At 42.9% G+C, this 71864-nt stretch overlaps 2 protein-coding genes across 2 annotated transcripts; both read left to right on the forward strand.

Moving 5' to 3' along the window:
• NMS (neuromedin S) lies at positions 8852-15218 on the forward strand. The gene is made up of 9 exons (XM_021400957.1): positions 8852-8924; positions 9003-9058; positions 9173-9223; positions 10084-10143; positions 12428-12463; positions 12879-12920; positions 13844-13874; positions 14290-14390; positions 15067-15218. The coding sequence occupies exons 1-8, from the start codon at positions 8852-8854 to the stop codon at positions 14340-14342; spliced, it is 402 nt and encodes a 133-aa protein (XP_021256632.1). The 3' UTR covers positions 14343-14390; positions 15067-15218.
• PDCL3 (phosducin like 3) lies at positions 32549-37236 on the forward strand. The gene is made up of 6 exons (XM_021401080.1): positions 32549-32554; positions 33047-33176; positions 33767-33857; positions 34181-34324; positions 34764-34972; positions 36792-37236. Exons 1-6 carry the CDS (start codon positions 32549-32551, stop codon positions 36932-36934), a joined length of 723 nt encoding a protein of 240 aa, XP_021256755.1. The 3' UTR covers positions 36935-37236.

The raw sequence follows: 71864 nt of genomic DNA on the forward strand, positions 1-71864 counted from the left end.
AATACAAATGCATTAACGGTGCCTTGGGATGAAGACTTAGAAAGGGTTGGGTTGGAAGGGGTCTCAAAGATCATTCAGTTCCAGCCCCCCAGCCACAGACAGGGTTGCCAAGCACTAGATCAGGCTGCCCAGAGCCCCATCCAACCTGGCCTTGAAGACTTTCAGGGATGGCGCATCCACAAGCCCTCTGTGGTGACGTCCTCATCCCTCCCTTCTGCTTGTGAAATAGAAACTGTGATAGTTACCTTGCTGGTAAGGCACATTGGAAGTCTGTGGATGTCACCAGCTTGAGACTTGCATAGGCTGGCAAGTTTGGAAGTTGTTACTATCTTCAAGCTTGAGGGTGATGACTACAGTGCAGCCATGCACAGATTATTAATAAGCAGTCTCCAGCTGTGGAACCGATTTCTGACAGATTATCAGGCTCAACCAAGCATTTTAATTGTTCAAGTATGTTGTTACTGACACGTATAATAATTAATCCTGTATAAAATGAACATTTTTTTTCCAAACTAAGCACAGTTAATAAGCTTTGTTTTCAGTAATTGGCCCCAAAAATGTCTGATGGAGTTAAATAATGTGTTACATAGGCAACTGTAAAGTTGGATTATAAAATTGCTAGCTAAGGCTGACAGGGTTCTTGCTACTAGGAATGCTAAACTGTAGTGGGGTTTAGAGCTTTAAATTGGCAGCAAAATCAATGATTATATCTGCCTGTTTATAGAATCATAGAATTGTTTGAGTTGAAAGGGACCTTTAAAGGCCATCTAGTCCAATTCCTCTGCAATGAACAGGGACACCTACGGCTAGATCAGGTTGCTCAGAGCCCTGTCCAGCCTGACCTTGAGTGCCCCCAGGGATGGGGCATCCACCACGTCTCCAGGCAACCTGTACCAGTGCCTCACCATCCTCACTGCAAAAAACTTCTTCCTTATATCCAATCTAAATCTCCCCTCTTTTCGTTTGAAACTATTTCTCCCTTGTCCTATCACATCAGACCCTGCTAAAGAGTCCGACCCTTCTTTCTTATGGCCCTCTTTTAGATATTGCAGACACTGCTGAACCTGAATTCATCCACATTTTCCTTGAATTTCCAAGTTCAAGCTATTCAGCAAAAGCATAGGCTTGTGCATACTGTTAAACTTATGCTGTATTTGTTTTGTTTTGTTTTTTGTTTTGTTTTTTGTTTGTTTTTTTTTTTATCTTTGTTGTTATTTCAGGTTTTAACCCAATGCCAATTACTTGGATTAGACTTGGTACCTCTTTCAGTTATGCTTTGCCTCCATAAAAGCTCGCCCTAAGACAGGTCATCTGTCCCACATCAAATACTTAGGAAGAACAAATCTCATTGAAATCAGCAGCAACAGGTGCTTTTCCTAGTGCAGTGTCATTACTGATGAGGTTACTGCTCTGCCTCGTGGCTGTGCTTCCAAGGCATGGCTGATCACACTTTGTAACCGGTCTGACATGGTAAATCTGGCGTGTAATATATTTATTAGGGTGTGATCTCTATCACTACTTTCCCTCTCTGGAACTTGAGCAAGCTAGTTTAAATGTGGATCTAATTGATGAAAGATAGAAAAAATAGAATACCTGTGGCTTCTGCAGCCACAAAACAATCAGACAGAAGAATACAGCAGCCCTAACAGGAGTGTACAGTCTCATACAGATGCAGGATTCGCTGGTATGATCTAAACAGTAATTTCTATGGAGTGCCACAAGTAAAATAAGGCAGCAAAGTGTTTTATATTTATTGAATTATTTTTTTCTATAGTAATAACTTAAGCAAGGAGTCAGCTATAAGGTGTGTGTCTAAAATAGCTGATGTATAGGAAATACTGTCATAGCAACGTGAGGGGGGATGTGGAGGGGGCAGATATCTGTTCCACAGTCAGGCTTGCTGTGTTAGGGGCAAGTTCACATCCATAAGCAGTAAATGAGACTTGTCTTCATTTAAAAATTAATTCCACTTTTTATTGCAAGGTAGAAAAGTTTATCTCTTGATAAGTGCCTTGGAAACGGTTAAATCTATTTATACCTTTACACTATTAGATTTTCTTTGGAATAAGAGACAAAAAATGTAGACTGAGGTAAATAAGTCATCAGCTGAACCACATAGCTTACCTTGAAGTGTTAAGACTTTTAGTCTGAGCTGGTCATTTGAAAGGGAAAACAGCTCTGTGGGGTTTATTTTCATCAATGAACTGAGCATGTTGCCAGGGCTGGGCTAGAGCAGCTAAGAACTACATTTAATTATCAAACCAATGTCAATTAATATTGAACCCAATAATTCAAAATTAATTATATAGGTCATCAAATGAGCACAGCCAACATGCAAGCTATAATGCCGATGTAGCAAGATAAGTCAATTCTTAAAAAATAAATTAAAAAAAGAAAAGAATAACAATTGCCAGTTTGGGGGCACACAGAGATGCCTGAAGGAGAGCTGAGGGACAGCTTCAGTAACAGAAGTGTGAGCAGAAAGAGGGATGGGCACAGGGAGGTATGGGATAGAGCCGGGATCCCATCTGCTCCCAAATGCATGTTAGACAGGTGTTTTATACTAAGTGGAACAGCTTTCACAGGGAGAATGAGTGCTTCAAGTAACTTACAACTTGCTGGTTGGGGTAGCTCTTGGGAGGTGGCAGATGTGATACCTGTCAGGAGGAGTTTTAGCATTTGTTTCCCTTACCCCAGCGGCCCAGTAATTAGCTAGGAAGGGCACCACTCCCGGAGAGGCAAGAAACAACGCTCAGGAGTTCTAGGGGATGTAAGCTTAGAATGGCAGTCCTAAAAATGACAATCATTGCTCTGCAACCCAAACTTAAAGAGCAAGAACTGGAACTTTACCTCACAGCTCTTCCCAGCACACCCTCCTGGCCAGGTGCCTTACCTTGGTGCCAGTAGTGGAGTGGCATGGCCATTAGGGGTTAGGTAGCATATAGTGTCTAAATCTTGTGTTACCACAACAAGTGGTTTTCTTAGTGTTTGAGTGTTTGTGGTTTTCTTAGTGTTTGAGTGAACAAACAGTGTTTGTTCATCTTCAAGCATAGATCCTACTAACATGACTCTGTTCTCAGTGCGTGGCCCAGATGAGTGGCATCAAACACTGCTCCTCTTGCAGTGTAACAGAATACACCACTACTGAATACAATACTTTTTTTTTTGACAGTTCAAACCCCAGCCTTTACCCATGTTCAGCTTATTGTAGGGCACCAGATCCCATGTTCATCCTAAAGCCTCTCTCAAGAGAATCTTGCAGAACCATGAGTATTTCTTTTTTTAGTCTAAGGGACACCCCGGCCCTGCATTTCAAAGCATCAAACCATTTAGGCACGTTTCCCCAGCAACACTGTATTTATTTTAAGTTGCATCCCCAGAAAAGAAGGAGGCTGCCATCTATCCACCCACTTACAATTCCCTCTAGACATTCTGTCCTTTTATTTTTGACATCACTGAACTAGTAGGTTTTCCCACTTTCCAAAATGTGCCAGAGCTGTTATCATGTGCTTTGTTGCAACTGTCCTTTTCCCCCTAGTTTACAAGCAGCTTCTTTAAGTACTTGCTTCATTAAGGAAACAATGTCACTGAACAGAGATTCGTTGATCCAGGCAATGCAAAGAGGGAGACTGGTTTGTTCTCCAGTACCACCACCAACAGCAGCACAAGAGCTTCGTTCTGATGGACGACACTTTTCATGGTGCTACACTGTGCCTGGACCTGTTGTCTACATATGTTCCTATTACTCTGAGCAGAAGGTGGGGAAACATTGCTTGATGGTGCCTTTCTGTTTTATCATCAGACAACAGTCAGTATGAGGTTAATGTTAAGGCACCAAACGCAGGCTTGTCCAATTCCCTCTTCCCCTAAGGAGAAAATTATTTTCTTCCCTAGCATTTTGCAGCTGGATAAGTGAAGTACATTATTTATTCCATGGCGAAAACAAAACTGCTTTAAATAACACTTCTTAATGGCAGTGTGTTACTGAAGTTACTCCAACACTGCCTTTCAGATCTTCAGGGAAGATTCAGAGGCTGCAGCATCATCACTGTTATGTGCCAAAAACTCAGCAAAGGACTACAACCTGTCAGGCTACATTGCAAAGCAGGCAAAAAATTACACTGCATAGGTTTTTTAAAATTATTTTTAATTTTATTTTTTTTTTTTTTTAGTGTAAAACCAGCATAAATTAGATACACCAATATGTTTCTCACATAGGGCAGGCAGGAAATATTTAAAAACATTTTTCAGTTGACAGCTTGGGTTACGGAAATGTATGCAATACACCCTCTAGAATTTGGTTTTGAAATGTAATTAGTCATGATGGAGCTTCTATTTTCTTTCTATTTTCTATTCTTTCTATACTTCAGGGCCTTCAGAGCCAGCAGAAAGTGCAGCAATCGCCATTTATTGACAGGAATCCTCAAAAGGAGTTACTCCAGAAGGGAATGGAGAGCTGACCTCACTGCATTTCCTGCACACTACTGCTAGCTTTGAGGTACATCCATACATAACTGCCACAGGGAATACTTGTGTGACACCGCAGCCACTGAGGGTTCAGGTCAAGACTACTTCTGTCAAAGAGCAGAATAAATGTTAACTCAAGTCTTACAGCTGCCAGAAGTCAGACAACTAGTTATAAGAGTTCATACAAATGAAATTTAACATGTCAGGGAACCTATCTGTTCATTATCAACACCAATAAAATTCTGTATGAATCTCTCCTGCCTGGAACAGAGTAACAAAATTAATTGCCTTCATTTTAAATGAGTCAACTTGCTTAACAAGAAATGCAGGTATCTTCAGCAATAATTGTAAGTGACAAAATTGGAGTACTTACTCATTTTGAAAGGCACTTGACTCAGATCTCTTGTGGGAGTAAGTGCTGCTCAATGAAGCAAAGGGAAGCAAAGTGTGGGTTTGAGCTCCTTGTTTCTTGCACGAGGATGCATGCACACCCCGAAGTGCCCAGAGGCGTGAGCTCCCAACTACCAATATGTTCAGCTTCCCAAATGGATATTTTCTGTGTGTGACCTTTACGTTGAGAAGATACTGAGAAATATTACCCACCGAGGGGTGGTGGATCATATGGCACTGATGTGGATTAATGTCATCTGGTGTTTTTCTCTCTTTGGCTGGTTGGCTTAGAGTGAGTGTTGCTTGAAGAAACTTTGTACGATAGCAAAAATGGTCAGGGATTTCTTCTGCCTGTAGCTTAGCTCTTGGTGAGACAAACACTCATTTTAAGGCAACATATTTGTATGTATTCTGTTCACATACACTAAAGTTAATAGAAACCCAGAATTTGTGTATTGGTCAGAAATCTGGGGTGCACAGTATACATATTAGAGTATGTCCTTCACTCTAGTAATCAGTGTAAGGTATCCATCATCGCAGACTATGGCAATCCCTCTCTAAACACAATTATGATTTACATATAACCACTCTCAGAGAGAACTGAAGATACAAATTAAATCATTCACATTTAGGAGGTATGGATGAATGAGTGTCAGTACAATGATTCACCTATTATAATCAGATTTATTTAGCTGGTGATGCTAAGAACATGTCAGCCTCTCCAGTACTTAGCTGGGAGACTACCCAAAATTTCTGGTAAGGCACAAACTAAGGAGTCAGGAACACATAGCTGTGGACAAACGAAAGCACATAAAGTGGAGTTATCCCACTGTTCTGCCTAAGCAGGACAGGACACTGTTAAAATTAAGCCAACTGTGAGTTCCACATTTAAGATCTTTCCAAATGCCTTGGAGCATGCCAATCTAAATGAACCTTCAGCCCAGTATAGCACAATATAGCCCATTATCGCTTTACCACTTCCATACAGTACAATGTGGTAGGTGTCAATTTCTTAATTTCTGAGGAGTATTCACTTCTCTGGCTGCATGTAGCAGACATAAAATCACCTTTAGCCAAGAAATGATCCAAAAGAATGTAACAGTTCAGATTCCCAGCCATGATCCTAACTTCTCCACTTACACTACTCCTCCCTGGTTACGCTCTTGGTTATCTTCTTGTCCTTAATCTCTGACTGTATGAGGCACATTTTTATTGACCTTCTTTAAACACTTTCTTGTTGACCTACTGCAGTTTAAGACCGTGGCCTTATATCTGTAAAGTACAGCAATCCAACCACAAACAGAAGAAAAATACTTATTCTGTACTTGTTTGACATTCTGACAAATCAATCCACACTTATACAAGACCTCGGTTTTACCAAGCTTGAGCCTTGCCCAGCTAGGAACAAAAATGAGTGAAGCTCCCACTGTTTGGACTGCTTGTCTATACTGGAAATGAAGTGTATGTTAACTAAGCTCATAGTCAACACAGCCTCATATTCACATAAACAGGCACTGTCACATTTAATACAGGATGAGTACTGGGAGATGCCTGCAGGCTTTATGGCAAGTTTGCCTAATAAATGCCCTGCAACTTCTGCAGCGTTTTATCGTCTTTCCAGCAGTCTTGTGGCTTGGCTTTCCACCGAGCAGTGCCAAGCTGCAGAGGGTGCAGGGCACAAGGAAGGAGCAGCAGCCATTTCAGATACACTTAGGAGCTGCTTATTGGCGGGGTTTTATGGATGACGCCCTCGCTGCGTGCAGTAACCGCTGATATCACCACAGAGATCATTTGCAAAAAGAAAGGCAGTCTTCATCCTTATGCCTGTTGAAGCCAAATTATCTTTTTATTCTTCATTTATCTATCACAGCATGCTTTAATGGAAAATTATGAGTGTCATAATGTTACTGCTACTAAATATACACCAAGCCTCCTGACTCACCACAAAGATTCTCTTGTTCCCATTGACACTCCCCCAAAGCTTCATTTTAACTTGCTCACGTAAAACTGTGGGCGCTGAAACTCTCAACCTATCTCTTAGCACGCAGGAAGTCCAGGACCCTGTGCATTGGAAGGATGGCTCATTAATCTGCCTTGGTGCTGATGAACCCATTGGCAGAGCTGCACCTGATCTAGCACCTGTGAAATGAAATGTACAGCAGCAGCAGAAAGTTCTGATTTAGGGAAGGATAATGGGTTCATAATGTGACACATTCAACTATTTGAAATCTTGCTTTTAAACACTTTTCCCCATTCTTCCCTCACATTGCAGTGTGGCTGATAAAATCCTATTTTCAGTTTGGTAGTAAGTACTGAATTGTTTTTAATTGAACTCATATGACTTAACTTTTATCTGATCTATACGTATAAGCCTCACTTGAAGCAAATGAGTAACTCCACAGCCTTCACAGGACCAACATTTGCTGAAGGGTACATTTAGGGTATTCACTTGGAAACGGTGAAATAAAGCAGTGGGTGCTGCGTTGTGCTTGAAAAGGAGGAATAAAAGGTGCAGGCAGCACCCGGTATTTTTCTGCAGCGAGAGGTAGGCTTTACCCACCCAACATGGTCACACAGCCTTTTCTCTATGATATAGCAAACACTTCACTCTCCTGAAAATTGACATGGTTAAATACTTGGAAGAGACTATTATTGAACCGGCTGCATGGGATGGAACCAGGACTTGGGTAGATAATGAATACCCTGAAGGAGAAAGGAGCAGAGTGGGCCTTCTTTACCAGGGAAATACAAAGAACCATGGAATCAGAGAATCAGAGAATCATAACATGGCTGAGGTTGGAAGGGACCTCACAGCCCACCCAGCCCCAACCCCTGCTGTGGGCAGGGCTGCCCCCACCAGCTCAGGCTGCCCAGGCCCCATCCAACCAGGCCTTGAGTGCCTCCAGGGATGGGGCACCGCAGCTTCTCTAGGCAGCCTGTGCCAGCGCCTCACCGCCCTTTGAGTAAAATATTTCCTCCTACCATCCAACCTAAATCTCCCCTCCTTTAGTTTAAAGCCATTCCCTCTTGTCCTATCACTATCAGACCATGTAAAAAGTTGATCTGCCTCATGCTTATAAGCTCCCTTCAAGTACTGGAAGGCTGCGTTCAGCCTCCTTTTTTCCAGGCTGAACAACCCCAGCTGCCTCAACCTTTCTTCACAGGAGAGGTTTGATAGAGAAAGGTTGAAAGAGCTGAGTATGGCCCATTATAGGGAATAATTAGTAGCAAATTGGTAGCCATGTAATTGTATTCTACTCTAAAATGTAGTACCTAATTAGTGTTTGAAAGAATTAGTATTTAGTACACAAACAGACAGCAACTAGCACTGAGTGGATCTGTTAGGTGCCTGCTTCTGTACCATGGGAGTGAGTTGGGTGCAAACTCTGAGCTAAGTGGGGCAAAAGAAACACTGTTGGCACACAATAACTTTTCATTTGGGTTAAAAGTAGAATGCCAAAAGGCAGGGGGAAGGCAGTTAGCATGAGTTGTGTGATCTGAACCACCAGAGAGCCTTTGCCACCTGTCCTCTTGCTATCTGCCTCTGACGGGTGCCTCTCCCAGCGGTGGGGCTCTGCTGCCACATCTCTGGGACCACGCCAGCACAAAGCACTTCTTGCTGCCACCAAAATCAAAATGCTACCTTCCTTTGCTGAGCAAATGTGGCAAACACAGAGAGTCCCTTCAGTCCCAAATTACCAAGGCCCGGGCAACGTGCAGAGTTACTGTTGAAAAGTGACACGGATTTCTTGTCCCCCTGCATCTTCTCGCCACTCAAATCCCTCCTGTGTTACAGCGGGACACGGGGAAGTCTATTAAAAAAAGAGTTTGGGAGGGCTCGCCCTGTCTTGTTCTCAGCCCCCTCGCGCATTTCCCTGTACCCTTGGCGGGGGCGGGGGCCCGACGGAGCGGGGCCGTGGCCGCGGCCGGTGCCGCCCCTGTCTCGGCGCGGCCCCATAAAGCCGCAGCCCGCCGCCGCCCCTCGCCGCCCGCCATGCCCCCGCCGCCGCCCGCGCTGCCCTGGCTGCTGGCCGCCTGCTGCCTCTGCGCCCTGCCGCGGGGCTCCGGTACGTGCGGGCCCCGAAGGGAAAGGGGGGCTGCCCTCGGGGTCCCGCTGAACCAGCCCCGTGTGTCCCTCCCCGCAGGGTTCCCGCAGCCCCTCTCTCGCTACAGGGACGGCGCGGAGCTGCCCAAGAGCCAGGTAGGGCGCCCGGCCCGGGGGTTGGGTGCGGGGTCGGGGAACTGGGCTGCTGGCTTGAGGGCGGGTGCCCGAGGGGACGGCCCCACCGCTAACGTCCGCTCTGTACTTTGCAAGCAACTGGCGCTGTGCTTCAGTCAGTGGATGGAGCTGTCCAACCAGCCTCAGGTAAGCTGCCTTTGGGCTCAGTGTTCTTGTACGATCAGAAGTTATACGGAAACTTTAAACTGCTTTGTTGTGTGTATGTGGGTTATTTTTTTTTTTCCCCATCGTATCTTTCAGTTTTGTAAAAGAAAATCGGTGGGGAATAGCTCCCAAAGGCAGTTATTCGGTTCTCTTGTGTTTTATTTCCTTTGCTGTAGTTACTTCTTGTCTGATGTGATCATGTACGTAAGCGAACCCTTGTCCTGTGAGTAGGGGACCCTCATGCCCCATGTAAATCCCCTCTTTGCTCTCTCTTTCTCCTCGAGAGTTCTGAGATAAAACCCACCAGAGCAACTCTTGTAACTGATGTAGCAGAGTTACCCTCTGGCTCTTCATCATCTGTTCTGCAGGTGTAAACTGGACCAGACTGATTTTTAGCATCTTGTAGGATAAAATTATCCCTGTTGAATGTACTGGGCTCTGTGGTCAAATATACACCAAACAGCTTCTCCTGAAATGCCTATAGATGAAAATGAGTGTAGATAAAACATGCAAATAAAGCAAAATCCCAACCCAGCTAATCCTGGAACGCTTGGCATAGGAAAGAGCATCTTGAATGTAAGTGATTCATTTAAGTCTATTTATAGCAAGAGACTCTACTGACAACACAAGTCTTTCTGTATGTGTTCTCCTTATTACAAAATACTTGTTTTTCATCTCATACTAACATCTTACTAACCTGCTCTGAGTGGTTTTATTGGAACCGCATGCATACTGTTTAAATTGCGCTGGGATCTGCATGAAGCCTGGAAGCCTGTTGTCTGTCAAACCCCAAACACTGCGTCCTATCAGTAAGTGTATTACAGAACTGTTTGGTTTTGCAGATCTCCAGCACCGTTTTGGATCTTTGTTATTCCATATTCAACAGCATGCAAACAAATGAGGTAAGGTGCAATTGCTGCTTTTACCTAAAAGCATCCCCTCCCCAAACCTTTCTCCAAGCGATAATGTATAATCTAATATTGTCACCGTTTGGGAGGTGCGAGAAAGTACCTATGAAAGAATATTTCTTCTCAAGAATGCATTGCTTGTAATTCTTAATGCTATTGCATTAGAAATCAAATTGTTTTTATTGAATCAGAGCTCAAGAACAAAAACATCCACTTACAACCGAGGTTAGTATTTTAAACTGACCCCCACTTTTGGATAATACAGGGTAAATATGCTAAAAAAATGCACAGCATTGGTTCAACAGCATGCCTAAGATCATGCAGAACATGGAAGCCTATGATCTGCTTTATTAATTTCTAATATTTTATTGGAGCGTTTTGTTTGTTTGTTTGTTTCTGATTCAGATACAAAAACTTAAGCTGAGAAGTTACTGAGTGTATATATAATATGTATACTGAGCTATACTGAGCATAGCTCTTCCTCACTGGTGCGGTCGTATTAGGACCTAGCTCAATATCAGTTCTGCTTGAAAATGCTTTTTTATTATCAACATTTTGTCGACAGTTGCCTTTCCCATAAAATTCATACTGCCCTTAGGTACGTTAGAGCTATTTCACTTGTGGAGTTTGAGTCCTCTGTTTTACTAAATCACAAGTAGAGCCTTCAAGACAACAATAGAAAGTATTTTGACAGATATTTCAACAACTCTTCTTGCCAGTGCCCTTGCCTTATTATAATTCCAAGCACGTTTTCCTAAAGCAGCTGTAACACTCTACAATACTGAAGTTTATTATATAAAAAATCTAGCATTTATGTATTGACTCCATGCTTCTGCAGCTTAGCTAGTGAGGAGACACCCAGAACCAGCCAGTAACCATTCCTGGTTACTACTTTACTAACTAACCTTACCAAAAATTCACTCTGTTACAAGTCCTCAAGGCTGGGAGCTGGATCTCATACAGTATCTTTTCAAGAGGTACAACTAACACTTGCTGTTTATCTGCAATAGGATTTCTAGGTGTTGTCTGATAAAGTGGTGGTTCAAAGCAAAACATGAGATACGGAAGAACTATACCTAAAAAACCCATTGGGAGAACTAGTGGACTATTTAGTATCAATGTCTAATCTTCAAACAAATCTTGTAGATGGCAGTCTCAAAGGAATCAATAGGAAATAATATCTAAACAGTATTTGAAAATCCCTTCCTAAAATCAAGCCAATACACAGTTTTTAGCAGCTCACCTGTTGCCGTGCTTCTTCCATATAATGAAATCCTATTAGCTAGGACATCTGAAAGTGAGTCTTAGTTATGCACTGGTGTTTGTCTCTGCTTGATGTCCAATAATCATCTCAGAACAACTAGTGTCCTAGGGCATCTTTGTAGTCTCCCCGTTTGTGTCCCTTAAAGAATCTTGATTGAGCATGCACTTTTTTCTCCTGCACTATTTCGTTCTGAGTTGGCATTAATAGGTCCTGCTCTGTACATCATTGCCTCAGGGCTTGAACCAAGAACAGTTTAACAAGACGAAATCCTTATCTCATTGCCTGAATCCCAATTCCTTCATTCCTTCTTGTATATTTTCTTTTTAAATTCTTTCTCCCCAGTTTTCCACCCACATGCTTTACCTGTGCTCTCCTCCTGTCTTCATACTTTCATCCTCCTGGGCAACTCAGTACAGTCACCAGCATAGCAGCGGCTGTGGCTTGGAGCTTTCCTGTTCACAGCCATCCAGATGTGTGGGTGTGGGCAGCTGTGCTGTGGGCAGGAGGGCTCTCAAACCTTGCAAGTGTACTGGGCTGCAGGTTCAGGGCTTTGTGAGACACCTGGCTCTCTCTGCTCCCGTGAAGTCGTGAGGAAGGTTTCTATTCCTTGATGTAGAAAAATGAGCAATTTTCTGAAGAATAAGGGTGTGCTGGAAGGCAACAGCAATAATGCCCAGGTTGAAATACAAGAACAATTTGCAAGCTGGAGAGCAGCTCCATTTAAAGAGAGGAACAGCTATCAGTACCATTCAAGCCGGAGGCATGGACTGCTATGCTTTGCTCCCATTTGAGCTCTGCTTCTCTCCCCAGAAATGAAAGCATGTTGAACAGTGGGGTTCGTTAAAGTGAGATTTAAAATAAATCTTGGAAAAGATCCATTTGCTGCTGTTGTTCTTGTAGCTGTCTTCTGTGTGTACTTTTCTCAGAGTGGAAAACCTAATCAGTGACAGAGGATTACTGCAACAAACAAAAATAGTGATGGCATCTTGATTAATTTACACTGTTGACTTGCAGGAATCACAGATTGCAGCTGCAGAGTTTACAAAGAAGGTATGTAAATGTAATGGCAAGTGAGTAGCAGTATATAAATGATATATAACTTATATTAGTGATGTTTTTTAATGATTGGGAAGAGCTGAGCAGACCCTGCTTCTGCAAAGCAATGTACCACATGTAAAGTTTCCTTTTATATATTTTCTCAAGCCTGTGAATCTTTAATTGTGGTAACTTAGTGTATTTACACTAGACAGAATGGATTGTTGTAGACAATGCCCTTTGGGTATTAATTTTTAATCAGCATTCCAGATGAATGGGCATTGGAGACTTTCAGCATCTCATTATTTGCATGCTACTGAAAGGGGCCCTGAATTATTGATAGGCTGATGGAATGACACCGAAACTTGTCAACAGATCTATGAAACTGAGTTTAAAATATTTTGTTAATGGTTTGTGTTTTATTTTACAGGATAGTCATGGGACTCTGGGACGGCCTTTTTTCCTTTTCAGGGTATGCGAATCTCTTAGAGATTCTGTGTGTCAATGTTATATGCATATACCATCAACTGCTTACCTTCACAGATTCTCACTGCACTTGTTTTGGTTAGACATCAAATCCCCCTCTGCTTGAAAGCTGAAGAAGCCATTTGCTTAAAAAACTCTGGTTCAGCTAAAAGACCACAAGATAATGAGATCTGGAGTGGTAATGGATTAATGTTTTTTTACTGTAAGATGGGACTGTGAATGTCTCAAGTCACTTTTTCTGAAGTCAGTAGTGTGTATCTTGTATGTCAGAGATGGCCAAGGTGCCCTTTTACTAAATCCCCCAGATGAAGCATATGTGTGAGCTGATTGTCCACATGGCCTGAAAGGTCTGGACAGTAGACAATGACATGCTGCATAACAGATTGAAAAGCCAAAGCAATGTTATAAACATTATTTCCCTCACGTTTTTCCACCCATTGGCTTGAACAACGGCATGGTCTAATGCGGAAGACGCAGGTCTATGATTATACGATTAACCTTATAAGATTAACACCAATCTAGTTTTTAGGAATATTTTCAACACATCAGAAAAGGAGGTTTTAGCATGTAACCGTTGTGCCAATTCAGAGTCTAGCCAGGTACTTTCAGGGCTGGTTCTTTGTTAGGCATCTACTTAGTCCCTTGATGAGCTGGAACCAACATCCTTAATGAGAATAATTGAAGTCAGACTACTCAGCTGTTTGGACAGAGGCTGAACAATATTTCCTCGGTTCAAAGGCGAAACCCACCTTAGATGGCTCCCTCTGATACTTAACATGTCTCTTTAAAAGAAATCTTAGTGTAACCTTTCTGCATGCTCAGCATGAATAATGAGAGATGTATTTTGGTGTGGTTGTACATCTGACATCCAATATCTCTGTACAGCCCTCTTATTATTGTATTTTTCAGCCTCGAAATGGAAGAACTATTGAAGGCAGTGGTGAGTAGACCATCCGAAAGCAACCAGAACTTTTTCCATATTTCAGTAATGAAGGAGTTACTGAGGAGTCGTATAAACCTAGTACAAACCTAGATACCCATGTGGATGTTTCATATGGTCACTGAAAGCTGTCAGGGCAGAAATTCTGTCTTGCTCAAAGTGTTGCAATATATGCTCTTGACAAAAGGATTTTCTTTGAGGTTGATTCAGGAGGAGCTTTCACCCTCTGTAAAATGATAGAAATGATACAGAAATTACAAAGTTTTTTTTTTTTTCTAGAGGGTTTAAATTGTACTTGGAACACAAAAGCTAGTGGGTCCTTCTGTATGATAAATGTGGACTCACCTCTGCTCCATGAGACCTTCAGTCACATAATTCCATGTGAGAACCCACTAATACAGATCTCTGTATGCAGATTGGAGACATCTTCACATCATATTTAGGACCTCTTGGGGTAAACCTGACTAGAAAGAGCAAGAATGAGGATGTAAAGAAGGAAGACAGTGAGATCTAATGGTATCACGTAGCTCTTCCTTATCCATCTTTGAAAGGGTGTATTAAATGTCTTAGTGAGCTTTAATGGAAAGTGCACAAAATAGTGAATGTATATGCATCTTCTCCTTCAAACTCTCTTCTTCCAATCCTTTATCCCATAATAAAAAAAATCACTATTCTGTTTGCAACTTAAGAATTACATTCAACTGTTGACAGGAAAGGTTATTTATCTGGGCTGACAGGACAGAAGAGTAGCAAAGAAATACTGCAAAGAAAACACAAAGAATGCCTTTACTGTATTTTCAAGATTAACTCAGAAGGATGGGAGACAATGACTGGGAGAGTGTTATGGAGCAGCATCACAGTGTGCTTGCTCTGGTCTTACCCACAGCTCAGTGCCCTGAGTCAGTTGGGCTGCAAGATCAGCACTGTGCCTCCACCCTTCTGAAAGAAGGTCAGTGGAGTTGGGACGTGGTGGAGAGAGCAGAACTGCACGAGGAGGGAGGATTGGAATGCACCTAACAGATCTGGGTACTTAATCCCGTATATCAGACTTTCGCCTGTCTTAATCTTAAGGTGCAGGAATTTCAAGTGATCTCATTTCTAACTTTAGGAAGGATTAAACATACATAGCTGAATACTAAATCATATTCAGATCAACATCTCAACATAAAATATGACATTGTATTTATTTCAGAATACCATGGAATATGAAGTTCGAGGGTCGACTTACCAGCTCAGTAACTTGGTTTATACAAAGACAAGAGACTTCCTGTTGCACTGTTAGTCTATTACGTGGCTGTGTTGTCTGGAATTTACTGTTCCATATAATAAATTTGCAATCATGAATTCTTCTTGTTGTCCTTTTTTATTGTAGCAGGTGCTAAACCTCATTGGGCTGTAGTGTAACATTGTCTGGTTCTGACTTTATTCAAAATCATTCAAATAGAGATAATTTTCAAATACTTTCAGTGGTGCATTTTATATTTAAGGCATCTTCTTTAATAGGGTCATGTAAATAAGCTTACCCCGTGGACAAATTAATATACTTCTCAATCAATTTAAAAGATACATCCCATGATAAGAAATAAAAGTTACCATGGATGTGTGAATGGGATAATTCTTATTCTGAAGAATTAAAGGTTTGAATGTGATAAACAATGAATCCAAAGCACTTTCAAAGAAGAGGAATATATACTGTTGTTCACAGAAGTGCTGTTGAGTCAGGTGATACATTTTTTTCATCCTTGCCTTGCTGGCTATCATAAAGCACAAATGAGTCACTCATGAGAGATATCCTAAATATCTGCCCTTTTTACTGAAATCATTAATTTCAATCGATGATGCAGCCAATTGTGTTTGTGCTGTAAGGAGTGGGTGATTTGTTTTGGAAAGCGGAAATAGTTTATGGGCAGAAATCTTTGAGTACTGAAGTGGTTACTTTCTTGGGAGAGGGGCATAATAAAGCCAGGGTGAGAGGTACAAGGCCTCCCTGATGGAAAAACATCAGCTTGGGATTCCCCAGTAAAAAGTGGCCCACAGCAGTGGTCTCCTCAAGCCCTTCCTTGCCTCATATTCATAGAATCGTTTGAGTTGGAAGGGACCTTTAAAAGCCCTCTAGTCCAACTTCCCTGCAATGAACAGGGACACCTGCAGCTACATCAGGTTGCTCAGAGCCCTGTCCAGCCTGATGATGAGTGTCTCCAGGGTTGGGGCATCCACCACCTCTCTGGGCAACTTGTTCCAGTGCTTTGCTACTACTATTGTAAAAAACTCTTTCCTTATATCCAATCTAAATCTCTCATTTTAGTTTGAAACCATTTTCCCTTCTCCTGTCATGAGAGACCCTGCTAAAGCATCCGTCCCCTTCTTTCTTGGCCTGCCTTCCCCTCCTGGAGTACTCAGCCTTGGTACCACAGCATGGTACCATGTCAGTTATGCTGGCACAGGTGTCTGTAAATGGGATTTGGGAACTCGTCTGTCTTTGGAAACAAACTCTGAGAAATTTGTGGTAGGATTTTGGCCAGTAGATAAAGTGATCATTTATTTGGCCACTGTTAAGATGCCATCTAGGTGAGTGTGTCCAGGTGTGGCCCAGGGCAGCTGGGCTGAGTCAGCCTGGAAAGGGGATGTCTTCAGGGCCACCTAACAGTGAGGATGTCTGAAGGGAGCCTGCTGGGGGCAGAAATGGCCTCGTTGGGCCTTGATGGCACACTGTTGTGTTGGCAAACCCTGCTGGTAATGACTAGTTCATGAAAAGGCTACCAAAGGGATGCTGGCTTTTCCGGATCCTGAAGCATTAGGATCCAGCTTGGGTGCACCTCAGGAGAAAGCTAAACCTGCTGCAAGTGGTGAGGATGCACTGTAGTGATGCACATGAATATAAGGTAATGATACTAAAACACAGTGATGGCATTTCTGGCCTGTTCCACATCAGGGGCCAAAGAGTATTAAGTCTTTCTCAGTTCTGCATGAGTATTGTACCACAACTCATGCTGTGCCCTCACCATCAGCAGTGAATTCCTCCTCACACAGCAGGTTTCCAGAATAACATCTATTTGGGCCTTAAGACTGGCTAAATAAAAGTGGGAAATGCACAGTAATTTGCAAGAATTAGCTCAGATTCCTCAGCCATATTTCTGTAGCAACTGGGGCTCCTCTGTAAAAAGCACAGGAGAGTTCTTGTTTGCCACTTTGTGGAAACCTCTACTCCCGAGAGCAACTCAATTGCCACCTGTGGAACTGGAGTAAGGGTCATCCATGTGGACTAAAACCTGACCTGGACTGTACATCACAAAAATCCTGGCTCTGAAATAACTGTGAGCACCATTACAGCTGGATTAGGTGATCTTAGTGGCCTTTTCCAATCTTAATGATTCTATGATCCCTGGCCTGAAACTCCTTCTGAACGTCTCACTTCAAAATCCATAGCAGAAATCTGAGTCCAGATGGGAGACAGTAACAATTAGTAGGACTGAAAAATTCCCATGAACAAAGGAATGAAAGCTCAGATCCTGATGTCAGCAAGAGAAAGGACAAACGAAAAGGGACGTGACAGGGTATATAAAGAGCAATGTTTAGAAGAGCAAATCCAGCACTTATCCATCTTCTTGTAATGAAAAGGAGCAACGGGGGAGATTCAATTACACTGAGAAGCAGAACATTTAAGCTGCAAAGGGGAATTGTTTTCTAACACTTAATCAACTCCTGAAACTCGTTGCTGTAGCTCAGATTAAGTGGTTTGAGACAGCTCTGCCTGCTCTCAGGAAGGGCACGCTGAGGACCGCACAACTTCATGCCATCTAATCTACCTTGAGAATCCAGGCTGGCCCAGGACCTGCTGTGTTAAAAGCCTGAGCTCCTGGGGCTTGGGAGCAACTGCCTCACTCCCTACCTGTCCCCTGTGCTTCATTTCTGCACTGTACATGAGAGATAAAATGCACTGTGTGGGTGTTTCCCATAGCTGTGGGTCAGACAGGGCTCAAAGGCATCAGTTCCTTCTGCTAGCAAAGGGACTAGCCCATTAGCATTGGATAAACACTTTGCTGAACAGAGGCTGAAAACAAGTTGAGGCAGAACTGATGCAACAAATAGTATTTATTTCTTCCTGAAGCTTCTTTGCCAAAACATAACAAGTGGTGTTTTACAGGTCTGACAGCACTTGGTTGCAGCCTGGGTCCTGCCAGGAATAGCACATTTACCAAAAATCTCCAGGCAATGGCAAGCTGGGAGGGACTGCAAGTACCGGAGGACAGAGCCAGCATTGAGGATGGACTTAGCAAAGCTACATCTGTGGGAAAAAGCTCACTGAGGCTGAGATGATATGTGCATAAGGATAATTGGTTGCAGCTTTGCAGAAGCAGGGATAGAATCATAGATATGATTTATATCCTTATATAACTTAGTGTGAAACCCCTTGTCAGTTATTCCTTGGGTGGGTAACTGCAAGCTATCAGTAGTATCATAGTATTGGGGAGAGCACAAAAATATGATGTGGAGTGAATAAGGAGCTGTAAAGACTGACACAGGAGATGTCACACTACTTGTATGGAGACTCACAGAGTACCAGTGGAGGAGGAAGAGGGAGATGTGGCAGAGGAGGGACGAGCTGGGAGGAAAGACAGATGTTAAGCGAAGTTAGGGCCCTGAATGAATTTGGGTTGGTTGCAAAAAGGAACGTTTCAAGTGGGGAATGATAAAATGCTTCATTTTAAGCTTATTGCTCCTAGCAGTATCCGCATGTCCATGGATACTGCAGGAGCAGTAAGCCTAAAGTGACAAAGAATATGAAGAAGGATTGACATTATGTTTGACAATCAGAAGAATGAAGCACTGGCTGATAGGCAGAGTTATATTTTCTTGGTCATGAAAGTTTTCCACATGAACTGAAACCTGACTTAGTGCGTTACAAAAGTCCCAGCTCTGAAATAACCGTGAGCTCCATTTTCTTTCCTCAGTGTTTTGTCACGGTGCAATGTTTGTTGTTAATTATGTTTCATTTAATGAAAGATTAGTGTTTTATCTTGTGCTATTAGCAACTGTGATGAGTGGCACCTCACTCGCCGAGCTCCATGTACCCAACCTGGGAAGGGCACTGCCTTTGGTTCTGGGATACTCGTGAAGAGCAAGAGAAGACATCCCAGTGTGGAAAAGGAAGCATATGGATTACAGGGAAAAAATTGAAAAGACCGTTTATGATCTGCAAAGTCAAACTGCACACAAACTGGAGTCCTTTGAAAACACAGTGACAGGATTCAGATAAATGATAATGAGGACAAATGAAAGGCCAGTGAGATAACTTTAATGTATGCGTGACATGAAATACTATCTAGGAACTAAGAACCCACCAAGTTGTCTCCTCTTCACAGTCTGCAGCAGGTAACAAGACAGAAGCAGCTGCAGAAATTGCAGATCTATATGCTGCAGATATGAAACAATTTGGTTGACTTCACCAGTTCTGCAGAAGCCATGCAGCTTCCTGATAGGCTGGCCAAAAACTGCCCGAACCCTGCTCAGCCTCACTGGTGTATGTGAGGCCACTGACTAAACACCTGCTACAAGGTGGATGTGTTTGTTATTCTAAACACAGCCACAACATGTTTATTTATTTGCTGGGATATTGGAATCAAGCAGTGGCTGCAGGATCTCTGCTGGCAGCTGAGATGGATGCTTGTGTGTGATAACTCTGAAGGCTCGTCTTGCTTGTCTGCTCCAGACAACTCACGCGTTGCAATTGCCAGTCTCTACCTTATTAAACAGAGTAAAAACCTATGTTTGACAGGGCTGCACTGCATAAATTGTCTTAATCCATACATCTATCACCCTGATAGATTTTTCCACTGAACGACTAGAAGCAGCTGCCAAGTCTCTTCCTCCAGTCTTTTGCCACAGTGGAGAAACAAAACTATGACTGGTCTCATAACTAGTTATGATTCAGCACCTGGAAAATAGACATTTCTCTAGGGAAAAGAACCTTATACACCAAATATCATTTGTCTGTAGGGCAAGATGTGTGAGGAGCGGCCGAGGCCCCTTGTTGTGCTCAGCCCAGAGCAGAGGAGCTGAGGGGAGGCCTCATGGCGGCTGCAGCTCCTCACAGGAGCGGAGGGGCAGCGCTGAGCTCTGCTCTCTGTGACAGCGATAGGGCCCGAGGGAACGGCATGGAGCTGTCAGGGGAGGGGCAGCTGGGAGTTAGGGAAAGGGTCTGCACCAGAGGGCGGTGGGCATGGAACAGGCTGCCCGGGGCAGTGGTCATGGGCCGAGTGCCAGAGTTCAAGGAGCATTTGGACACCGCTTTCAGACACAGGGTTTGAGTTTTGGGTGGTCCTGTGCGGAGCCAGGAGCTGAACTCGATGATCCTTATGGGTCCGTTTCAACTCAGGATACCCTATGGTTCTTTGACAGCTGGCACGCTGCGTTAAAGCGCCTTCCAGGACAGATGCTTAGCATTGCAATATGGGAGTTGGGCAGCAGAGGGCAACACTGATACCGAGTTCGGGATGCTAAAATCAGAGGCACGCCGGAACCCACCCAGGTCTCTGTATCAGTGACACATTACTGCCATTCTGTGGCCACGGGTGCAGCGTGCTTGTTTTGATCCTAACACGACTAAGTGATGAGTTAAGGCTTTATGCATCCCTTATAGTCGCCTGGACAAAGCTGTCTGAGGCCATACCTTGGAATGTTTCCTCTCCTTACAAAGAAAGCAGTGACACAAGGTGGCAAACTTACTTACAACACAAATCTCAGTGCAGAGTGAGCTGCAAGAGTTCTACAAAACTGGTACATCCATCAGCAAGATCAATCCTCCAGACAAGGAGCAGCAGAAGGCTTTTTTTTCCAAGCATCATTTCATTTCCATGTTTCCATCTGTCCACAGCTTCATTGAATTGTGGAGTATCACGTAGACACGTTTTCTAATGGGTGTTATTGAAAACATCAATTTTCCTTGACAGACGATTGCACCATTCCACAATTGAGTTAGGAAAGTAACACTACATCAAGATAAACATGTTTTTCAGCACCAGTAACGAGAGCTGCCAGAGGAGCTGTGTTTTGAAATTTTTCATTGCTTTGCTTTGTAGCTAAGTCACGTACCAGCTTTGGCTACAGGTGACTAGACAGACATAAGCTGAAATCTGTAGCATGGGATATAAGTGAACTCGCCGTGTCTGAAACTACAGTGCAATTAATGTCTCATTTTACAAAAGTAAATGAGTAGTTCTGTGATCAACAGAACTAGCAAAGTTATATCTATCAGATTTACAACTTAAGGACGATCTCCTACATTGCATTTAATGAGAGAGTTTTTCTTTTCATTTGACTAACATGCTCTGGCCCTCATTTCAGCCAGGGCATTCATAGGATCTATTCTGTTCACAGAGCTACCTATTTCCATGTAACCAATAAGAATCAGAGTAGCACTCCATCATATTTGCCTACTGTTGTGAAGTCAGAAGTTAACAGATGAGGACAGATGGATAAGCCAGCAAATGGCATGCTGCCATAAATGTTGTTTTCTTGGGAGCAAGGCAAAAACCTGCATGGAGTAAGGCAGCTTAGTAGATCAGGCATAAGATGGTAAATCATATGTTTGAGTTCTAGTTCTGGCTCACTTGATGTATAATGGTAATGTACATTTCAGTGAACCACATAAGTGCATGATCTTCATACTTACCAAGCGCTTTTCTTAACAGAGGTTATTACTGTGCATGAAGTTAATGTGTGCTACCAAAACAGCACATTTCTAACTCAGCCTCCCCATTTGTGAAACACAGATGTGTAACTTGTCAGCCTCAGTTTTATTATGATACTCAGTTAGTTTCTGTTCAGAAATAGCTTTAAGATCCTCAAGAGTATCTATTAATGAATGTAGTTAAAACGCAGACCTCTCAGAGAAGACAAATACTGATGGGCAAGATACTTGTCCGAATTTGTTCCCAATTACTACGTCTGGAATGAAAAGTGACATTAATCTTTGTAATGAACTAGAAATATCTGTTCATAAAGTTTAACTTACAACCAAATGAGAGAATTTCTGTTTACATTTAAATTTATCCTTAAATGATAGCTGCTATCATATTACCATAACACATCACTATTTATCAGTGCGATTATCTCCCCTCCAGTCAATATCTAAGTGCTCTTCAGAGTATGTTTTGCTAAACAAGTTGCCAGGAGCCAGTTCTGCGTTCATCCCATTCAGACTGTTCACATTCCTCACAAATATATTTTTGTTGTTGTTGTTCTATCTGAAGGTTTCTGATTATCTATCATTTCTCTGCTGGTGTGTTATAGGGCAGCAATAAAGTGCCATAACTGCATTTGTTTCCTTTTCTGCAACAGACATTTGATCTGTTGGTGGCTCCAACCAGGGCTAACACTCAGCTTAATGAGCTATATTCACTTTTTAAAAGCAGAGTGGAAGGAAGAATACATCTGGAAAGTATCAGTGGTCCTGTTGAGTAGGTAATGGGACATGCAGGTATAAACGCACAGCCATAATGCCCAGAAAGTACACTGACATTCAAGTTGCTTAATAACCTTTACAACAGAAACTAAAGAACATCACTCAGTAGTTCCTCCACGAAGGGAATTATACTTTGTATGGCTTTATTCTATCACTTAATAAATTTTATGTTCACTTCCTGCTGATGTTTATGCTGTTTTTCACTTCAATGCCTGCATCTCTCTTTCTGTTTTTATAGTATTTACATCTTTGCTCTCTCATTTCATAGCTTTTCACCACTGCTTCTCCCAACAGTTTCTTCTGCTTTGACCATCCTCCCCCATTTTGGCCTGGCACAGCATGTCCTGGTACAGATGAAGGAGAAAATGCTATGTTCTGAGGAGGAACGTGGTTTGAAGCAGGTACCAGAACACGCTTCCTTTGAGAGGAACTGTAGATTGCTAATGCAGTGAAAGTACAATAAAAGTCCCTGGACATGGAAGTCATGTTACTTCCTTTTGAATTATAAAAATGACAATTAAAAATAATATATAGGTCCATTGAGAAAAGAGATATTCTACAGAAGGTACAAGGAGGAGTATAAATACTCCTTAATGGTGATCAGTTTTTAATTAGTGCATCCTCATTTCTGCCAGGGATCGGTACTAAATTTGTGTTCTATGTAAAAGATGACATGACTTCATCATGGAACTTCTGGAACTTCTGATAATTTCAGAGAGAGGAAGAGTAGGCAGTTCTGATGAGAGTGCTCTTAGAGAGACAGGCAGTCCCAGTGTGCGCTTGTAAATTTTCTCAGCAGAATGCTTCAATGGAAAGTATTAAATGATGGTGAAGCCCTCAGTTGTTTACAAAGATATTAAATTACCATGATTTGTTCCTGCTCTCCTTCTCCACCAGGGAAACCAGAGCAGAGGGCACAACAGAAGTGCTTGGCCAGAGGTAGGCCGCAATCCATACCACAAGACGGGTTTATTCCCACATATGGAAAGATAGACACCTCGGTCCCAGCAGTTAGCAGGAGAATCAAGCCCATACAGCATCATGAAGGAAGAAGTTCCCAGACTGGTAAACAGTAAACTCACTGAGGAAAACTTCCTGGATGGCATCCCAGCAAGCACTGCACATGCATGTACTGCCCTAGAAAAGTCAGGCCCCAGCTAAGTTACCTGATGTGTTAAAGTGACCCTGATAGGAGAGATCAAAAAAGATGAAATTATTTTGAGATGAGAAGGATGTTAAATCTTGGAAAGGGAAAGAGTCTAGGATGTACGACAGGTGCTTAATGTTTCCTCAACAGATGCATGAGCTATGCATGAGCTCCCTTACAGCAGCAAATGCATTCCTCAGTAGAGTCAACTAACAAAGCAGGATTTAATCCTCAACAAGCAACTGCATGATGTTTGAATGAACAGAGAAGCTCATAAAATAATAAAAATCTTTTTCCCAGCTCAAACAGCAATCTTCACCATCAGAGAGACTTAGAGATATCTGAGTCTCAAAAGAAAAAGTCGGCCAAGCATTGTGACAGCTTGATACAGCCTCTCACTGTTCGCTGCTTTGTGTCATTAACTCCAGCTAAACCAGTGCCCTGGATTCAGTGCATGCTGCAGCAAGAAAGAAACAAAATTTCTCCTCTGACCTAGATGGAGGACAGCTATTTTCAGGTTATTAATGTGGACTTTTTTTATATTCTGCATTACGTGAGGTAGGCCTATTGACTGCTGTTTTAACACTATGAAGCACTGACATCTAGCTGATATCACACCTGGACTGAACACTGAGGGGGTTAAAAAATAAAAACCGAAGAAATGTCAGTTTCTCCCAGTGAAGTACCCAGCCATTGAGTCATGGAGTTGAACTCCCTTTTCTGTTGCTGTTCTGGCTTTGTGCAGTGTCTTCAGTTATCACAAGTCCTGAGCAGGAGGATAGAGCCCTAGATCCAAACATCAGGCACAAGAGTAGGTACTGGGATAATACAGATCCTTTGTAGGCTGTTAGCAACAGAGCTGCAATATCTAGTGCCTTGGGCTGACAGCAGCGAATCTGAAAGAAAGTGTAACAGCCAAACTGTACCTTAGGCAGCTCCATGAATACCTCCTGGGTCAGAGGCTTGTGTAGAAAGATGCCTGAACTAGTGCTTATGAAGAGAGGTATACCCAGACCAGGCCACATCTGAGAACACATTCACCCTCCTTGGCCTGGGACTTAGAGTGCTTGCACTGTGACAAAGAAAGCAGCACGTTTCTGCAGGGAATGCTCTTTCTGCTCCTCTCACTTTGAAAAGCACGCTCAAGTTCTAATACAGGTCAGTGACTGAATTTGCCACTCCCTGCAACCAAGGGAGACAAGAGCACAGAGATAGCACAGGGTCAGCTTGCATGTTTTAACTGGTTTACTGATACACATTTCTAAGTGTTTGACTGATTCCTCTCCCCAACTGTCAGGCTGTTGGCATAATAACCAGTAAAGCTGTTATTAGCTGAGCTTAAGTGAACTTGTATTTTTTGGGGAAGAGCAATTGAGAAGCTTCATGATGATATTGCTGACAAAAACATCCTCACAGATGCTACACACAGCACTGCAAAGAAAGCCACACAGTTAGCTACAGCAAACCGGAGAGACCACAGCATTCATCGCAATGCTGGAAACAGTTTTTCCATTCTCTCCCACACACACCCCTTGTTTGGGAGTCTCCTGAGCAGCTTGTACAAACAGAACAGTAAATTTCCAGCCCATCATACTTAGCAGCCCCAACATATTCAATAAACGTTAGTTAGTTAATAAGCAGTTTGCCCCCCAAGTCAAAGGGGTACATAAGCTGTGACACCAAGGAGAGCTGAGAAAGAAGAGATGTAAACAAGAGCAGAGCCTGACCCAGATGCTAGGGTAGCCTTCACAAATACTCTGATAACATGTAAGGGGTTATTTGGGGTATAGAGGTGCTTTATTAAATATTTAAACTGACAGTGATTAAGAGCACCCTAATTGAAGCAAGCATAACATGGTAAGCATGCACATCTTCAAGAGAAGGAAGAAATAGGCTTCCTTGCTGGAGGACAGAAACAGTATTGGCAAAGTCAACAAAAGCTTCCCAAAACTAGTATCATAACACTGGGTGTTATCTTCCTAATTGCCTTCAGACATGGCAAAGAAAATCCAAGAACTGAGAAAACAACTCAGGAATCCTGTGTGCTCCAAGGGTGCTCTTTCCCAAAGGCTCTCCCTGGACCACTATTCCTCTAAGTCTCTCTTGTATCTGCAGCTGTGCCAAAGAAAGGGGCAAGACACTGGCAATGGTGCTACCCCTCCCCAGCCAGGTTTTTTTTAGCTACCAGTCTCCAAACCAGCCCTTGCAGGTGAGCAGGTACAGGCTGCAGACCCCAGAACACCTACTGAGCATTCAGCCCTGGAAGACTACATGTTCCCAAGTTTGCTGCTTGCATGGTGATGGAATGCCTCAGGTTTGTCACACTGCAGTCATATTCAAGCATATATAAACTTACTAGTTAAACCAGATGAGTTTTGCGAGATGTAAAGAAGGGGTTATTTAGCAAAAAAAAAATTTAAAGAAAAATACACAACCAGCACCAACCTTGATGGCTGCCTTCCCTCTGACCTAGTCTTAAGCTGACTCCTGTGCCTTAGGCATGAGCAGTACCTCAGAGCCATCTTATCTCAGCACAGGTCACACAGTTCCCCAAGTTGGAGGCAACCCTTCACACAAGCCTGGGTCCTCCTTACCTTCCTCTGCAGCAGAGCTGAGACTCTGGGAACCGTCTCCATCAACATTTCCATTTTTTGGTAGGATATGCCAATACAGATATGGGAGGTTGCTGCTGAAACCTACTCCATAGTTAACATCTCAACTCATGTACCTGCTATGATGAGGTCTCACTCCAAAAAAACCTCTGAAATTCCCATGACATTTCATTATGAAGGCATCAGAGGCAACCTCTGCCTAAGAAGCTCCTGTCATCATTCCAACCTCAGACTCTTTCTCCACCCCCCATGCAAACTCAAGTTATGACAGCACTGTGCTCAGGCATGCATGGTAATAGCTTGCCAAACTGACATGAGTTTTGTTTGTTTTTTTTTAGGTTAAAAAAAATCTCAAGGAAAAAAAAGCACAAACCAGAAGCAAAAGGGTTTAAACACACACGATACCCAGCAGCAGATGTCAAGAGCAGCTGTGTTGACACAGCAAAGGGAGCAGCACAGTATGGCAGGAGCTGCATAGGCCCCTGCTGCTGCTGGAGCACCACGCTGGGGGCAGCATTTTGGATGGGCCAGGAGCCAGAACAGCATGAAATATAACCACCAGCCTGATGAGGGAATGGGGGAGTATTTTTCTTCAAATACAGCTCATCTTGCCAGCATTGACTGAGACTGCTGTAGGAAGACATCCTGCAGCCCCCTAGGGAGCTGCTGTTGCTTTACAAGAGAGTTCAGCTTATGACACAGGTCAGCACTTAGTGTAATTTCACCCTCTAAATTTCAAGCCAAAGTTGGCCATGCTTATGCAGATAGCTATAGCTGATCTTAAGCCTACTCTCAAAACAACATTCACCCCTACTATCCATGCCAGAAGCCTCTTATCTCCACTGCTCCTAACAGCCAGTGATACTGGGACTGACCAGATACCTACACTCTCCCCATTTGACTTTTCAGAAGTGTTTGCAGTTTACACACTAGAGTTTTCACACACTGGAAGTCCTCCAACTGCAGTTTTATCTGTAGTGCCTAGTTCCAGGCTCCTCACCCTCCACTGTATCCATTTCTTCTGGAGAAGAAAAATGGGGAGAAGTCTGAGTTGCCCTAGAGAAAGCAGCAGCAGCATCTGAATGACTATGGGTCAAATACAGGAAACAGGCTCCCAAATATTGAGCTGGTAGGGTCTGCCTGGAGGTAGTTTCCTAAATAACATTTGTCTGAATGGATGAATATATCTGAACCTGATGGATAGTAGGGCCTTTCTGTTCTATGCTACAAACAGAATAAAACCATAATGCACAACAAGCATTAATACTAGTTACATCCTCAGTAGTGTTACAATCCCAGGTACAAACCCAACAGTGCTCAAGCAGCCATTTCCAGCTACATAGGTGTAGGACACAAGCTTTAGAAGGTCTTGGGAAAGGTCATTTTCTAGGTTGCACTTTATTGTATGGGTTTACTTTATCTGGATCCTAATGGAACAAGCCTCAAAGAAACTAAGGAGAGTCTTATTAGAATCATGCTTAAGACAACTTTATAGATCCTTAAGGCTCAACTGCTGACAACATTTATACACTCTCTATATAGAAGACTCCTCAGACAACATTCCATGAACACAGAAATTGAGGGGACAATGCCAAATACAATCCTCAGCCCAATGAGCATGTAGTGACACTGAAGTGACAGCACAACCCTATTTCAGCATTCCAACGTTAGGTAATTCATCAGCTTTACCATCATTATAAGCAAGCCCAGATGAAGTTCCTCAGGTGCTATCAGATGAACCAGACTTTCACACACTGAATAAGGAGATTTCAGCTACCCTCCCACCTGCTTTAAAGACAACAGGTAGTGGAAAGAAAACCATCTGTTTGATGCAACAAATACTTCATGGAAGGGCATAAGGTTGAGTCCTTTTCACAGTTATTCATAAAAACAGTCTCACTTTTTTCTTTTGAAGAACATTGATAGGGAAACCTAAGCAACTTTTCAGACACCCACCTAGATATGCATACAAATATAGACAAAAAAACTATGTAGAGCACTGGGCTAGGGAAAAGAAGTCAGCAACAGCAATAACACAATCCCAAGTGCATGGCAGCAGCTAGAACTCCTGTGACTGGCCATTTTTGTGGGGTGGCTTAAGTGTCACTGTCTTCTTAGGAAGAAGCTGGGGAAGAACATTAGGTAACACCCCTCCTTGAGCGATGGTCACACAGGAGAAGAGCTTGCTCAGCTCGTCATCATTTCTCACAGCCAGCTGGATGTGTCGGGGCAGGATCCTGGCCTTCTTGTTTTCTCGTGCAGCATTCCCCGCCAGCTCCAGGATCTCCGCAGTCAGGTACTCCAGCACTGCAGCCATGTAGACTGCAGAACCAGGGCTGACTCTGTCAGCGTAGTGGCCTCTTTTAAGGAGCCTGTAGACTCGACCCACAGGGAACTGCAGACCAGCCAGGGCTGATTTTGTTTTCTTTGGTGCAGGTTGGGGCTTTGTGTTTTCTTTTTGTTTTTTTGCCCTTCTAGTCTTTCTGTATTGTATGGAGAGGCGGAGTTATGGAGATTTTCTCAGTGCCCGGGTGCTTGAGCTTTTGGTTCTTTCTTTCTTTCCTCGTTATTCGGCTGGTTCTCTTTTTTCTTCTTCTCCAGCTTTTGTTTCTCTTGTTGTTTTCTTGTTGTTTGGTGTTGCTGTCTGGTGGAGTTGATTTGTCAGGGTTCTTGTCTAGGTGGTTGTGCTGTTTCCCGGCCTACTTTTTGTGCGAGCTCGGTTGGTTGTCAGCTTTCTCCTTGGGTCTTATTGTTGTCGATTCAGTTAGGTGGAACAGGGGATTTTTTTTTTCTTTTGCGTTTTCTGGGTGTTGCTGCTGTTTGGGCCACCTTTTACGTGGTTTGTGTTTCACGATGCCTTATGTCTTTGGTAGCTCTGGGGGGAGTCTTCCTTTTCCTTCTGGCTAGCTGGATCTTAAGCCTTTTTTGTTTCTTTTGTTTGATTTTTCTTTGAGTTCAAATTTTATGTTTTTTTGTGTTTTACCGCCCGCAAAGCCTTATCTGAGGATCTTCTTTGTGTTTTGGCTATCGTTTTTAACTTCGTTTTTCTTTTGATTGTTTGGGTGCCTCTTACTTTTGGGTGCTAGTCTACATTGGGAAGCATGACTTCCGGGATAGCATTTGTTTTTTCATGCTAGGTTTAGTTTTTTCTTTTCTGTACTGTTCATCAGGTTATTCCATTTAGTTGGGTTGGCTCTACTTGTTTTGTATTTGTTCATTTACTTCCTGCCTCGGTTTTTTTTTTCTGATGGAGTTTTTGTTATTGGATTGCCCTATTTTGTGTTTTTTTTACGTAGCGGAGCTTAGGTGTTTAAGATATGTTGGTTTTGCCTTTTGGATGGGATTGGTTTTACGTTTTGCTTGTTCGCTGTTTTGGTCTAAGCAGAGCCTTGTCTTAGCTTTTTGGCTGCACTCTCTCACATACTTTTTTTGAGCGTTTACACTTGTGATATGCTATGGTCTTTTTTCGGTTTGTGTACCCTGTAACCCTTGCTTTTTTGCCTTAGTCTTGTTGATGAAATAGATATTCCCTTTCCTTCCCAGGCTTTTATTTTCGCCTATTTTGTGCTTTGCTCTATTTCATTTTCTAGTGGCTTTCGTTCATTGATTCCTATTTCCCCGAGGCTTTCGTTGTGGCTTTTGTGTTTACGTTTTTCTGCTGCTTTGTCGGTTCTTTTGGGCAATTGCTGAGTCATTCCCACCTGTATTTTCTCTTCCTCGCTGTTCTTTTTTGCGCTGCGTAGTAGGAGTGATATACTTCGTGGGTTTCGTCTCTTTTGGTGCGGCCTTGGTGGGTGATGTTTTCTTCTCTGGCTATGCTATACCTTCAGTTTCGTCTGTGTTAGGGTCCGCTGTTCGGTTTTTGGGATGGGGTATTTTTGTTTCTGCTCTGCCTTTAAGAGTTGCTTTTCTCTTTGCTGGTTAGTTTTGTTTTCGACAAGTATATGTTGTTTATTTGCTTTTTGGTATTTTTCGTGCGTTGCTGGGGGTTGATCTGTTGTATTTTGGGTGGGGTAGGCTGCGGGGTTCTTTGGTCATAGAATCTGGGGATGGCCTGTTTTGTTCAGTCGTATTGTGTTCACCTAGTTTCCGGCAGTGCTATGCTGGTTTTTGTTCTCATTTGTGTGCTTTTTCTTGTCTCTGGGGGTTTGGTCTGCTCCTTTGTGTTTTTTGTGCTCCTGTTTCTTGTTTTTTCTTTTTTTTTTCACTTGGTTTGTAGTTTTGTTTCATGGTTTTATTTTTCTTTTCTTGTGTTGTGTGTTTGGTTGCAGCTGACTTTACCTTTTCTCTAGTTTCTGCCTGTTTGCTGTTTGCGTGGTGTCCCACCGGTAGCTTTGGCTGGCCGGTGGCCTATGCGGCCTGGCTCTTTTTGCCTCCAAGGCGGGGCATGTGCGTTTTCTGTTGGCTCTGTGTTCTGGTTCGTTTCTGCCTTCTTTGTGGATTGGCTTGTTTCTAGTATCTGAGCTTGTTCTCCCTTCTTGGTTTACTGCCATTCTCCCTTTTGGTATTCCTCTCAACCTCTGTCGTTCGTTGTTTGGTTTTTCTTTTCCCTCATGTGTTTCCTCTTCTTGCTTATGTCCTTTCTGTGTTTTTTTGTAGGTGTCTGAACTCTGTTTGTGGCTTCACGTGTCTGTTTGGTGTGTTTGAGTGGTGTTTTCCGGTTCTGGTTTTGATTCTTGAGCCGGCTTGTGCCTGTTACATCCCTGTCTTTGTTAGCATATTTGTATACTTGCCGCTGTTCAAACTGTTTGGCCTTCGCTTCTTGTTTGCATGTGTTAACTTTTGGTTTTTTGCTTCATTGTTTGGTTTCTTGATTGGGCCTGTTGCTTTTTCTGGTCTTGTGGAGCTATTAATTTGTTTTTCGCTTGTTCGTTTGACGTTTTTATCTTCTCTGTTTTTTTTTTTTTTCCCCCGTTCAGAGCTGTTCAGTTTCCGCACTGGTGTGAATTTTGTGCTTGTATGCGTGGGGTTGGGTCTTCCCGCCCTTCGTTGCCTTAGGGGGTGTTTATGGTGGATACTGGGCGCATCCACTTCTTTATTTTAGTGGTGAGTGTCTGGTGCAGGTTTCGCTGTGAATTTGTGGGGTCGTTGTGGTTATTGTTGTTTCCGTTCTGTGTGGCTGTCTCGGTGTTGGCCCTGCTTTAGTGTGTTTTGTTTGTGGGGGGTGATCGGTTTTTCTTTCTGCTCTTTGGTGGCTTTTCCAACCTTAACAATTTTGTGCTCTGGTGGCTGTTTCTGTGTGGTGCTTTTGTTGTGCTGCTCGGCTTTTTTCCCTCTTTTTGCTTGAGTGTGCTGGCCTTTCTCCTTTTGGTGGGAATCTGTGGGGCGGCGGGGGTCTGCTTCTTTTGCTTTTGGTGTGTGTGTTTTCTACGACTGCTTCAGTTGTGCCCTATTTTTTTCTTGACTTTGTTTGTTTTTTTTTGAGGTCTTTGTTGTTTCCCCCTCTTGCGTGATGAGGGGTTTGAGTTTTTTACACTTTTGCTCGCTGCTGCTGCTCTGTCTGTGGAGCTCATACCCGGTGCCCTGTTGGGTCTTTGCTGCTTGGTGTTTTAGGGCAGTCTGATCACCCTTGTTATGGTGGGTTTCTCTTCTCTACCAGAGGTTTGCTGTGTGCTTGCAGATGCTGCCGATGGCCGTGCTCAGGTCTTCTGTGTGCTGTGTTTTGATGTTTTTGCTGTAGTTTGTCAAGGGCTGCTTTGTTTTTTCCCTAGTTCGTTTGCAATCTGCACATGCGCTGCCTTGGGAGAGGCCTGGTCCGCCTCTCTATGTCACGCTTTCAGTTTGCCTGGTTTGGTTGCAGGGGCTTAGGCTTTTATTGGGAGGGGGCTGTCGTTGTTGCTGTGCCGGCCCGGCCTTATTCGGGGGTGTGGGCTTCGGCAGTGGCGCCAGGTTTTCCTCTGTTCCCTGTCGTGCGTCTGCGCCGGCGGGGTGCGTGGTTTCGGGGCCTGTGCTTGCTGCTCGCTGCGGGTCTCGGTCTCGTTGGGCATTTGCTGGTTCGGTCTGTGCTCCGGGAGTCTTGGCCTGCCGGTTGTTGTCCTGGTTGTGGTGTGGGGGCGTGCTGCGGGTTGGCGTGCATGTCTGTTTGTTGTTTCTTCTGTGTTCTCTGTCCTCTTTGGTTGTCCTCCCCTTGTGGGGGTGCGGCCGTGCTTTTCGTTGTTGTTTGGGTTGTTTGCTGGTTTTCTGTTTTCTGTTTCTTTTTTTTGTGTGGTTTTCTTTTTGTTGTTGTGGTAGGTGGATGGGTGGGTGGGTTCAGTGTTTTTTTGTGTTGATTTTTGTTAGGATTTTTGAAAGTGTGTTAGTCCCGGTGTACTGTGTGTTGGGTATTGAGGAGGTGCGTTCTCCTGCGTGTTGTTCTCGGTATGTGTTCAGATCAGCCCCTGTGAAGCAGTTTTCATTGTCTCCTGTGTTGTTGGTGAGTTTTGGGCTTGCTTTTGGTCGTTTTCTTGGGAGGATGCTGGTGAGGGTTTTTTGGTGTGCTTTTTTCTTTAGCGCTGGTCCCACCTGATGTGTGCTTTCTCAGCTTTTCTTCTTTTTTTCTCGCCAGCTGGGTGTGTCGGGGTGGTGTTCTTTTTTAAGATTGGAACGACTTCATTGCAAAGGCTTATAAAATTCAGAAGCAACCTCACCACAGACCTGGATGCATTCCCTCACAGTGGCCTTACCTGGCAGGGACTGTGCTCGCTTCCCTCCAAGCGCTGGCTTAGTGGTGATCACTGTACTTCCAGATCTTGTACCCTGCCAAGATGAGCTCTGAGTGGGATGGGGTAGAATCAAGTTACTTTTCATGGGGCTACAAGGAAGCCTTGGTGTCAGGAGGATGCATGCTATGACTTCCTGACGCGTTCCAGATCCGGATGGTTACACTTCATCACTGTGCTGTGTCTCTTGAAAAAAAACTTTCTTTGATGTGGCAAAGCTCTCCTGTCATCCATTTCTTGTTTCACTGTAGGACCCAGACAAAGACACCGAGTGGAATGACATCCTGCGCAAGAAAGGTATCCTTCCTCCAAAGGAAAACCGAGAAGAACAGGAGCGTGCAAAAGAAGAGGAGCAGCTTGAAATCCTTCAGAAGTCTCTCGGTGAGTGCATGTGCCTGTGAAGCAATGTGTCCTCTTCTAAAACCATTAGGGATACCAAAGCTAATTCTTGTATAGGGTGATGCATCTGTTAACAGTATTGCACAAATACGTTCCAGAATATATGGCCTCTTCCAGAGCAGGAAGACTTCTTGATGACAATTCCATGATTTTATACATATAAATGTTTCAAAACTGAAATAAGAACTGTCTGAGTGGAGTATGTCATATGAACGCACAAATAAAACATCTCATAAACATGATCATTGTATGCTTCCTCAATTATTCAGCCATCCCTGCTGTATTGTATGTTTGTGCTGCAGCCACTTGAAAGCTAGCTGTGGTACTTCGATACCAGTGTAGCCAGCCTTTGGCTTAGAATCGTCATTGTCTCTACTTTTAAATGTATACAGTTTGTAATATTTTCTTTTTTTAAAAAAAAAAAAAGTAATATTGGAGGGGGAAAAAAAACATATTTCCTGTACATAAATACATAAAACGTATTTTCCCATACATAAATTCTGTTAGATTGGAAGGCTGAGTTTTGTTCCCAGAATGAGATATTTGCTGAGTTGATATTGCTTCCATTCTAGTGAAAACGTATGAGGACATGACTCTGGAAGAGCTAGAAGAAAATGAGGATGAATTTAATGAGGAAGATGAGAAAGCTATTGAAATGTACAGGTTAGAGCATCATGCAGAACTTGCTTTTAATGAAATCTTTTTTTTTTTTCTTGTGCGTCTCTTTTGATTTCTACCATCTAGCTTGGTAGTATAGCATCTGCAGAAGACATGTCAAACTCCTTTCATGGAGCACAGTTGTACTTAGTGAATTTTGATAGCTTGAATATGTGATGCAAATATAACAACATCTGTAGCCAACTTCAACTTGCTTTTATTGCTTCAGGGTTTCAACGTATTTGTAACCTGCCTCTAAAATCTAGGTTCAGCCAGGTACTTTAAATGTATCTGTTTTTAAGATCTCTTTCCCATTCTTTGTTATTCAGGCAGCAAAGATTAGCAGAAATGAAAGCAGCTCAAATGAAGAATAAATTTGGAGAAGTTTTGGAGATTTCGGGAAAGGATTATGTTCAAGAGGTTACGAAAGCTGGAAAAGGTATATGGGTAGTCCTGCACCTCTACAAACAGGGGTAAGATCTTATTTATTTAACCTTTAAACCTCTCATGGCTCCTGACAAATGCATAGTTAATGTGGAAATTGAGGAACTGAATCAGGAGTTAAAAGAATTATTAGTAATTTGCTTTCTGTTGGCTTCAAGACAGCTGAGCTTTGCTCTTGAAAGGATGTTACCATGATCTGATGCTGCTCATATCTTAATTAAAAATGAGCAACAAAAAAAACAACAGTAAAGAAAACAAACAAACAAAAAAAACCCACACCAACCTCCAGTGGTACTAACTTCATTTGAATGCTAGTGTACTGGACAACAAAAGTAGTCAGAATTTGCTTCTGGTACATTTGTCTTCCCACTGAACTGTTATTTCTGACCTTTTTCTTCTGGAGAAGGTTGCTATCAAACATGTCTTTTCATTTTTCTTCTTCTATGTGTCTCTTGCTGTTCTTTACAGAATTCCACTCTGTGCCTTAATAAACCAACATTTAAGTGGACTTGCAAAAAAGTTCAGAGATGTGAAATTCATCAAAGCTATCTCTACGACCTGCATACCCAACTACCCCGATAAGAATCTGCCTACGATATTTGTCTACCTTGAAGGAGACATCAGAGCTCAGTTCATTGGCCCTTTGGTGTTTGGTGGCATGAACTTGACGAGGGATGGTGAGTCTGCATCAAACTGCTGTGAACATCTTTGCAGGAAACTAAAGAAGTGAAGTGAGAATTAGGAGAATGGAGATCACTAAGAGCCACGTGATGAGTCTTGTTTTTGTTGTTATCTTCTTCCCCCCCACCATTTGGCTCAACGTGTGATTGAGGTGACATTGTAAAAGCAGCAAGTATAGGCCAACATAAAGGTATTTATAAAGCTGTGGTTTGCAGAAGGTCGCTAGGGAGTAGTATCATAAAGCAGTGCTTGGAGGTAGGTCAGCAATGGAAAGGACTCTTCCTGTTGGCAAGTGAAACTGATGCAATTCCTTGTCTTCACTAGAGGTAAAAGGATACTTGTCAGCTTTCTGGGTAGGCGTATTGGTCCAGATATCTTCAGGCTTTTGCAAGGATGTCTTGATCTGAAATGAACTACAGATAAGGAGTGTTTCAGGTCCCTGCTGAATGGTAGCACTTGTCTATATCGGATTGGGATGCAGAGAGGATTTTGTAGTGTATTTTATTTTGTTTTTTAATAAAATCCTAAAATTTACAGGTTACAATGGGCATATGCTGTAGAAAATGCTCTGACATGTCAGAAGGAGAAAAGCTCACCAGTGAGACTGCTAATTTGAGAATAACTAACTCTGTATGTAGAGGCTGTCTAATTATACATTGACAAAAGCAATGGTAGCAGAACATACAGTTATCTTTCTCCCATCTTTAGCACATTAATAATTGATTTTGAGGAATCCGGAGGTAGCTGAGCTAGCTTAATTCAGTCATCACGAAAAGCTGGGTACTGAAATTCTACACTTTTCCTTTTATTTTATTTTTTCCCTCTCTAATTCTAGGTGATTTCCACTGGAGATTGAATAAAGTGTGAGCTTGTATTCATTAGTCTGTAATGTCTGAAGAAAATTAGATTTAATGATGGATTTTCGAGCAGGACTAGGAGAAAGGTTTCCACTGAGTGTGTTGTATTGACTTTCTTCTACTTCTGGGAAACGATCCAGTTTGGATCTGTTTAGTAATAGGCACGCTACTGATGGTGGAGTTTTTTTTACTGTCTTGCAAATGAACTAATAACCAGTGCAAGGAGTAGTTGGAAAGGGGTAAATTGCACTTACATAAAGTATATCCCTGAAAAATACTTGCAATTCAGGTATGTTGATGGAATAGCTATGTTTCTTTAGCCACTCAGGCTATTCCCTGCATCTTCTAACTGTGCTGAACTTGCAGTGTGATGCAAACAGCTGTAATCTCTCAGTAGTAAATGTGCAAACCTGATTTCTGTCCTTAAGTGGACAGAAGGAGGTGGTGTTCTTTCAACAGTGAAGTTGCCTTATCTAAAGCTGCTATTCTGTATCCATTGTCTTTTTGACATTCCCTGTTGTAAAGGGAGCAAGGAGGCCCAAGAAATGACATCGGTTGTCTGCAGAGCAGTACTCTGAGCCTGCACTTTTGTGGCTCTGTGCCCTGGGCTGAGATCTGAGCCAATACTCCTAATCTTGAAGGAAAGACTTGGCTGGAGTGGGGTGTGGGACAGGGCAGGAGAACTGAGATGAGGCGGCAGGGAAGGGATAGAGCCAGGCCCTGGTTTTGGTAGTGTTCATGGTAGGGTGGTAAGAGAAGTCAGCTGGGAAAACAAGGTGGGAAGAATAGTGGAGAACTGTCAAGACCTGAGGTCCTTTTTCCTTTTGAGAGTAAATCAGAAAGGTGAGGAGCTGTGTGTTGAGGTAAATAAATCAGCATATGTCAGAAGGAGTCAGAGATGGATAACAGCGTAGTTTGCTTCCCCATATTCATGGCACTCTTATTTTGCTCTGTGCAGAACTGGAGTGGAAGATCTCCGAGTCAGGTGCCATCAAGACAGACCTTGAGGAGAACCCCAGGAAGCAGATCCAGGACCAGCTCATGTCCTCCATAAGGGCATGTGTCCCAACCAGGGGAGAGAGTGACTCAGAGGATGACTAACTCCTGCATCAGCATCAAGATTGATACAGTACATTTGCAGCCAGTGTTCCTACCTAAAGGACTGGAGGTGCTCATCAAGATCTTCCTGAACCCCATAAGGGGAATATTTCAAGACAGCCATTTATCTAGAAATTTCAAGTTGGTGGTTTTTTATTTTGATGGTGTGAGGTTTTTTTTTTTCCTTTTCCCTGAAAAAAAAAATTATCACAGCTTCACTTGAGATCATGAAAGACTTTTTATATTACAAAGCCTGAGTAAATCTTACTCCAAGTTCTAAAATATAGACATCAGTAGATACAGAAGTCTCTTGTTATTATTTTCTTGATGAATTGCTGACTTTTTTTTTTTAAACTTAAAATATGAAATGGCCTAAAGGGTAACAGTTTGATTCTGTTGGTATAAGTAGTTGATCTTAAGCATGGTGAGTTACAACATGGCACTGAATTTGGCCTTCTGTTAGCCTGTCCTGTGTAGATGCTGGATGGAGAGTCTGGACTGTGTGGAGAGCTCAGGGGGGGTGACATGGGAGCTGCTGAAAGCCATGTGTGGGCCCTTTGCAGAGGGGTGCTGGCAGAAGGGCTAGCACAAGTCCAAGAGCTGGGTGCCCCCATGTCCCCAGAGGTGCATTGGCAACAGCTAGCATCTTCTGGGACCTGCTAAATCCAGAACTCCCTTTCACGTGCATCAGTTTGCTTAGCAGCAGTATTTTACCTTTTGCAGCATGCTCAATCAGGAAAGAAAATTCAAGAGAGTGGCATTCCAGTGTGAAATTAATGAATTCCACAGAATGAGAAGTTTGATGCTTTATTACAGTAATGCTGCTGCCCTATGGAAGGGAAAACAGCATTTGAAGAGCTAGTATCTTCCTATATTGAAGCAAAAATAAAATACTCAGTCTTCTAGGTGTAGCAATAGTAATTGAAGTCTTAGTTCAGTTCTATCTCTTCCTTTCCTGAATTACAGCTCTTTTAACACTGAGCTGTGTGCTTGTTTTGGATTGGAACAGTAGACACTGATGCAAATCTTTCTCTTTGAGATCAGTGTGGAGATTTTAGTGTCACTTAAGTCTTTCTGGCAAAACATCTAAAACAATACCGTGGAAATGAGCAAAGTGCAGCAGGATACAAGCTGATAAATATTGGTTATTACATGTTGTATGTATTGACACACTTCTTGACACTGGACTATCCAAAATACTATCAGATGTGATGCTTTCTGGTACTTGCCTGTCTCTTCTTACAATCTAGGAAAAGGACAACACTTTCTCCACAAAAAAGCCAAGAAATGACTTCTATGGAAGTCATTTACATCAAACAGTTTCTAGCAGAAGTCTGCATGGTTTTTCTCTGCTTGTCCTTGTTTAAGTGTACATTGTTTCACACCTTGGTGTGACCTTTGAGCATATCAGCTGGGTTTCTTTAGGAGGAAGCTAACGGAGAGGAGCAGCCACCAAGGGGCATTTGAGCCAAAAAGTTAGGCAAGAGCTAGTGTGAAATAAGACCCTCTGAAATGGGTGTGGAATGAACGTCACATCCTCGGTTTTCTCTCTCCACATTTGCTGCCTTTAGCAGTTCAGCTGTCTTAGGGCGGGCACAGCTGCCATGCTCTTCTGAATTTATTTTTAAAGCCTATCAACTTTCTAGTAAGGAGAGTGGAAACTCCATTTTGTGTCATTGCTGCAACATATTCAATTTAAAATATAATATAAAAAATAGCTAGAGCTTTGGATACATTTTTGCTTCTGTTACTAGCTCTTTTGAGCCTCTTTAAGGAAGGAGAGTGGCAATAACTGCAGGTAGGCTTTTGTGGTTTTCTAGACCACTGGTTTCTCCTGTTGTGGTCCATGAATCAATGCCATATTCTGTTTTGCCTTCAGTCTTTGCTGACTTTCAGCAGACCCTCTCTGTGCCCGTCAGGTGCCTTCATCCAAGGACCTACAGTGAGAAATCCTGCTCTGGTTATGAGTTTGCCACGCACATCTTTTTGTTACTGATAACGTGTAGTCTCTACCTAGCATTTTTTTTTCTGTTTTTAAATATATATCTGTAACCACTGCAGCGCAGGACAGCCTATATACTGCCAACCCTTAATTTCAGACCACAGATGAGGGCATGTATTAGAATTGGGTAGTTTGGAGGTGACCATGAGAGGTCTCTGACCAGGACTCCTGCACAAAGCAATCTGAGCATCGGATGCACTTGCTAGTGCTCATCAACAGGTTGCTGAAGGACGGAATGCACCTAATGGCTGGACCATAAGAGATTGCTGTGTGCCTATGACTTGTACCATCTTTTACTCTGTACATTTTGTATTCCGAGATGCTTGATGAGTTGACATGTGGGGTGCCGTTAGAGAATGTCATCCTTAATGGGGCAGATGGGACAGTAACAGAAAACCAAAAGAGGCTGAAGGTTCTGCCGAGCTGCTGACACCCACGCAGAGCATCATTTTTAATGGTCTCTGTGCTTCCTGGTATTTGGCTAAGTGTGAAAACAGCTCTTTGTAATCCTGTTCTCTTTCTTGCCAATTGCATTGTCCCGATCAAGGCCTTTTGTAGAAATTAGATCTCTGCTGGAAATGGATAATGAGCTCTGTTTAACCTTTCAGCATAGCAGAAGCTATGGAAGCACTCAGGTAAGGGGAATGAGCTTTCATTTAAAAGGAAGCCAGTTGCTAAATAGCAAACCAAACCAGCCAATTAATATCCATAGCAGAATGAGGCAATATAACTTGAGAAAATAACCAGGGAAACTGAACACTCATTTGCAAAGATTTGGGGCACTGTCACTAAATGCACTTTAGATATTTTTACAGCCTGTCAACGGTTAGTGTCAGACCAATGATCCCTGCTGTGCGTGGAAGCTCTGGAGAGTCAGAGGCACTGATCCTGTAAAGCCTGCTGAGTTTCATAGAAGGTCCTGTTCTGTGCAGTGCTTTGAGAGCATCTCTGACTCATCCCAAACTGCAGCAGTGCCTGAGGGTGGGAAGAAAAGTAACCATGGGCCATAGAGAGATAGGAATGATTCACTATTAGTGGACAGTCGCTCAAGTTTTTTGTGTGAAATGTGAGTAAACCTATAGTCATAAAGAGTGCAGTCTTCACAGTGTGGGTCTGAAGTCTGCTGCTATCCGGGTTATATGAGCAGCCAGATTGAGCTGATGGCAGGTTGCCCTGATCCAGCTAAGTCTCCACTCTGATCTTCCTGTACCTAGACCTGCTTGCGTGGATAATCTGCACTCACCAAATCCTGACAAACCCGAAGGGTAATGATTTCCATGCACTTTACATGAATGGAAAGCCCTGTGTTGTGCAAGCACGGCATAGTCGTGAAGGGGCAAAGCCAGATCTCCAGCCAGTTCTCCAGGTACTTAGTCCCACCATGGTCAGGGTACCTGTGCATGGACACGAGTGTCCTCAGAACCTGGATTTCAGGAAATGATCACCATGGAACTTCAGCAGCATTTTTATTCCTGTACTGCAAGTTCAAGTTCATAATAGTTTATCATTGTTCTCTCAAAATCTAGAAAATTCTGCATTTCAGAGTCTGTGTAGCAATATGAATTAAGATTTCTAATACAAACCTCAGTAACTTAGCTTGGACTAACTCTTGTTTTGTAAAGGGGGCAAAAAAAAAAAAAAAAAGCACCGTAATATGAATCTTCTTCTGCATATTTATTGGGATTAGATCAAGTCTAAAGAAACTTCACTCTCGCTAAGATCAAAGAGGGCCGCTTTCACTTTTCCATATGCCAGTCACATCCTTTGAAACCGCTGCATTGCTAAACCTAATCTATTCCCTGTCAATTGTTGGGAATGCAGCATGTATCCAGTTAAACTCGTTCCTCATTACAGCCCATTTTAAATCACTCTTCATTTCAATTTCATTTAGCTAATTCAGTCATCAAAGGATTGCGAGAGGCGTAAAGTACTTTACTGATGCACTTATCTCTTCACAGAATTATAAAAAGTGTCGAACATCTTCGGTCTCCTTGCAGGTGGCTTTTGTGATGCCAGGAGGGGCTTCACTCCTTCCCTTGGAAGACAGTTCTGGGCTTTAAATGAGAACCATTGAGAAGAAAATCCAAGCAGCGAGAGTCTCTCTAGACTTGTGTGGGAGATTGATGAGCACTCCAGCTTGTTTTTATGTAATGTGTACAATCTTTCATTTCGTGACACCGTGCCGTCTTTTTCAGGCCTTCGGCAGATTAATTTTAATTTACAGAGCTGACTGACAGAATTGAGGTCTGATCAGAAATGGCAGGAAAAATATCAAGTAGTTCTGAGGTCGTTTCATTTCACACTTAATGTGTTAAGTGAGCAAGGAATTGCGTAACTTAAAGCAGAACAATCCCATGTAACAGATGTTAATGGGCAATTAATGATATGAACGTAATCATTCATATTTGTGAGCCTCTGGATCAATATATCTACTGTTAGAAGTCATATTTCTTCCAGTATATTGAACAGCTTAAGCACAAAATTATTTATGAAGCTGCAGCGTGTGGAGGCAAAAGTCACAACAGTTGAGAGTGAGAGCAAGATTTTCCATGCAGCTGCTGCTTACTTACAAAGTGATGCTGCCTCCTGCTATGGCATGTGGCAATGGGTTGATGGTTGGACTAGATGATCTTGGTGGTCTTTTCCAACCTTAATGATTCTATGATCCCGATCCCACTCCCTTAAATTACCACTGGGAATACTGCCATCAACAAGGAAGGCAGTAGAACCAACTGCTGAACTTTTCTTCTCACCTCATTACAGTTTATCCATCTGCAAAATCATACTGACCTTCTGGGTGTTGGGAGACTTCATCAATTACTTGCTCATATGAGGATGTTTGTTATGTATAGCTGAAAGCAGTGATGTTCCCAATCCTTCAAGGTGACAGCCACTTTCTGTGGCATTGTTGTTCCTGGGCTCAGTCAGTCAGAGCAGGAGAAGTTCAGCAATAGACCCTAGTGACAGTTGGCCCCTGCTATGACACCAAGGCATGGGCTATTCTCTTTAGCAAGAATGTGCTTATTGTAAAAGAGTGCAGAGTATGATGGGATGAATGAAAAATATGAGAATATGCAAAACTTGGAGTTGAATTTCCTGGATGGTAGCTACCCCAAATTTCTGATTATATCTAACTAGCGGATGTAATGGTGCTGGGGAATGGGATAGGAACCAGATCCTGCAGGGTGAACCAAATCTGTTTGCTGTCAGGTGGTTGATACTTCAGGCTTTATAACCTCTCCCGATGAGATAATGGTTATGGGTGCTAGATTTTTCAGATACCCCCATGGGAGGACATCCAGGCTGCTGTTCTCTGTGTTTAGATGATGGTGTGCTAATAGACAAAGCATGGAAACAGCTTCAGCTTCACTCTGATGACAGCAGTTTCCCTTCCACAAACCACATGGCTTTTCTGGACCTCACATCCCTCACGAATAAAAATCATGTTTGCTCTTACTGATCAAATATTGCCATTTCAAGGTTGTAGTCATTTATCTGAAGTGATCTATCAAACACTACGGGGGGCAATAGCTACGTTGAGGTGGTTGTTACTTAGTCTATTTGCCCATCTATACCAGGTTTTCCTATACTGATGTTGTCTCCTATTTCCGTACTGAATGTGAGATGGTATGGCTGTTGGCACTTGTGGATAGTCTGTGACTAAAGGATGCTGTTCCACCTGTTAAAGAATAATAGACTTCTGTAAGACTTAGTTAGCTCAGATTTTCCATTATTTTGTTGTTTTCATGATACATCTGGCTTTTCCCCCCCCCCCTCTTAATAAAACGCTTTGCAAGATAGAAAGGAAGCATTTGCTATCTCAGAAAGAAGTTCAGGTCTTGTTCTCTTTGTCTGAGGACTGGAACAAGCTCATCTTACTTAGGGAGGCTGTTCCACTGACAGGCTCGAACTCTGCTTCAGGCATTTTTGAGTTTTTAGGTGTCATGGTTTTATGATTTTTGGTTATTGGTATTCCACATCATAACATCATGTAGTGTATGTACCTGGTTCTCAGAAGAGAAGAACTACTACACTCCCCAGGGGATTTTGCTCCCCTGTTACTGTTTTCCGGTCAGAGGGAAAGATAAAAACTTGCATATCACAAGACCTTCCTTCTTCTTCTTCTTCTCATCCCGTCTCTCGTCCCAGCAGCATCTCGCTCCCCAGCCGTCTCACTGTTGGTACTAGAGTAAGGCCTACCTTAACTTTGGACACTCTCTCTCATTGTATTGGATTTATTAGCTTAAACTGTAATTATATTATATTATACTGTGTTATTTTGCATTCCGATATCTTATTTAGTAAATTAGTTTGTTTCTCCTCAGGTCATTTCTTCTGTTTTGTTTCTAGGCCCATATCCTTTTTTCCCTTTTCCCTTTCCCGGGGTGTGGGCCCATGGGTCTCCTGCCCCATTAGTCACAGAACTGGGCCGAACCAGCCCATAAACCGTTGACATCAGGAAAGGGGAGGGATGAGCAACTCCACAGCATCACCTCTCAAAAATATGCCAGGCACAAAGTAACTGTGCAATTGTGCACAAGATGGCAATGTTCTCCATGAAAAGAAACCTTGTTTCCTTGCTACGATCTATCTGTGCGCTTACTTTTAGACACAGTGCTGGTTTCAGTGAAGTATCAATGGTACCACTTGAGATGCTCAGTTCTGCTGCATGCTTACTGACGTCTCTTAGGAATACAGTTACACCAGCTGTATGCCAAGTACATCTCCCTGCATGCACATCTGAATCCGTCCCACAGGCTTCTGCAAGCTTTAACTAGTGACCTGGCTCTGTTATACTGCATGTGAACATGGCATCTATAGCATTAATTTCACAAGACTGCTTTTCAGGAGTAAGGCATCTGTCACCATGTTGGTTGTGAACAGCTGGCTGTACACACTTCTGATTTCCCATCTCTACAGAGCCAGGCATCTTGTCCACAAAAAGCCACTTCTAAATCACTCCTCAGCAAGAAATTGGATCCAAAACCAGCAGAGGCTAAGAAATGGGCCCAACCTACCTGAACCAGAGCAGTCCCACCTCTGTGCATGAGGTTAACATGTGAAGATCTCTGTGGTGTGCTCCTGTATGGGAACTGTTAGGTCACGACCTGAACCAGTGATTGAGCACCTGGTGAAGGGACATAGCCAGCCCTGGGAGCTCAAGTGGAAGCAATTCATCTGTGGGATCTGAAGGAGTGGACACCTCCCTAACCTCGCGTAAGGGCTGGCAGCTGCAGAGAAGCATCTCTACTTGGAGATCATTGTCTTTGGAGTGTTTGTCAAGTCCTGATCCTCAGAACAGGGTATATGATTCCTTCTTTATTACTGGATTGTGACGGCTACATTTCTTGGGTTTAAAGCAACTATATCTGCTGCCACCTATCCTTACAGCTCCATGCAGAGTAACCAGTTAGTAAGCTTTTCAGTGGCTACTGTGTACTGAGCAGAATAGGAGGGAACTTAGCCCTAACATGATACTTCTGACATGACTCTTGTCCTAGCTCCCTGCTACAGGGGGTGATCCAGCTCATCTTCATAGGTTTACCTTCCTCTTTCTTCCTGAATACACATCTATGCAGGACTGCATTGCCTTGCAATTTTCTTTATGAAAGAAGAAAGAATTCAGATTGACCCCATTTTTTTTAAATGGTCAAAAGCAGGTATGATGAAGAGAAAAGTGGTATTGGTCCAGACAGTTTCCAAATCAGAGCAGGACTCTGCATGGACACACTGAGAAATGGCCAAAGAGGACCTGCCTAGAACAGCATCAAATATATCCACTAGTAACAAAGGTGTCAGGGTAGATGTAAAATCACGGAACCATAGACTCATTAAGGTCAGAAAAGACCTCTCAGATCATCCAGTCTTACCATCAGCCCACCCCCACCACATCCACTGACCATGTCCCTCAGTGCCATGTTCACACGGTTCTTGAACACCTCCAGAGATGGTGACTCCACCACCTCCCTGGGCAGCCTGTGCCAGTGCCTCACCGCTCCTCCTGAGAAGAAATGTTTCCTAATATCCAACCTGAACCTCCCCTGGCACAACTTAAGGCTCACTCTCATCCTATCACTGCTGCCTGGAAGAGGAGGCTGACCCTCACCTTGCCACAACCTCCTTTCAGGAGGACATCTCCTTACATTCGAACTGGGTGTGTGATCTCTGAACTGTCAGGATCTAAAGCTGTATTTTGCAAAGCTGTAGCACTGTTCTGTGAGATTTCAAGATCCTATGTCTGGGGGAACTGGTCTCTTCTTGGAAGGTGCAGAGTCACTCAGAACAGAACAAAAAAAGCTATTTTAAAGGCAGTAAGTGAAGTTTCTCGTAATAGATCAGCTGCTAGGCAGCTTGCCCTCTCCCTCAGAGCCCTGCCCATTTGGGATGCAGCAGACACATGATACAATTCCTGTTTTTCACATGGAGACGAAGGGCTCTCCATGGGCATGTGTGTTGTGTGGTGGGCAGGGGGGAGGCAGGATATCCCTGGGCTCTGTGCAATGCCTGTCCCAACTTGCTGTGCCTACTCTGCGCATCCTGTCAGGTGAATAACATTCTGCTATCAGAGCCTCTGCTCAGCTTTTCAAACCTTAAATAACCCAGCCATGTAATCACTCCAGGAGGTAATTAAGCCACCTGCTTATCAACAGTGGAACAGAAATAGGGAGTTGGGATCTAGATTTTGGATGAGATAGCCTTTCCTTCTGCAGATCAGGTCATGAAACCTTAAGACAAAAGTTCTGGACTTAGGATTTTTGCTTCTGGCGTAACTCAGCATCAATACTCGAGCTGGATGCTTAGAAAGCTCCAATTTCACAGCCCTGCTCTCAGAATGTCGTCGTTCAAGACAGAATCCCAATGTATCTTTTAAAAAAATGAACAGAATAGGTCAATTAAAAAAAAATCTTGACTGTGCCTAGGTCATGGTAAGTTGGAGAACATCACACACGTTTCTCTGTCTTGATGCAGTGCTGGTGCCCCTCCACATTAGGTTTTAGCCTAAGCTGTGATGGACTGAACTTTTTTTCTTTTTACCATGGCAACCTCACTATGGTGATTTCAGGGCTTGGAAGCTTTATATTTATCTTGACCAGCATGAAGAAGTCTGAGGCTCATTAAGTGGGGAAGGTGGATGGATAGCATATGGAACACACCGCGCAGAGACAGCACTTCCCTTCACAGGGCAACTGGGTCACTCGTATTATCTCCTCTGGCTGCAAGTTGCCTTTTGGACATACTGAGTCGCTAACAGTTCTCTCCGTCCCAAGGGAAGAAAATCCAGACAGATGGCTTCAGAGAAACCTTGCGTCTTTAAGGCAAGATATGCTCCTGGAACAATAATTAATGCTGGTGGGATTCTTCTTTTTTTTATTTTTTGAGAAGCTTGGAAAGAATTCAGTATCACCAGAGGGCATTAACACAGAGCCTAGCAGAGGACAGAGAAAGATAAAGAGGGGAAAAAATAGCTACCACAAAACAGTGATCCTATTAAAATGACATTGAAGAATTCTATTAGTGCTCTTTGCCCCCTCGCCTGCCTGCCTTCAAAGATTCCAGGCAAAACACTGCTGTCAGTCAGATAAGGCCGAGTAAATCTCTGCTAGAGGTGACATTCACATGTGTCAGAGAGGCAGTGGGACACTGGGCAGTGGAAACACTGCACCCACAGTGCTGCTGGTGCTGACCATTATGGCTGTGCCCGTGAAGAACACAAGCAGGAGGAAAAACAGCTAGATCCTATGATAGTCTTTCCTTCTTCAAATTAACCATTTAGGTGTGCCATTTCATTTGATACTTGATGTGGTGTGCTGTATCACGGGGTTCTCCAAAATAAGGATGATTTTGGGAGCCACAAAAACTGAAACTGAAGATTGCTGTCTGTCCAAGATCACAGGGAAAAGGTGGGACCTCATTCCCTGCTATCAGATAACCCTTCTCATTCTCACTTCCTGAACTTGTCCTGCCAGTATATTTGAGAAAATGTCTACTTATACAGGAGTATCTACTGCACCACGCACTGGATTAAGAATGTATTCTCTTCTTAAACACATTCAAAACAATTTTTGAATTCTATTAATTTCACTCCTTCCCAGTTATTTTAGCAAGAAAACCTATTTGGATCCTGATCAAAGGCATAGTTTATTGCTCTTTGTAGAAGAGAAGATTCTCTTTTACCTTTGGAAATTACTATACATAGAACAGAAAACACATACACCACCCTGAACAAATCTCTGCACTCTCAGCACAGATAATGGCTCAATGGAGCACTGCATGCAGTGCTGTGATCCTGGACAGATATGGACCAGCTACAGTGGATCCGGAAGGGAACTGCAGGAAGGATCAGAGGGCTGGAAATCATGACCTACCAGGAAGAATGACTGCACTGGGGCTGCTTTACTTACAGGAAAGAAGATTAAGAGTGGGAGAAGGGAGAATAATAGTATTCCCCAAATACGCAAAAGGCTGCTGTTGAGAGAGCGTGAAAGAATTGTTCTCCCTGCTGGAAAGCAAAAGAAATAATGGGTTCAAATTGCAGCAAGGATGACTTAAGTTAGGCATTAAGAAAAAGCTTTCTAGCAGGAAGAAAAGTGAAACACTGAGCAGGTTTGTGTGATGAGATGTTGTAGACTCCACTGGATGTCTTTAAAACCAAGTTAAGAAATCAGTACTCCTGGGCAAAAGAAAGGAACAGGTTCCAGCCCTACAGGTACTGGAACTGCCACCACTTCTTAGAGAAAAATAGACAAACTTTTCTCCAGGTAAACTAATGTCAAAGAGGTGAGTTGCAAAAATTAAATAAAGTTTTTAATGCTTTCCTACCTCTTATAACCTTTTATAATCATCCAGTCAAGCCTCCTAAGATTTATGAGCTATGTCAGCATTAAAACACTAAAATAGCTCAATGTAAATTGTTTATTAGGCTTCCATACAGCACTGTAGTTGGCAGCTTTGAGACACTGACTTACCATAGAATCATAAAATCATTAAGGCTGCAAAAGATCTCTCAGATCATCCAGTCCAACCAGCAGCCCACCCCCACCATGCCCACTGACCATGTCCCTCAGTGCCACATCCACATGATTCTTGAACACCTCCAGGGATGGTGACCCTACCACATCCCTTGGCAGTCTGTGCCAGTGCCTCACTGCTCTGCCTCAGAAGAATTTTTTCCAGATATCCAACAAGCAGTGCCGCTCTCTGGAGAGCTCACCTTTTTCCAGACCACACAAGTGAGGCAGGCAGATCTCCCTCCTGCCTTCATCAGAGGCCTCGTGCACCCAAAGGCAGGTGGGAAAGCGCTATCTGGGCTAAGCAGGAGGAAGGAGCACAACTGCTCTGAGCTGGTGCATCAGAGGATAGGAATAGGTAGTGTGGATGAGCAACAATTGCTGAGTTGGCCACTGCACCCCAGAACATGCCATCAAGTCTTCACCCCTTCAGTGCTCTGCCTCCAGCGAAGCAACAGTGTCCACATCCCATAGGACTTGATGAAAAACAACTGGTAAGGACATGCAGTATTACTGAAAAAAGTCCTTGTCTATTGAGTAGGGTGATGGCTGAGAGAGAGGAGAACAGTAACAGCCCTCATGCACCTAGTTTTAAGCCCAGGCAATCCATGGCCATGTGCAGGAAGCCCTCTCACAAGCCTCCTGCTCATTAGGGTTTAATTACTTGCTGATTGTGCTGCTGATGAGCTGATGCAAATAGAGATGATCCCTCACTAATGCAGAACTTATGTGAGATCAACTCTAAGGAGTATTTTCAACAATGCCAGTCCAAGTTTCCTTAATGCCATTTCATTAACCTTGCTGACTGAGCAGAACCATCAAGAAATCTATCTGGGAACTCTCTCCCCACTCTCTGGGTACTTTTAAGCATTGCCTGAGGGAGTCCTTCTGGTCTGGGGCTGCATGGTAGCACCCTTGAGGACACACCACCAGTTAAGGGGTTGAAGGGCGAATGGCCACTGTTAATTACATTGCAGCTGGTCAAGAGCTGAAACCTTGCCCTTCGGCCTGGCTCCGCTGGAGAGGGCATGCAGCTGTAAAAAGCTGCAATCAGCAGAGAAAGCTGCTCTAGCTGCTCCCACCTTTTGCTTTTTCTGACATGGAAGAAAAAAACAGGAAAGGAAAAATTGTCTCACAGGAAGCTACACACAGATTATTTCTCTTCCTCTTCTGAAGTGAAAGATATCCATCTTGTCTTGCATAGGATGCGAGCTGCATGCTGAGACACCATGTGGTTCTGAACTCTCCCTAGTAAAGCAATTGAGGGTGAAGGAACGTAGAGACTGGTGGGATGATCTGATTGGCAGGGCCCTTACAAGTTTGCCATGTTCTTTCATTGCTGCTGGAAGCTCAGTGTACTTACAGCTTCTACGTCTGGCCTGTGTTAGCTGGAAGGGATGAGGTGGTGAGGATGTTCCTTCTGGCCATAAAAATCTATTAACCTCACTTCACACCAGGCATGGCTCAGAAATCCAATACCTATCCACCACCTGAAAGATCTCTTGTCAAGGGGGAAGAAACAGAAACCCTGAAGTGAGCAGGGTTTCTCTATTCCTTCTGTCAAAATCACTGGAGAGAAGCTCCTTGGCAAAGGGTTCAGCTTCCAAACACAGCTGGGTTTTGAGGCTCTGAAGCAGGTGTGGCTGGGAGAGGACCTTTAGCTGCTTAGAAAGGGGTGAAAAGCAATGAGAGGTGGGCCACCAGCATCCCCATCCTCACTGATGGTGCTGCTTCCCTTTTTTAGAAGAGATAGAAGAGAGAAACTCACTGGAGGCTTGCTACCCTTTCCTACAAAAGGAGAGCTATTGAGCACATGAAATTAGGCTACCCCAGAAATAGGCCAGAAAACTACCATATTCTAGAGATTGACTTTCATATATACATATATATATTCATATATAGGGTTTTTTTTTTTTATGGTTGGTATTTTTTGCACATATAAGACAGAGTGGACCTAGTGAATTTTTGAGTGAGGCTCCTTCTTATTTACCAGCTTTTTAGGATGTAGTTTTTGGAGAAAGGGGCTACTGAATTCTTCTAGTTTATTTGACAATCTGCCTAAAAAGTGAAAAATTCATCTACCTGAAGATAGGTATCTGAAGATGAAAATGTCCCAGCATAAGCTGGCAGTCATTTTCCTCCCTTTATAATTAGTAGAAAGAAGCAAAAGAGTTGGCAGAGGCTGACCAGACAGCTCACCAGCTTGCCCATTTATCTGCATCTTCTATAGGATGAGTCTTGAGTGACCAACTAAGACTTCAGCACCTGGCTGACTGAAACTCAAAGTGAGGGTCCCATCAGACTGCAATGCTTCTCACAGCTGATCTAATCATAGAATCATAGAACCATTAAGGCTGGAAAAGACCTCTCAAATCATCTAGTCCAACCACCAGGCCGTCCCCACCATGCTCAGTGACCATGTCCCTCAGTGTCATATGCACAGAGTTCTCGAACACCTCCAGGAACTCCAGTGACTCCACCAACTTCCTTGGACAGCCTGTTCCAATTCATCACCACTCTTTCTGAGAAGAAATGTTTCCTAACACCCAACCTCAACTTCCCCTGGCATAACTTGAGGCAATTGCCTCTTGTCCTAACGCTGTTACCTGGGAGAATGCCATCTAAATGGCAGTAGAGAAAAACAAAACAAAACAAAAGAACATAATCTAGTAATCAATCATTAGCTTAATTAGTTCCAAGGATGAAATCAGACAGATCCTACTGGAGGCTGCGTCCAGCCTGTGGGCTGACTCCATCTGCTGCAGCTCCGCTGCTTCATGATGGGACATGGGAGGATGATAGGGATGAGGTGGTGGGGAGATCCAGTTCCTCCTGCTGTGCCCACTTGCATCCAGCCAAGCCCTTGTCCCGAAAGGTTCTGTCAAGAGCAGTCTCAGGGCAGGTATCTGGACTGCAGGTACATGGAGCCAAGGTCTGGACTACCCCCTGGGTTAGGTCATTCTTCTTGGCCAGGGAGAGACTCAGGGAAGTAAACATCTTGACGCTCGTATTGCACAGCCCTGCTTTTGAAAGTGTGAATTAAATGCTTGGATGCACAGCCTGTGGTGAGGAATTTTTTGGAGGAATTTTCACAAAGAAAATGGGACCTTGTGTTTTCTGACATTCGCTTTAACTAAAAGGCGTTGTGAGGAGTTTTACAGAATGCCAATTAGGCTCACATGTTCACAAGCAAGAGCAATGCACTTCATGTTGGCTGAGGTCACTGCATAGCAGAAAAAAAATCGGAGCTGTTCACAAGCAGCCTGTCGCAGAGCTGCAAAGTCTGACTTCCCCCCCTGAGCCAGAGGAGAGCTGCTGGCAGATGGGATGACCTCCCTTACACAAGTTGAGCCAGTCAGAGAGGAGCAACCCAGCTTTTGGGCTGTGAGGAAGGCCTGAAACAGAGCCTGGCAAGAGAAGGGTTTCTGCTCCTAAGGGCTCATCTAGGCTTTTCTTTCAGCTACATTAGTCCATCTAGGAAGAACTAAGACCTCACTATATATTATGACTTGCTTGTATCTCTGACAATCACAGCTACATCAATGTTGCCCTTAATTCCTATTATGTGACTTAGGACCTACTTGAACATCCTGCTGCAATTCAGTGCTTTAACGTTTGTAAATACTTTTGTCCATTTAAGTCTTATGAGTTCCTCCTCATAAGACTTGTGAAGTATTCAGAGCAAAAGTCTTACAGAGAACTGCTGAGGGAACTGGGATGGTTCAGTCTGGAAGAGAGGAGGAGGCTCAGGGGAGACCTTGCTCTCTACAATGACCTGAAGGGAGGCTGTGTTGAGGCAGGAGTCGGCCTCTTCTGCCAGGTAACAGTAATAGGATGAGAGGGAACAGCCTCAAGTTGCCCCAGAGGAGATTCAGTTTGGATATTAGGAACAATTCCTTCTCAGAAAGAGCAGTGAGGCACTGGCACAGGCTGTCCAGGGAGGTGGTGGAGTCACCATCCCTGGACGTGTTCAAGAGCCGTGTGGGTGTGGCACTGAGGGATGTGGTCAGAAGGCATGGTGGGGATGGGCTGGTGGTTGGACAAGATGATCTCAGTGGTCCTTCCAGCCTTAATGATTCCATGTTTCTATGAGTGCTGCCTGTTAGTGCTGAGACTTCTGCTATCACAGGACAAATTGTGCTCTCAAGTCACCAGCAAAGCCCAGCTGCCCCATGCTAGGCTCTCCAGCAGGTCCTGGCATGGCCCATAGGCAATGTTTGATGGAGGCAAAGCAATTCTTTATCCCATATAAACCTTTCCCTATTCCTATCTTGTGCCCACTGCCAGAGTGGGCCAGGGAAAATGTGAACGGAGAAGTGCACATTGCAATGTTATGGCACTTCTTCCCAGTGCTGTGGAGCATGAAATACCTATTTTTAATATAGCAGTAATGCGTGGTGTTTAACAAAATATATATAAAAGAAAGTGAAGGTAAATGGAAACTATTTACTCTCAATTTTTATTCATGTTACCTCTACATCAGCATACAGGTTTATTTTCTGTCTGTCTCTGGTATGAAACAAAGGGAACATCTCTAACAGTGATACCATCATGCACAGCAAAATTCAGCCACCTACACAGCTTTAATCAGAGCATCTTTCACTGTTCATAAGGGAAATTATTCCAAGTAACAGCTTTCAAATGGACCCCACTAGCATTTCTGGAATAAGATCTCCATCACTTCTCTGCATTTTGTCTCCATCTGTTACGTTAGCCTTCCTCTGATTTGTCTCTCCTAAATGCCAGCTAACTGGGGTTGGATGTAGCCACAGTGTGGCCAGGAAGGTCATGAGGCAGTATGGTCTTTCCTCACCACGTGGCTTGGCATGCACATGCAACATGGCAGCTGAGCCCACTGCCCCTGAAATTATCTGTCCCCCAGCTCATTTCTCCTTTGAATGGAAGAACAGTGGAAAGCGTCACTCTTCTTGATAGATGTAGTCATCATTGTTGATCTATGTTCTGGCCCTGTAACTCCTCACCAGTGTGCACCATTGCTCTCTTTAACATTTCTATTGCTGCAGTAGCTCTGCACTGCAATATTATAGGCATGGCCTGTGCTGCAAATAAAAATTGGGTTGGATACCAAAGCCCATACCCAAAGCCAAGTTGCCCCTGTGTATAGCTCCTATACAAATAGACAGCTCCAGTCCTGAAAGTCTACTTCCTTCAGTTCATACAAGCTGAAGCAGATGGTGGCTACTGTCTTTCCTCCATTTTAGCCCACTTGGTTTTAGCCTAAATAAATTGTCTGAAGAAATAGTTGCTCTACTCAGGTTAATATAAGGCAATAGTGAATAGGTGTAGCATGTAGTATCAAACTTCTTATTGGACTCTTTATTAAAACTAAAAAAAAAAAAACCAACTTTCAGTGCTAGGAAGAGTTCGTCATCAATTAATGACAGTGTTGTCACCAAAGAATATTAGAAAAGTGCATCCAGACACATGCACGTGCATGCACACTTCTGGCTGACTCATGACCTGCTCTTTCTTAAGTACTCAGGGCACTACATGCAAAGTGGAATCCTTATTTCTTTCAATAACTCATTTCGTCTTCTTTCAATGAACTTACTCATGCTCTTTGAACTTCAAGGTAGAAAAATCAAAGGCAGTCACTGTGTCTCTTAGGAGTTCTTGACCTACTTTGTATCCATCAGTTCTCATCTCCTACAGAAATATGGAAACTGTGTCAGAAGGATTTACACAATAAGCTGTCAAGAATGTTTCCTCTTTTAACTTTATACATTTCAAGGAAAGGAACCTGAAAAAAGGAATATGCACAAACTTTGGATACAATTGTAGGAAAAGTGTCTGTGCCAATGGATAATGCAGAAGATACCTCTGAAGGCTCAAGAGGCTACTTGAATGAGTTGTCAAGTGTAATTCAGAAAAGTGTCTAAATTCTGTCATGTTGGCAGTAAAATCAGAACTATTTCAGAGTGATACTGTTGGCAGGGAAAGGGGCAATTTGAAAACTTGGAGGAAGGGGGAGAGAAAAATATTTTCCCATTTGAGGAAAAAATTCCACTACTCAGTCATCACTCAGCGGCACAAAATAAAGACTCACAATAAAAATAATGGAGTATAAACACAGGGCCTCATTTAAAAAAAAAAAAAGGCAAATAATCAGAGGTGTGTTAAGTATAATTTGGATTACTCCTCAACCCAAAAAACTCCCATTAAATCAGCAGTCAAGGACACTGCTATGCAGAGATCAGGACACAATAGGTTTCCTGGTGAGATAGCCCTTGAATTTTCCCCAAAGAATGAAGTCACATTTACACCCTCACCCTGTGCCCCCAGCTCAACCTCCTCACTGGGACTTCTGATAGGACAAGAGGGAATGGCCTTAAGTTGCCCCAGAGGAGATTCAGTTTGGATATTAGGAAACATTTATCCTCAGAAAGAGCGGTGAGGCACAGGCTGCACAGGGAGTTGGTGCAGTCACCGTCCCTGGAGGTGTTGAAGAACCATGTGAATGTGGCACTGAGGGACACGGTCAGAGGGCATGGTGAGGGTGGGCTGGTGGTTGGACTAGGCGGTCTTAGTGATTCTTCCAACCTTAATGATTCTATGACTCCTTAGCAGTGGGGATTTCTCCCTCCAGGCGGGATCTGAGGACTGCATCTAGGATTGCAATGAGGTATGGAATGACTGTCTAGCGGCTTGGGCAAGGCAAACAAACAGCCTTCTGAAGTGGCACCTTGCAAGAATAGGAAAGGGGTTTGCTGATTGTCACCAGGGGGCTTGCTTGGTGCTATTAAAGGTAACCCTGTGTGCTATCACTGTGCACCCAGACATGGGCAGTGCCAATCACATCAGGCACTGCAGGTGATGGCTGTAGAGCTTGCAAGGTTCCATGCTGAAATATAAAGTAAACATGCAGTGCAGTTTGTTGCTTGGAAATGCCCTAGTTTCTGGCAGCAAACATGGCAGCAATATGAGTGGCTGAATACCACTATTACAACATGGCCAACTTTTTAAAATACAAATAATTTTGCTTTTTGACACACCCGTTAAGAGTTTCAGTATCTTCTTGTGCCAGTATCTCTGTGGCCATGGGTGAGTGCGTGTGTGTGCATGCATGCGTTTGTTTTGTTATAAGCCCATACTGTGCAAACTGGACACCTGTACCCCTATCTCACCCTTTATGTCTAACTTAAGCATTTTGTGGGGACAAAAGCAAGGCAAACCTGAACTGTTACTGTAATCCATGCAGTAGTTTTCCATTGAGCACTGCCAGAGAAATGGCTCAAGTTCAAGGACAGAGCTTTTCTCAGAGTACACGAAGAAAGTCTGCCTGTAAGAGAAAGACTGATTTGAAGGATGTTGGATCCTTCAATGACAATCAACCTGAAACTACAGTGGCAGCATCCTTGTCAGGCAAGTCAGTGCACCAAATGCAATGCTGCTCTTGTGCTGCTACTTTAACAGAAAAGGGACCCATCCTGAGCACAGAAGGATTTAATTGCTCTGTGTTTCCTGCACTGTGTGGCAGCTGTACCTGTACAGCTTATCACAGCCCCAGCATACCCAGAGCTTATCATATTTTTGCTCTAGTCCATCTCCTTACCCTCTCCGCTGCCTCATGACACCTGCTACCTAGCTTCTCCTGCGAACTCAGTTTGGGGTTTGCTCCTTTCTGCCATATTTTTCTCCAGTTTGGAGGTGATGTACAGGGAGGAGAGGAGCTGTGCTGTGCCTCTGGGGCTATTTGCTGTGAGCTGCTCTGGACCATTGGAGACAGACTCTGTGCTAAGCTGGGAGCTGTGTGACCCAGACTGGCTTCCTCCCCAGTAGCCTGTCTGCTCCAGAAGCAGCTTTCCTGAAAGAAAACTGGATGTAATAGCTGTGATAGGCAACCTCCCTTTGAAGGCTGCTTGTGGGAGCATTTCTAATCAGTGTGATGTTGTAAATATGGGCGGGCATGTTCCTGTGCACGCGGACAAATGTGTCACCCCGCTGCGTAGGTCTGAGCACAACTGTGAGGAGAAGGGGAGTTTGATGTACATTCACCACTGCGTGTTATACTTACAGTATGCTAGAGCCATCTCCTCTCTGCTTCGTGCATGTACCAGCAGTAACCAGGTAACAGTAAACTGATTTACATTCCAAAGCGATTATCCGCAGTGATGCACTCCATTAAATGGGCGGACGGTGGCTTGCTTTTCATAATCCGTGGTGACATACTGGAAATGAAAGTGACAAAAATTATAGATCGCTCTTTGGCTGAATATGCAAAAGAAGAGACAGGGAGGAAAGGCAGAGACCCAGGGGCTTGCTCCTGCAAAATGCCATGCAGGGCAGTGTTGTTCTGAGTGCCCTAATATCACACAAGGCCTGCAAAAGTGGGGTTCCAGCCCCTCCGAGGTGTGTGGGATGGAGCTCTCTTTTGGAAAGTCAGCATTCATTGCTTCCCAAATATCGTAGAATCATAGAAACATTTGAGTGGAAGGGACCCTTAAAGATCATCTGGTCCAGTTCCTTGCAATGAACAATATCATTGGCTCTGGCCAGCCTAGTCTAGTGGTTGGCAACCCTGTACACAGCAGGGAGGTTGAAACTAGATGATCTTCATGGTCTTTTTCAACCCAGGCCATTCTATGATTCTATGATTCTATGATTCTATGATTCTATGATTCTATGATTCTATGATTCCATGATTCTATGATTCTATGATTCCATGATTCTATGATTCTATGATTCTATGATTCTATGATTCTATGATTCTATGATTCTATGATTCTATGATTCCATGATTCTATGATTCTATGATTCTATGATTCTATGATTCTATGGCTCTATGATTGTCTGCAGGTCAACACACATTAAACCAAGTGCAATCCTTGAATTTGCTGCTCTTCAATGGCTATTCTGTTTTTTTGTTTTGTTTTGTTTTTTAATGAACTAATGTCCGCAAACACATATGTGCCACTGCGTGTAAAAGGATATAGCCCAACAGAGGTTTAGATTGGAGAACAAACCATTATGGACCCAAGGATCATGAAAGCAAGATGTGAAGACTGAGAAAGATGGAACAAGTAGAAATTGTTGAAAAGAATCCCGCATGCCTGAAATTCATACTAGACTGTGGGTTTTTTTAAGCCATAGAACACTTAAAGAGAGATAAACACTCAAACTGGGTCAGCTCACCCGCATCCATCAATTCAACATCTTTCTTCATCAACCATTTCTGGGATCACAGAGCCCAGTGCTACACCATTCCATAAATAAGTCAGGCCATCATTTGTACCTCTGTGTTGCTGAGGTCAACTCTGGGAACTGTGGGCTTTCTGAAAGAGTCATGTCAAGTCCAGCAATATCTTAACACTGTTTTACCGAATATTAGCACCTTGAAAGAATAACTTAAGTCAGTCCATGTCAAGATTGACTTCAAAATTAGAGACATAAAAATAAAGACTTGGCTTAAAAGAGCTCTAAACTCAATAGCTTTGAAGTTTAATAAATGCCATATAAACATCTTTTTGAGCAAAACATACTGGTGAAGAGAATGTTTATTTTGTTACAAAAATCAGTGCAATCTGCAGAGATTGAATCAAATAGCTGTGGAGTCTGCCCTGTGATTCATCTTGCTTTCATGAGTGAGGGATGCTAGGATGAAAAGGAATATACATGGAGCTGGAGTGGTTGGAATATGCATCGTGAGAAATATCATCACTTCTTTTTCAGCTTGAAATCTGGCAGTGACATATGTTTTTAATTGCTTTCATTAATATATCAAAATGTTTCTGTCACATGGTGAAAACCACTAATTCATGAAAATGCAGATGAGATGCCACAACCCCTAAACTAACAGAAAACCTTTCATTGAGGTATAATTCTGAAACACCACTGCCATTCAGTGTTCTGCTGGCATGCAGGATTCACTACCACCATTCACACACATTTCTGAGTGAGCTAGACTCACAGCTCGTATTTTCAGAGGATCTGTGTTGGTCTCTGGGCTCCTTTGCTTTAAGTCAAATATGCAGCTGCACAAAAAATATTGGCATTGTCACCACCAGCATCTCTTTACTCTGAAGCAGAGATGAGTCACGCAGAAATTGAACTGTACTCAAGCAATGCCTATCTTACATGCAACTATCATCTCCTTACTTGCCAGGACTGAAGTAGATAACCATTTTTATCTGTGTTTTCAACATTAATAATTTGAGCTTATAATAGATGAGCTTACTAAAGCAATGTGGACACCACTCTCAGACATATGGTCTGATTTTTGGGTGGTCATGTGGACCCTCACTACAAGAAAGACATCAAGGCCCTGGAGCGTGTCCAGAGCCAATGAGGCTCTGAGTGGTCTGGAGCACAAGTCTTATGTGGAGCGGCTGGAGGAACTGGGATCATTCAGTCTGGAGAAGAGGATGCTCAGGGGAGACCTTACTGCTGTCTAAAATGACCTGAAAGGAGGTTGTGGCGGAGTGGGGGTTGGGCTCTTCTCCCAGGTAACAGCGATGGGATGGGAAGGAATGGCTTCAAGTTGCACCAGGGGAAGTTCAGGTTGGATGTTAGGAAAAGTTCCTTCTCAGGAAGAGTGGTGAGGCACTGGCACAGGCTGCACAGGGAGGCGGTGGAGTCACCATCCCTGGAGGTACTCGGATATGGTGTAGATGTGGCACTGAGGGACGTGGTCTAGAACACTCACAGGCGTGGGCTGGTGGTTGGACTAGATGATCTTAGTGGCCTTTTCCAACCTCAATGATTTTATGATTCTGTGACCCAGGAGCTGGACTCAATTATCCTTATGGGCCCCTTCCAACTAGAGGTATTCTGTGATTCTATGGTTCTAAGTAATAAATTTAAGGAAGCACAATGGAAAGACCAAAATACTAAATAATATACTTTATTTAATGTATTGCAATAGCAGTGATTCATTTTTTTTAAGCTACTCAGGTTTCCAAAAGGGCAGTGAGACTGAGACAGCAGTCAGCTCACCACGTGACAGCCTGTCACAGCCCTCCCTCTCTCTTGTGCTGTCAGTGTGTACCCGCTGAATGAATAGGCAAGAACAACCTCCTTTCGGCTCGGACACAGGCTGCCAGTCACTTCTGACAACAAGCATTTGGTGCCCATTTTTAGCAGGATTGTAGCAGATCGGGCTCTATCTGGTGGCTCAACGGAGCCTTCCATCTGCGTGCAGCTCAGTGTACTTGATCTTTAGATGTGCCGTGGTTCTGAGTCACTGGCTCTCTCTGTTTCAGTGTAGGTGATCTGATTCACCAGTGTGAGGTAATAATATAGCTGGGGAAAATTAAGTTCCTATTTCTATGAAAGCATAAATGTTATTTGAGACAGTGACATTTACAATTCACTGAAAAATATGATTTGTTTTATACGCAGTTGTTGAGCTGCCAAGGAGCTTTTTTTATTTCTAGCAATTTAAGCTTCTCTGTAAAGTAGATGATTTAAGACAGGCAGAAGATGCGTTTTTCTCACGGATCCATTATGTCTGCCTCTTCTCTTTGCTCCTGGTCTGCAGCAGCAAAGAAGCCGCGCTGGTTGGGTGTCACTGGATCGATGTACACAGCTTGTTTTTCTTTTTAATATGAGGGAGGGAAAAGAAAACCTTTTAAAACACAGAGCCTTAAAAAAAAGAAGCAGACAAGTCCATCATGATGGATAATGTTTACACAGTGAAATAAAAAATACACTTGCAATACCAAAAAGCAGAGCACTTTTCATTTTTGTCTGCAGTGTCACTCTTCTAATGATTTCTGTCACAAAATCTAAACAAAACCAATCTGGACTTCCATGGCTGTGGAGTTCTGCCAGGTGAATCAGGAAAGTAGGTCAGTGGGTCATTAACGCAAACCTGACAGCGAGAACTCGGCCCGCTGAGAAGGAAGAGGTTTAGCGCATTCTTACATTTGACACACTGTGTGCATATCACTGCCTCTAAATAGGCATTGCAGCTCAAATACTGCAAGCCAAAACACAGATCTGAGGACGTTTCTGAGACTGAAATGCCTTCATCCTCTCTTTGTGCAGACCTCACAAATCGCATTACAGAGATAGTGGTTTTTTTTCACAGTAAAAGAGCAACATATATTACAATTTCTGTGCGCCTAAGTACACTGCAAATCATTTCCAGAAACCTATATGGCCTTATTTCTATTACTGACCAAGGCACTTAACCCTTAAAATGCTTTTCTGCTCCCTCCTAAAAATCCAAGACTTTGACTTTCCATTTTCCAAGAGGACGCGATGGGAACACAACATTGGGAATTTCCACCTTGTACTTTGAGCTGTGTTGCAACTTCCACACTATGTATGGTGGGGGCCATATGATGGAGACAGAAAAAGAAGTGCGTTCCCCTGGGCCTGAGCTCCCTGTGCTCCACAAGCACCCCTTCGGGCATAGCCCTGCATCCCCTTTGTGGAGTCCCCTCCACTCTTATCCAGGTCATCTCATTGGAGAGCCACCAGCAGCAAAATTCATCTTCTGGCTTTCTGAATCTTCCTCTTTTTGCTAATTTAGTTTACTCCTGTTGGTACAAATATGCTTGGTTATGTTACTGTTGCAACACTAAATCAGGAACATACGGGATTTTTACAAATTTTTGTCCTCTGATTGTGCAACCAAACACTTGTTGGTCTTTAGGATTTTTTTTAACCTAATTCTGTTTTCTTGTTTCATATTATTATAGTTTGGTGCCAAGTTTTTCCGCCTTTATCTTCTTACTTTTTTATTTCTCTTTTTCTCATGTGTGTTGGATTTCCCCCTTTGAAAAACCCCTTTCGGAAATTTAGAGTCAGCAGTTAAGAAATCCACAGCAGCTTGGAAATCCTTCTTGATACGTCAGTTTTAGGAAACATCTGACAAACACAGCAGTCCTTCGGTGGACAGAGTCATTAAGAAATCCACAAAGACAAGCATAGAAATGTAGAGCTAAGATTTCTCATTTCTCTTCCATTCAACAACTTCCTTGGGCTTATTTGACTTCTTCTTGGCCAACTTCATATCCTTCATGAGCCACATGGAAAACTTGAACTCAGAGATGACATCGACCAATCGGCATGAGCAGCAGCGGCATTAGGTAAGCTGCTGTCATTGCAGCAGTGCAGCACACCTCTGCACGAAGGTCATCTGGCTGCCTGCTCAGGATCATGGATGCTGATGTCTTGTCCTGGCCACGATAGCCTATGGTCCCTAGAATGGTGAAATAGCTCACCTGATACAGGCAGCAGTTCTGCAGACAGTGAGCAACAAACAGCGAGCCTCACAGTGTCTCAGAGGAGTTGTAGAATCAACTGGTGGGTATCTACAGGTTGAACTGATTTAAATCCAAGTGATTTAAGCAGATGTTTTTAATTATGATTCCAGCCATTAGCAGAGAACAGCTAATCCTCATCTGCAGTTTGTTTTGAATTTTTCCTTCTAAAATATGTCCCCACACAAAAGCCCACGCTCAATAATTGATATAAACATGTATTTATTTCTGCAAGACTAGGAAGAAAACAAAATCTACATGGATTTATCTGCGGAGTTACTGTTTACAAACATTGATTCAGACCTTCAATTTTTAGGTTACTTAATTTTGAAACATCAGACAAAACATCTCTTATTTATTAGACAGTGTTTCTTTCTTGTTTATAATTTGAATGGATTAAAACACGTGACATGAGCATTTCATTATTCAAATTATCTCAGTGATACTGACTTCAATGCTCTGTACGTGTGGGACAAAACAAATGTGCCATAGCACGTTAAGCAACTAAATTGTTTATTAAACAAATATTTAATGTTTCTATTTGTCAGATCAAATTGATTGTTTACGGTCAGTCAAAAGATAATATTCTGATTATCTTAGAACTTGTAGACTTCATCCTCCCACATTATTTTTCACTCGTAAGTCAGGGGATGAAAACATATTTTCTTGGTTATATCTGAGTGCTTACTTTTCAACTTAAACCATCTACTCCATGAGTGTCCAGTCTTTTGTCTTGCTTGGCCTCACTGAGTGAAGTGGAAATGCCATGGGCTGCATATAAAATATATCATATAGTTAAGGTATATAAGTAACAGAACTTATATTTTTAAAATATTTTAAATTAAAACCTAAAAAACATGGAGCAAGAAAAGCATAAAACTAGTGAGATATTTGACCTTGTTTTGATGAAACTACTGCATCGATGTCTGGTTCAGTGGCAGTGGTTGCAATTCTTAGTGAGTTCTCAAGGTGTTCATCAGAGATTTTTGGTGAAATTTTATTCGTCCTGTGATTCACCTCTGAAAACAATTGTTCATAAATGTGCATACTGCCAAAAAGAGATGACATGAATAAGACATGACTGTGAAGTGAGGGATATTTCTCTCTATAAGATATAAGATAGATCTTATAAAAGACTAGTGAAGAAACTTGATCAAATTTCTCTTTGAGTTGAATGTCTGGTTGCAACTCTACACCTTCAATTTGAAAATGTGTAGGTAATGTATTTATGTCAACTGAAAATGGAGTTGCGAGTATACAAAAAAATTGATGATTTTTTTCAGAAATCTATAAACCTATTCTCAAATTCCTTTATCACAATGAAGAGCATAGCTGCATATTTTTAGCTGTTCACAGGACTGTGTTCAGCCAGCATATCAAAATGCATACAATTATTAGTCATCACTTGAGCTTTCCATAATTTAAGTTTTGTTTCAAATGCTGTTATGGTTTGAAACAGCACAAGTAAGTTGATTTTCACCTTGCAGACACGTGTTTAATTCATTCAAATGAGTGGTCAAATCCACCAAAAATGGTAAATCTGTGAGCCATTTTTAATCTTTACATTCAGGCACAAATATTCTGTTTGATTCCATAAATGACTTGATTTCATTTCATAAATCATTAAATCTTCTTAGCATTTTACCCAGACTTAGCCACCTTCCTTCAGAAAAGTTAATGATGTCCCCATATCAGCATCCATACTCCTAAGGAACTCCTGGAACTGGCAATAATTTGATCCATTAGACTTTATGAAATTCACAGATTTGATGGCAATTTGCATGACATTATCCATTTTTAAAGCTTTTGCACATAAATTTTCTTGATGCATGATGCAATGATATTTTATCACACGTGAGTTGCCAGTGGCAATTGCATCATCATTTTTTAATTCTATAAGTCCCTCTTTTTTTTACCACTGTTGCCCGAGTGCCAACAGATATGTTGACAAGGGTTAAAGGAAATTGTTTTCATGTAATTTTCACTGTTTCATACAAATAAAGAGATTTAGCTGTATCTTTTAATGGCACCGAAGAAGCCATTTCTTCAGTGACACTGTATTCATTATGAATACCTCCAATGAAAATGGCAAGTTGAGCTGTATCTGCAGCATCAGTACTTTTATCTATTGCCAACACTTAAAACTTGAAATTAGCAGGCTTACTCTCCAAATATCTTTTGATAGATTTTCCTGTTTCTTCAGTTGACCTGGCTACAGTCCGGTGAGTCAAACAGATTTTAGAAAAATCTGTTTTTATATTGGGAAATATTACATCTGCCACACTTTCCAAACATTGTGTAATAAACTCACCATCAGTAAATGGTTTTGATTTTTTTGCAGTCAGATTTGCTACCACGTAACTATCTTTTATTACAGAACCAATGGCCTGGGTTGAAAAGGACCTCAAAAATCATCTAGTTTCAACTCCCCTGCTGTGTGCAGGGCTGCCAACCACTAGACCAGGCTGCCCAGAGCCACATCCAGCCTGGCCTTGAATGCCTCCAGGGATGGGGCATCCGCAACCTCTCTGGGCAACCTGTTTGAGGGCGTCACCACCCTCTGTCTGAAAAACTTCCTCCTAACATCTAACCTAAATCTCCTAAATCATTTTAAATGATTCCTCCTTGTCCTATCACTGTTAACCCATGTATAGTGTCGTTGCTCCTCCTGTTTGTATGCTCCCTTCTAGTACTGGAAGGCCACAATGAGGTCTCCCCAGAGCCTTCTCTTCTCCAAACTAAACAAGCCCAGTTCCCTCAACCTCAGAGGTGCTGCAGCCCTCTGATCATCTTGGTGGCCATCCTCCGGACCTGTTCCAAGAGCTCTGCATCTTTCTTGTACTGGGGGGCCCAGGCCTGGATGCAGTACTCCAGATGGGGCCTCACAAGAGCCAAGAAGATGGGAACAATCACCTCCCTCTCCCTGCTGGCCACTCCCCTTTTAATGCAGCCCAGGATATGATTGGCCTTCCGGGCTGCCAGCACACACTGCTGGCTCATGTCCAGCTTTTCATCTGTGAGAACCACAGCCATGATGACGTGTGGCATGGGGTGGTGCATTGAGACCTGTGCCAGGCTGCATGTAACCCATGGGCTGTGGGTTGGACACACCTGGTCTAATCTCTGCCCTGAGTTGCTGGAACACAAAGTAATGCAGAAAGGGCTCTGTCTGTACTTACAGTAGAAATTACCTCTGATAAAAAAAATGGTTTCTTGCTGTAGCAAGACCTACTTCCAAGTGCTTAGTGCATAACTCCCACCAGCTGTAGGATGACTTTATTTAAAAGTTTAGCTGCTTGCACGCATACGAAACATGCACTGCTTATTAATTTTAATGTAATTTATATTATTCTAATATATGATAATAAATTTAGACCTTCCCATATGTCACCATGTTTTACATTTTAGCTTGAAACAACCATTATTTAAGAGAGAAAAATAAAGATCTAATTTCATCTGTAATGGATCCAGATTTTAATGAAGATTAACTGACCTTCCTCTGATCAGTGGAGCAAGGTGATTATACCAACAAAACAAATTTAGCAGCATTACTGTTGCTATGTATGTCAACTTATTATATGCAGTAATAACTTGAAAGCATAATTTTATTAATTACCTCCACAGCAGTTGAAAGTGCTTCAGCTACGTTTTGTTGATGGAAGGACATACTATAAATGCAATCTATTTTCTCCTGCAATCATGTGTTTACATCCTCATGGAAATCAAACAAAATTAATCATTTGCTGAGTGCTTTGTCAAACTGAGAGCCGTAAGAAGAATGCTCACCAGTTTACTCCACAAAGTCCAAGTATTTATTTGGCTTCTCCATGTAACAGGAAAACAGGAGTTGGGTGAGCAGTCAAACAGAAACTAAAGCTTTGTTTTAACTGATGGATCACAATGCAAATAGACAGCAATGTAGGAGCAGTTGGCTCTGAAGTTGCCATCTCCACTTTAGGGACCAGGTGGAAACTGTCTTGCAGTGCCATGCACAGACAGCCAGGGGCTGTGAGCAGCAAAAGTCCAGGTCATCATCCTCTGCAAACAGTTCCCTTTCTGAGGGTGTCTCCTCTACTGCATCCCCCCGGGTACTCCCAGGGATAGATCCTTGTGTGGGGAAAATGATCACATCCCACTGCAGTCAACAGTGGCTCACACCAGCTGTCCCTCAGCTCAGTGTGTGCTGTCCTCGGCAGCCAGCAAGCAAAGGTTACACATGGAGAGTTATCTTTGAAAATGAATTCTGAAACAATGCATTTAACATATGAAAGACTGGGAATCCAAAATGAAAGTTTTTACATACTTGGCATTCATTTGGAAGTTGGCAGTGACAGCTTTCATCCTACAGAAAACATTTTTTATCTCATGAAAGTTGAAAATAGCTTTGTGCAGTACTGGTGCCTCTCGCTAAGATGGGTCTTTTCATCCGTGACCTACTTTGCTTTCTGCACAATATACCTAATGAGTAATAATGACTTTGGAAAGGGCAGCACTGGAGAAGAAGGTGAACTTAATGCCTTAAGATGCTGTCTGTGAAAACATCAAACAGAATATTTTTCAGCAGGTTGAATAAGAGAACACAGAGTACACAGTTTAACAATTAAACAACACTGTGCTGTTGGGCGAAGGCTCATAGGGTGGTGGTGCTGTGGCAGCATGGGGCACAGCTACCTGACATCCACCTCCCTTTTCTCCAGCAGTGGGGGCTGATGCACTGCTCCAGCTTCTCTTGCCCTCATCCATCCCTTGATGGGATCCATACCCCAGCCCCACATCCAATTGGTCCTGCAGTACCCTAGGTGATGTTTAGTTTCCTTGCAGCAGCCTTAGTGAGACAACAAAAGGAAAAATTTACATTTTTATTAATACTGTTAGCATTCTCCTTGTCTTCTTTGACTGGAGTACTTTGATTTTGCTGGAGTGGAAGAGATATAATCTATTTCTCTTCTAGAGTGATGAAAAATTTGCTACCTTCCAAGATTATTTTGTGCTTCAAGGTGAGCTGAGAATACTCTTGATTGCAAGAGTATTCCTTGTCAAACACTGTAGAAGGAAAAGGATTTTACATATGTTATATTTGAAAAGTCATGGCAGTCAAAGTCCCTTATGACTGGAAAAAGGCAATGTCACACCCATTTTTAAGAAGGGTAGATAGGACAACCCAGGGAGCTACTGGTTGATTACCCTCAACTCACTGCTGAGGAAGATCATGGTGCAAATCCTCCTGGAAGATGTGCTAAAGTACATTGAAGAGAGGAAAGTGGTACAGCACAACCAGCGTTATCAAGGGTAGGTCCTGCCCGAACTACCTGGTGGCCTTCTATGATGGTGTAACTGTATCAATAGACAAGGGAAGAGCCACTGATGTCACCCATCTGAACTTCAGTAAGGCCTTTGACATGGTCCCCCAATATATCCTTCTCTCCAGGTTGGAAAGATATGGATATGATGGATGGACTGTTCAATTAACAAGCAAGTGGTTGAAAGATTGTACCCAGAGACTGATGGTCAATGACTCAATGTCCAGATGGAGTCAGTGACCTGATACCAGCCTTTCAGTATCTGAAGTGGAGCTTTAAGAAAGAAGGGGACAGACTCTTTAGCAGGTTCTGTTGTGATAGGATATAAGAAAAGTGGTTTCATACTAAAAGAGGGAAGGTTTAGATAGGATGTAAGAAAAAGGGTTTGCTTTTTTTTGTTTGTTTTTTATGATTAGGGTAGTGAAACACTGGAACACGTTGCCCAGAGAGATGGTGAATGCCCTATTGCTGGAGATATTCAAGGTCAGGCTGAATGGGTTTCTGAGCAACCTGATCTAGCTGTAGGTTCCTTACAGGGGAGTTGGACCGGATGACCTTTAAGTTTCTCTTCCAACTCCCATGATTCTATGATTCTATACCAAAAAATGCATATGATCTTCTAATTCAGTAATATGCAAGCCACAACACCACATCATTTTTTTTCTTTCCTTCATTCCTTTGTTCCTTCATTCCTTCATTCCTTCCTTCCTTCCTTGCTTCCTTTCTTCCTTCCTTCTTTCCTTTAGCAGATGCCTGTGAATTTTATCACCAGCCCCAAGTCTAAACTGTATTTTCTTCTTTGCCCACAGAGAATAATCAGAAACCTGGTAACTGGTTTCTTGAAAAGCACAAAATGTCTCCCTGAGCAATGAGGAGTAAATCAAACAGGGCAAGCAGAGAACAGAGAAGGGCTGCGTGAGGAAGGTGAATGGTGAGCTTGCTGCTGGAAGGCGAGCAGGAGACACAGAGGGAAGATATTCCTTGCCTCAGTCCCTGTCTTCACAAGGAGCTGCCTGCTTCAGCCTCGGCTACAGGCGAGGGTTGATTCAGAGGATTTAAAGTACGGGTGATCAGCAGGTCCAGGCTTGAACATATATTCAAACCTATGCCAATTAGAGTAAATACATTCTAAGGAAAGTGAAAGCTGTGAAAGCCATGTGAAGCAGAGAATGACAGCTGGCTTCCCTCACATTATGTCTAGCAATATAAAGCAGTATTAAAATACCGATATTTTGCAAGGCCCCTTTATAATACTGTCATGATCTGAAGGGGTGTTTGTTTAACATACCCAGTGTTTTAAGTAGGTCAAGTTCAAAGCCTAGTCAATATTTGAAAGATCTCTGCAAGTTAAAGAGGCAATGAGAAAAATTAGCATGTGAGTCAACGAGAGCTCTTCTTCCCAATTGTACTTTGCATAGGGAAAATGAGGACAGTACACAACAAATTTCTATTTGTGTCCCAAATACCCAATTTCTTCTCTGACTTTCCATAGGAGAAAAAAGAATTCTGAAACACTTTTTTCCGAGCTCTTACTTAATCATCCTTTTCTCTAAATTGGGAAATAGAATCTTTGGTTTCCCGTTTTAACTTTGCCAGAAAAATCAGGAGCTAAAAGTGAGTTTTATTTAACCTGAATCTCAAGCATATGTACGTCCTAATTACAGTATATCACTGTGATTTTGGAACGCTGGATATCAGATATATGTAAGACAAAATAGAGACTATGAATGACAGAAGGAGACATAGACCAATCAGTAAAAACTATTTCTTTGTTTACAAAAAGCAGAAATGGAAGAATTATCTAAGCGACTGGGGGGTGGCAGGGTAGGAATGGAAGAAAGGAGGACAGCTCTTTGCCTGCACAGGCCAGTGACGTTTAGGCATAGTTTCCCTTACGTCCCTCATTAGCCAGTGGACATCCAGAGAGCAGCTCAGAGCAGATGCTATTGAGTCATTTTTTGGCAGAAGCTCTGGGTGAACTCTATTGGTGCTTCAGTTCGGATCTCGAGTGCACTATTCTGATTGTCCCCACTTACAGAACTGGTTTTCATGTCAGAGCAGCTCTTGGTGTTATTCTGGGTAAAACCAGACTGGAGGAGGCACTCTGAGAACACCGAAAGTGCAATAGCCCCAACATCTAGAGAGCATAAGGAGCATTATTTCCTGGCTCAGGTGAGTTCAAAAGCCAAAGCAAGATGGGACAAACATCCCACAGTGCATCTTACAACAGCAGCCCCTTTAAAGCCAGCACTGACCCTGCAGTACGAGGCATAACACACCCCAAAGGACACATTACTAATGGGATATGTCCAGGCATGTGACCAGGGGAAGTTCAAGTTGGATATTCAGAAAAATTTCTTCTCAGGAAGAGCAGTGAGGCACTGGCACAGGCTGCCCAGGGAGGTGGCGGAGTCACCATCCCTGGAGGTGTTCAAGAAAAGGGTAAATGTGGCACAGAGGGACATGGTTAGTGGGCATAGTGGGGATGGGTTGGGGTTGGATGAGATGATCTTAGAAGTCTTTTCTATGACCTGAGATGCACGTCAGCTCTGCCATACTCAAGAGGTACACTGGGAGCCACAGACACTTCACAGTTTAGCCACCATTTAAATTCTAATTTGATGTACAGCCACAGTTGAGGCCTATCTGTAAGACAAGTTGTTGGAAATGAATTTCTGATATCAGTGTAAGGCCTTGGGGACTGGTTTCCTGATCATAGCCCAGTGTGCTTCCATGATTCACCCAGGTGCAAAACTCTGCAGCAGGAAGTGTTTCTGAAGAATATTTTCAGGCCAGATAATGGAGAGGAAGAAAGAAAAGGAGCAATATACCAGGTGGAAAGATGACACCACTACTGCCTGGGTGCTATTCTACAAAGCTACATAAAATCTGGATTCTGTGATGCTAAATGAAAAAAATTCCCACTGATGTTGATCGGGCCAGAATCTGATTCTTGTCAATTTGGGATCTGTTAGCCTGGAGCTTTTCATCAGTATTTGATCCAAGAAAACCAGCAGACTGAAAACTGAAACCAGACTGCAGAAAAATTCTGCATTTCTGTGAGCAGAGCATCAGTCAAATGAATGTAAAAGTCAAAAAATGTTAATTTATTTAAGATTTTCTTTATTTTATCCTTACAAGAACGTAAAAGGACTTGGATAGGTATTTCTGCATTTAGTTGTAATTCTAGCTGTGATACCAAGCTCCCGCCCAAGTTTAATCCAGTAAGTGAACAAACCACAAACCACTGCTGGAACAGCAGTTTTAAGCTAAAGCTATTGGTTATGATTCTAAAATACTTTGGATATAAGACATGTAAAATAGTTTTTTGTCAAGTTAAGTGCCTGCGACTCTAAAACGAGTGTGATAAAGAGACAAATTATTTTTATTATATTTTATATTAACATCAGGGATATAAGGACTTTGTCAGTGTCACAGCACAAACAATGGAGTGTAGTAAAGGCAGGGGCAAGAATAGCAGTCTTTAGACAAATTTGAGGCACATTTCCCTCTTTCACAAGAAAAACATGATGTCAGTACAGTTAAATAATTGCAGTATTTTGAAAAGTTTGTTGTAGTTTTCCATACGCAAATGCACACAAATTCTCTGAGAGATGCAAATGCTAACAAACTGTCTTAGCTTCATATTAATTCTGAGGCAACATTGATCCGCTCCAGTTTTACACTTCACTAAGGACAAACAATGTGGCAAAATATTAAAAGCTATGCAAACACAGCTTTGGGATTTCATTTACAAGATTCTTCTGAAAACAATATTTTTTCTCACCTAATGCCCTCATGAGAGCATATTTCTCATTACATTTCTGCCAACTGGAGAATTCCAGTCAAGTGAGAAGAAATAATGAGCTATATTACAACAACTAGCGAAAAGAAGATATGAGTAATGTGAAGTACTTCCCACTAGCAATGCTGCATAAATATACACCTTCCAGGGAAACAAGAGAAAAGGTAGTGAGGATATTTCCCTGCACACACCTGCTCTGACCACACAGCCAACATTTGTAGACTCCTTTGTAAACACAACTGCCTAGCGCTTGTAAGCTGCTCTCAGATGCTGATGGTAGTGTCATGACTCTTCAGTGCTTATTAGATGAGAAAGAGGGAATGAAGGTAAGGATAACCCTTTGGCCTCTTGAGAACATGACTGAGTGGTCTACCTCCTCCTCTAGGGACCATGGTGTCTTGTGAGCTAGTCTTCTTAACTTTGGCGCACCTATGAGCTGTCCCCAAACATTTCAGAGATCATAGAACCACAGAATCCTTAGAATTGGAAGGACTTCTGAAGACCATCTAGTCCAACACCCCTGCCATGAGCAGGGACACCACAGCTAGATCAAGTTGCCCAGGGCCTTATCCAGCCTTGCCTTGAAGGTCTCCAGGGATAGGGCATCCAACACATCTCTGGGCAACCTATTCCAGTGCCTCACCAGAGAGCAAATGAAGTATCACATCTTGTACTATTATTCCTAGAAGGTAAAAATTCCCCATTTGTTGTACTCTGCTTGAAAGAAGCCTACACATCACCTGGTCTTTCCCATGCCATAGAGAAGGAATACACTACTTGCTTTCAGAGATACACTCACCATGCCTCAGTCTGAAACATCTCCATGATTGATCTATCCAGGCTGCAATGCTTTAGGCAAGTGCTTAATTAGTCATGAGTTTTACACTCCTCAAGTTATTTGAGTTATATATATAGTATGAACAGTGTGCACCTTTCATTGCAAATTTCTTTGATTCTTTGTGTCATAACTAAATACAAATGTTTGGCCTAGGTTAACTAAAACAGTCCTTGGGTCTGGACAGACTTCCACATTCACCTGAGTCTAATCTTCAGGCTGAAATGTATTATCTCAGGTAGTTTGGATTAAGTAATGTAATGAATGGACCATTCGCTGGATAAGGAATTGGCAGGATGTGGCACTCAGAGACCTGTGGTCAACAGCTCAATGTCCAAGTGGAGACTGGTGACAAATGACATTCCTCGGGGACCAGTGCTATTTAACATCTTTGTAGGTGACATGGTCAGTGGAATGGAGAACACCCTTGACAAGTTTGCAGATGACACTCAGCTGAGAAGTGCAGTTGACGTGCCAGAGGGAAGGGATGCCATCCAGAAGGACCTGGACAGACTTGAGAAGTGGGCCCATGCCAACCTCATCAAGTTCAACAAGGCCAAGCGCAAGGTCCTGCACTTGTGCTGGGGCAATCCCAAGCACAAATATAGGTTGGGGAGAGAATGGCTTGAGAGTAGCCCTGAGAAGAAGGATATGGGTGTGTCAGTTGATGAAAGACCCAACATGAACCAGCAATGTGAACTTGCAGCCCGGAAGACCAACTGTATCCTGGGCTGCATCAAGAGAAGTGTTTCCG

Source organism: Numida meleagris, chromosome 1 (assembly GCF_002078875.1).
Source record: "Numida meleagris isolate 19003 breed g44 Domestic line chromosome 1, NumMel1.0, whole genome shotgun sequence".
Lineage (NCBI taxonomy): Eukaryota > Metazoa > Chordata > Aves > Galliformes > Numididae > Numida > Numida meleagris.

What these genes read in the sequence shown, in the direction of transcription:
- NMS (XM_021400957.1), top strand. Translation starts at nt 8,852, where the DNA reads ATGCCCCCGCCGCCGCCCGCGCTGCCCTGGCTGCTGGCCGCCTGCTGC. An exon ending in CGGAGCTGCCCAAGAGCCAG is followed by an intron (nt 9,059 to 9,172) that starts GTAGGGCGCCCG and finishes GTACTTTGCAAG; the next exon opens with CAACTGGCGCTGTGCTTCAG. An exon ending in AGCTGTCCAACCAGCCTCAG is followed by an intron (nt 9,224 to 10,083) that starts GTAAGCTGCCTT and finishes TTGGTTTTGCAG; the next exon opens with ATCTCCAGCACCGTTTTGGA.
- PDCL3 (XM_021401080.1), top strand. An exon ending in CTGCACCTCTACAAACAGGG is followed by an intron (nt 34,325 to 34,763) that starts GTAAGATCTTAT and finishes TGTTCTTTACAG; the next exon opens with AATTCCACTCTGTGCCTTAA. An exon ending in CATGAACTTGACGAGGGATG is followed by an intron (nt 34,973 to 36,791) that starts GTGAGTCTGCAT and finishes TGCTCTGTGCAG; the next exon opens with AACTGGAGTGGAAGATCTCC.